This window comes from Juglans microcarpa x Juglans regia, chromosome 4D (assembly GCF_004785595.1).
Source record: "Juglans microcarpa x Juglans regia isolate MS1-56 chromosome 4D, Jm3101_v1.0, whole genome shotgun sequence".
NCBI lineage: Eukaryota > Viridiplantae > Streptophyta > Magnoliopsida > Fagales > Juglandaceae > Juglans > Juglans microcarpa x Juglans regia.
In genome coordinates, this window is record NC_054600.1 from 2,606,457 (window position 1) to 2,670,686 (window position 64,230).

Below are 64,230 nucleotides of genomic sequence, written 5' to 3' on the forward strand. Positions count from 1 at the left end.
ACCAATTTTCTTCACCATCAAGTTTTCCGACTCTTCGGGGGCCACCTGTCAACTCGATCTTATCTCTCAATACGTGCTCGTCGATCTACTTGCCACGTCATTCATTTCCACCAGATCCGAATCGACGGTTCCGATCGCATTCTTTTTCTCATACTTGCTCGACCTATAACGCCTACCTTCCTTAAATATCACCCTCCATCAATCTCCCATTTCCTCTATTCCGAGCATCGGAGTCTTTTACAAACGCCAGAGCGGCTGTTGGCTAGCGTGCGCTATGGGCCTACTCGACCAGCTGTGGGACGACACAATCGCCGGTCCGCGGCCGGATGAAGGCCTCGGGAAGCTCCGGAAGCACTCTGCGTTCTCCTTCCGATCTGGATCCGGCAAGGGTACGCGGTGTTTCGCTATTCTTGGCCGGCGGCGTAATTTAGTGGAGGCTATATCGTCATCTTCCTTCCGTCCTAATAACGAACTAAACCAAAGTCATCGAAATGAAAATAATTCTAATCAATTATCAGAAACTTATCTACTTTGAATTTGACTTCGCCAAAATTAGAACTGTTTTGATGAATCACTCTCATCCAACAATTCTTTGTACTGCTACTTTTAGAATTTTAGAAGCGTATCTATCTTTAGGGATCATGAGCCCGGTGCATTTTAAAGCATGCCGAAACGTACATAAATGAAAATGAGGTGTATCATAACCAAAAGTTGATGTTCTTTAATCCGACGGCGTTGAGTATCTGACGCATGGATATTTATGTTAATTGCGCTTTTCTTGGTTGGTGTTGCTCAGAATCAGATGGAGGAAATGCGAGGTCATACGGTGAGGACTCGTCGGATGAGGCGATAAGAGTTACGCGCAGCATCATGATAATAAACCCACCCGGGTACCAAAACGGGTCGCCTCCAGTCTCGCCAGCCGGATCTACCCCTCCGGTATCGCCTTTTTCCGGTAAGCGATAGCTTCAGACTTCCAGTACTTTTTGTTCTCCCATCCTCGTTAAATGACATATATGACCCTGTACAAGATCCCGATCTCTCCGAATAAAGCGGAGATAATCAGGGCGGAATGGTCTAGAAATATCCAACAGGGTAATTTTGTCATTTTGAGGGGGTGTGTCTACTTGCTAATGGATGAATAGATAGTGCAACCTTAGGTGGGTGTAGTAATGTTGGTATAATAATGGTGGTTTAGGGAAGTTTCTTCGCTGGTTGGTAAAATGACGTAAATGTCCACGTCAACGACCAATAATGCATTTTCCATGGTTGGGTTGTGTTATTTAACTAGGGTTGATGCAAGTCACTATTGCCAAGTTGGGGTTTATTTTATAATGCAATAATGGAATCCAAAACATTGTGTGGAGTTGCATTTGTCACGACAGCGGGTCTTGTGGGATTCTTTGATGTCTTAATAACTCCAATAAATAATGCATTGACATGAAATTATTTTTATTATCAAGTAATAGAAATTACGTTAATTTATAAATTTATTTTTATGAAATATTTTCTTGTAAAAGAATTACCTTATAAACTTTGGCAAGATGGGCGCCTCATCTTGCAAGATCTATATGTTGCTTTTGTAGACGTGGGGTAACGTTATGTATGTTATTATTTCATTTTGTAACATGTCACTGATTGGTGTTTATTTAGGAGGTAGAGACTCGTTTCGATTTCGAAGAAGGTCGACCTCGGATGTGTACGAGAAGGCGAGTAAAGCTCGAACCAGAAGCCCTCCTCCTTATGATGTGTGAGATATGAGTGTCTTTCCTAGACCAATGTCAGAAAAAAAATGTTGGGACTTTGATCTTTTATGTACTTTAGGTATGCTGCTTGTGTGTATGGTGTTAGCTAAAAGGGGGGAGGTATGCCGTATGCGGCTGATGCGTGGTTGTTTGTGTAGGTAGATCTTGTGTATTATCGACCGTTGAGAGCTGTGTTCTTGTATGAGGTTGTAGTTCATGTGTGGTACCTATTCTATCTGTATATAAAGTTTCTCTGATCTGTTCTGTTATGTTGAGTTTCTGTTTTCTGGAATAAGAAAGAGAAACCTCTCTCGCTCCCTCTGTATATGTGTGTGGAGCAGCAAGTGTTAATGGCTATGATTAGAGCATGCATTAGCCATGGCTTCTGTTCCGTCATCGCACTCATCTACCTTTACCACCCTAATCAATTTCCTCTCTCTCAAATTAACCAAAGATAACTATCATCTTTGGCAGACACTGGTCGACAACTGTTTATAACCCACGGTTGCTGTTCGTTGCTGTTAGTTGGCTGGAGCTCAACGAGGGGAAAGATCAGTAATGTTACATAAAAATGTTATGCAATTTTTTTAAAAAGTAGTAGAGTTTATTATTGAAAAGTTGATGTTTTTAATTTGGATTTTGATTTCGGACGCGTTTTACTATTGTAAATATTTTCTAATAAAGACCATCAATGTCTGTCTGTAATCCCCCAAAACTCTGTCAAGATATGTGGGCACGCTGTTCTCAGTTGCAAATGTAGAACATGGGTGGCCAAGATATGGCATGCCGTTTCAATTAAATATGCAATCTTTTAAATCAAGGAAAGGACAAGACAATTAGGTGGGTGTTGGTTATATTATTTGAATTTTTTTCTTTTTAGTCAGGGAGGGGTCGAATTCAAGACTTCTATTTTGGAGGTTTGAATGTTATGACTATATGCTATGACTTTGGTTATATTATTTGAACTTTTAAGTTTCGTTTGGATCATCAATCTATCTTAATTCATTATTATACTTTTTTAAAATTTTAATACAAAATATAATAAATAATTCAATATTTTTAAATCTCAAAATAATAATAATATTAAAAAATAATATTCTAATAATATTTTATCATCTCAACTCAACTCACTTTAACATCCAAACACAACCTTAGTTATTAGTCCAACATACAATTTAGGTTTGAAACTGATATTTCTAATTTTCTTTCGTGATTTCATCTGACGTCCTCTCTCTCTCTCTCTCTCTCTCTCTCTCTCTCTCTCTCTGGTTTCAAATGAGAAAACTACATTTCCAAACATAATTGAAACAGAGAAATTCATAGAGTTCGTGTGGCCCAAAAAATAATTATTTATTTATTTATTTATTTTGTTTGGCCATCAATCAGTCCAAGAAAAAGATCTCCTACAGGCTACAAGCACGCCAAAAAGGGGGAAAAAAAGAAAAAGAAAAGTAAAAGTGACTTATATATAAGGATAGTGTATGAATGGTAGCACTGTTCATACCCTTTTTTCTTTTCGTATATTTTTTCCCTTGACTTTATTATTATTGTGGCAAGAATATGGAAAGAAAATCATTACATGCTTGTCTTGTGAGGAAACATGTTCATGTAATGTTAATATACAGCCAATAAAAAACATAATATTCCCTGTAACTTTCCTATTTTTATTTTACTGATGAGTAATGAGCAAGTAAAACATTAAGTGTTGGTTTAGATTCAGAGATGAAATAAAATAATTTTAGATAAAAAATAAAAGTTAAATAAAATATTGTTAGTATATTATTTTTTAATATTATTATTTGAAATTTAAAAAAATTGAATTGTTTATTATATTTTTTTATAAAAATTTTAAAAAAATTATAATAATGAGATGAAATGAGATAAATATTTTTTGAATCCGGGCATGAGAGAGTTATAACAATAAAGTTTAAAATTATTATTGCTTGTCATGATACATCTGATTTATGGTATAATTAAAAAAGATTGAGTAAATTGTAAAATTAGTACATAAGTTTTCACCTTTTTATAACTAAACTCCACAGTTTTTAATTTTTGCAACATTGATATCTAAAAAGTAAAAAAAAATTGCAACCTCCATTAATATTTTGTTGAAAAATTAACAAGAGGATTGCCACGTGTCAGGTAATTGAAAACTGATGCGTAGAACTCCCGCTAGTTTTGTACCAGAAAAATGATAAGAGGTATCTAATTGAATAGCAATTCTATATATAATCATAAAGTGCGTAAATATCGCATAATTATTTTGAAAAAGAGTAGATTTTATTATTAAAAAATTAATTTTTTTCATTTGAGTTTCATGTTTTATTTACTTTTTTCAAAATGAGTATACGGCAGTTGTACAATTCACGTTGTAAATATTTTTTTTCCTAATTGAATGTTTTTTTTTTATTCTCATGGTAAAATTCAATTGCCAATGACCACAAATTTTTTAATCAAACCTACATTCTATATAAAGTTTGTATTTGGCACAAGAATGCAAAAAGCCTTTTAATACCCATTGTTTTTGTCACATATTCCGGGAAGAACTCATTCACAATATTATGTTTTGATGTATATTCATGTAAAAATCAATTTTAAATTTTGTGTAGTGTTATTTTTTGAGTAATAGTGCATTGATACTCAAGAGAATTATTTTTACATACGTATTGTTTATAATTGAATTCTTGAAGGTCAAACTTGATAAATATAACTATTAATTACGGCCTCGTTTGTTTTCAGGAAACATCTCATCTCATCTCACTTCATCATTACAACTTTTTCAAATCTCCACACAAAATAAAATAAACAATTCAACTTTTTCAAATCCTAAAATAAAAATAATATTAAAAAATATATTCTAACAATATTTTATTCAACTTTTTAACTTTAATCTCATCTCATCTCTGAAAACAAACGAGCCACTTTGAGACTAAGACAACATCAACCAATATTATATTACAAACCATAACAAGACATCCCACTTCACATTCTAAGAGTATTTTTTAAAAACACTTGTCCTACAGTTTCAACTAGATCAATAACCACAACAGACTATTTTATAAAGAACACCAAATTACAAACACATCATGAAAATATTGCAAAACTTCCTTAAATTCTTCTCTTATTGGGAACCCATTGCTGCACTCTTCTTGTTCTTATTTTGGTTGTTCTTATTTTCCATCTTCTATTGCAAACCGTGGCTATTGTTAAGTTACTCTCAATGCAATTTTTGTATCTGTTAACGACGTGTTTTGCATATCGGTTGTTGGGCTCGATATTCTTGCAACACGAGATATGAGGACTTGGGGGTGGTAATACACATCCGATGCCTAAGTCAGTCATTTGATCCTTAGAGAGAATTTTTGTATGTGAGAGGGAATTGCAATTTGGAATTTGGCTTTTATACCTCCTGTTGAGATGGTCCACCATATCCTGTGTTAGGGGTGCCTGTCCTCCATATGTGGTAGCTTGTCAACATTTTTAATGTGACGTGGCTCCCTTGGGTAATGTCCGATGTGACAGGTTGGTGAGTACGACCATCATCTGTGCATTCAGTCAGGGACAGGGGCTCTCGTCAGGATCCCAATCCATATTTCATATTTGACTCTTTAATGCGGCGTGGTTCTGTGCATCCATGTGTAAGGTCGTATCAGAGCAAATGTTGTTCCATCTTCCCATGTCATATCTCTTCCCACGCTGGCTCGGGACCTCCTTATTCTTATCCTGATTAGTGGGCTGATTATGCTTTAGCCATTGGGCCTCTCGGGGACAAGCTAGGCCTTGCCCAGTGGGCGTCTGAACATGCCTTCTAGTATCCTTTACAAGCCTGCTTCTTTTGTAGACCCTTGGCACTTATGGTTGTAATGTTAATGGATTTTCTTGAGAGTATCTTAGCTTGGTTGTTTTTTATTTTACAACCTAGTAGAATCTCAGCTTTTAGTTGGAATACAATTCTTCCATCCCATAGCTGCACAACTTCTTGTTCTAGTTGTAATTGTTGTTGCACGCGGTGCAAAAGAGGAGAAAAAGAAATAAGAGAGCGATGGACACGAGGGTCGGATTCTGTTATAATATAAGGAACATGAGAAATAAATTCTTTTACTATTGTTAATATTACGGTTAAAATTACATATATCACTGGCAGTTGAAGTTTAATAGGAGATGTCCTGGTAAAAAGGTAAAGGAGGAAAGCCAAGTCTTTTTGTTGAAATGTCACCTATTTTTTTTTAAAAAAAGAAAAATTTTACTCATTATCTTATACATAATAGGTATGGTTTATTATTTTTATTTTTTTATTTAAATACATACATATTAATATATATATGTATGTGTGTTTAAATAAAAAAATAAAAATGACAAATCATGTATTTATATATTATGTGAGAATAATAATTAATATTTTTTCATAAAATTTAAATATTTTAAAACCGTACAAATCATTTTTCTTTATACCATAAAAGTTGATAGAAGCCCATGGCCAATTGGCCCATAATAACTAATAAGAACATGAAGAAACAAGGATTATACCGGCTAATAGCCATGCCCATGTACATGGTCCAGGCGCTCCCAATTTTAATCGGGTATTTAACTTTCGGATAAAAAAGTATTGAGCGCTCGGAGGAGTCGAACTGCCAAAACCGAACCATACTGTGTATTTGGGCGATTACGTTTACTCCGTAGTCCGTAGTAAGCCAGCTCAGTATTGCTCTGTAGTCCCACGGTTCAGTCCAAGATGGACGGAACGAGGAAATTGGATTCTGGGTTTCTGATTTGGCTGCTCTTTGTCAATATTTTCCTGCCCTTTTCCTTTGGTAATCTTCTCTTTCTTTTGTTAGGGTTCTTTCTTTTTATATATTTTCAGCTTAGTGGCTCTTACTGAATCCCTTTTCTTGATATCCATTTGGGTATCAAAAAGTACAGTTCTGGGTATACCAATCTATCTTTCTCTTTGTTTTCTCTATGAGTATTTTTTCCCTTTTTTTTGTTTCACGTATCTTGAATCTCGGTAAGTTATAAGTAATTTATTCTTTATTGTGAAATTAGCAACGAGCTTGTTGTCTGTGGTATTAGTTTTATGAAGGCTGTCTTTATTAGCGATGGATTTTCATTCTTGAAGTTCGAAGCATTTGTTTGTTGATCTTTTTCATTGGACTAATAGCTCTGGTGAAACGGGTTCCTCGCTAAATTCTTTTACTGAATGGGGGTTGTAAATGATTTTGAGTCTGTGCTTCAAACGTCTTACTAACTTTTGCAATTCTGAAGTTTAAAGATTTATAATAGTATCCATGCAAAAGAGAATAAATAACAAGAAGAAGTAAAAGAAAAGAAGTAGAAGTTTTCTGATATTAAAAGTTCCTCTATGGAATTAAAGGATGAGATAAAGGATGAGAATTCATGGAATCTATTCCAATGTAGGTAAACCTGATGGAGTGTGTGTCTCCCAAGGTGCTCGCTTTCCACCTTTCTCATCCGAGGGAAAACCTCCAAGAAAGGTAAGCAAGGGTGCCAAAGATTTGACACTTTGTAGGGTTTTCCGCAGAAAGACTTGCTGTGATGTAGCCCAGACGTATCCTGCATTGCTATCTGTCAGGAGGTTGGCTACAACAGGAGAAGGCAGCCCAGAGTGCATGCACTTATGGGAACTGTTGGAGTGTTCCATATGTCATCCACGTGTTGGTGTTCAGGCAGGACCTCCTCTGATATGCAGCTCTTTTTGTGCGAGAGTCTATGAGGCTTGCTCCAATGCTTACTTCTCTATGGATGCAAAGACACAGGTGTGTGGATAACTCTTAAACTTCTCCACTGAAAAGCTCATCAAAAGATCAGGATAGGATTCAGTTGGTGAATATGCAGGCAGAAAAAAGTTTATGTTGGATAAGGGATTTCGCTTGACACATATAGATTCTTTATCTATATGTATAAATGCATTTTTTTAAAGAAAAAAGACAAGTCTTTCATCCATATGCAAAAGTCACGACTATATAAAAAAGCCACATATTTATGAACTCATCCCAGTTTCTCTTCTCTCAATATGGAAGTTTTCTAATTTTGAATTACTTTTTTCCTCTTGAATACAGATTTTTCTATGTTTTCCATATCAAGTTGTTCGGCTTGTTTCATGAAGTATTGCAGGTGTTACTTATCGAAAAAAGGATTGCAGGTGTTAGAACTTCGAATAGATCTATTACTAACAAACCCTAATTATAAGGCAAGAACTTTGGGGGAAACTCACTACAACTTTTTTCTCTCTCCTAGAAATTTTCTCTCCGTACATGCACACTTTTTTCTTCTCGTTGCCTCCTATAACGTTTTCTTCGTCATCAATGTTATGTTAATTGGTTCTGAAGTTTTGATGATTATGATGGGTCGTTCTATAGAAGTGGTGATTGAATCCAAATGCTTTATTTTGTCAAAACTTGGTGATGGTGGTTTGCGAGTCACTGAGAGAAGCTGGAAAACAGAGCATATGGTGATGTTGGGGCACTCTTCAACCCAGTGGCTTGGGAAGGTATTAGAGGAGAGCCTAAGTAGGGGGAAGAAGGAGGTGTATTTGGCAACGCGAGATGGTTTTGGTAGCATTATTGCTCAACGCTGTGCAAATAGGAGAGAGAGATATCTTGAAATTTCAGAGTATAACTAAGGGGAGGATGAATATTTTATGTATTCCTGAAGGAGAGAATGGATGGGGTTGGAGGAAGATGAGGGAGGTGTTGTTAGAGCAAGGGAAGGAGGTCATTAAAGTGGGTGGTTTGACTGGTGGAGGTTATCAAAGTCATGGGAAAGGGGCACTGAGGCACCATGCTCGGTCGTATAAGGAGGCCTTATCTACGTCGATGCCGAAAGTAAACTTGCGTGATGGTGGCGTGAGAGTCGCTGACAGAGGGCAAGGGCAGTGGCGTCAGGAAGGCATGTCAAATCCAAATGGTGCGTCGAGCCACTCCCATGGCAGGGTCTCTGCGGCGTGTCAGGAGATGTGGGAAGTCAGAAGGAGGTTGCTGGAAATGCAGGGCAGTTGCGTTCTCTGCAGAGGGACATGGCTACAATAGTGGCATTTGTTAGTTCAATTAAGGCAAAGGAAGACATGGGGGATTTAAAAGGGAAGATACAAGTCACGGGTCATGGGCCTAGCAGAGCCCAGAATGAGGCCCATTAAAAAATTATAAAGGGCAAGGGATGGGCTGTGTGGTGAAGGAGGGGTGGGCTATCTCGGCCCAATAAACAGAATTCAAATGGGGCTGGGCCGTCTCAGCCTAGGGCCCAAAGTTGCAAGAAAGGGCATGGGGAAGCCCAGCCCGTTACGCCCGTCGAGAGCCCTAGCCAGTGTTTCCCACCCGAGCGAATGGTCAGCTGACGGTAGCATAGACGACGCCGACAGAGGTAGAGGAGGCCGCTGATGAGGTGTTGCTGGCGTCCTGTGCGCAACAAGCTTTGGTGGGTTTCGATTCTCGATTTTCTCCGCCTAAGGTGGTGTAGAACTCGCCGACGAAGGGTGGTGGGGTGTTCTTGGCCCCGGCGGACTTGTCTGTGAAACATTTTAAGGAGTTTGAGTTGGCTGAGGAAGAGGAGGACTCGGATGACCTGATGCACTCAGTGGAGGATGAACTTTTCATCCCTGAGGCTTGCGGTTTGGAGGAGCTTTTGGTGGGGAGAGGGTTTCAGAACTTAAATAACAAGATAGAGAATCCTATCCCATTGAACTACTATTTTCCAGATCAAGCCTCAGATTGGGTAATACATAAAGCAAAAGAAATTCAACATGTGGTGGGGATTGAATGTGATGGGTGTGAGGAGCAGTTCATAGCTTTGTTAACTGCTATGAAAGTTGGACATCGCCAAAAAAAGAAAGGGGGACTCAAAGAAAAATCGGGAACTAAAAAGATTGATGTGGTCGATGAACTCAGAGGGTAGCTCTAGTAGGAATAGGGCAAAAGGGAAGGGGCTGACTGTTTCCCAATGAAACCCAAGATTGTATCTTGGAATGTCTGGGGTCTAAACGAGGTAGAGAAGCGTCTTCGGATTCGGCATTTAATTCGTGAGTGGAAAGTGGACATTGTTTGCTTGCAGGAGACGAAGTTGAAGATGATCAGTAGGAAGACTGTGTGGAGTTTATGGAGTAGTATTTATGTAGATTGGGTATACTTGGCCTCTTCAAGGGCATTGGGAGGAATTGTGGTGATATGGGATAGGCGGGTGGTGGAGAAAGTGGAGGAATACATAGGAAGATATATGATAGCATGTTCATTTAAATGTGTATCAGATGGTTTTTTGCGGGCATTTGCAGGTTTATGGGGCTAATCAATGTGGTTTGTTTCCAATGTGAGTGTTTTGGAAGTAGAAGATTGAGGCCAGCAGGTTTGGAGTTCTCTGAGTGTATTTTTTACTTGAATTTGATCGACCTTCCACTTGCGGGGGTGTAGCCACATGGTCGAATAATCAAACCTGGTCCCACTTGGATTGTTTCTTAATTTTACCAGAGTTGGAAAGCCATTTTCCGAACGTCTGGCAAACGCGTTTGGTATGCCTAGCCTCGGATCATTGGCCTATTTTGCTTGATTGTGGAGGTATTCGTAGCGGTAGAAGGTATTTTAAGTTCGAGAACATGTGGTTGAAGTTTGAAGGTTTTGTGGAAAGGGTCAAACAATGGTGGATATCGTATCATTTCGAGGGCACCCCCCAGTTTCATTTATGCAAATAAACTGAAAGCCTTAAAAAGAGACTTAAAAAAGTGGAATCAGCAGTCTTTTGGCAATGTAGAGGAAAATAAAAATACTAAGTGGAGGGAAATACAGGATTTAGAAAGACTACAAGAAGGGAGACCACTTACTGAGAAGCAAGCACAGAAAACTTTGTTGGTTGCAGATCTTGAGAGGATAATCTTACAAGAAGAAATGTCATGGCGCTAGAAATCAAGTGCTCTTTGGTTAAAGGAAGGGGATCGGAGCAAGAAGTTTTTCCATAAAATTGCAAACTCTCATAAAAGAAATAATACCATTGAGGTGCTGAAAATTGAGGGGGTCGAGTGCAGTGAAGAAGAGGTAATACAAGATCACGTGGTTGATTTCTTTGGAAAGCTCCTCACTGAGCAGGTGGGGTGGAGGCCTACTCTAAATGGATTGGTTTTTGACACTATTGAGTAGGGGGATGTTGCTAGGATGGAGAGGGCTTTCGAAGAGGAAGAGGTTTATGATGTAGTAAGGAAAATGACAAAAGATAAGGCCCTCGGCCCTGATGGGTTCTCTAGGGGTTTTTTCCAAGAATGTTGTGAGGTGATTAAAGAAGATATTCTGAAAGTGTTTCAGTAGTTTTTCTCGATAGGAAAATTTTAGAAAAGCCTCAACACCACTTTTCTTGCTTTAATCCCTAAAAAGGTAGGGGCCATTGAGATTACAGATTTTCGACTATTAGCCTAGTGAATGGTACATACAAGATTATTGCAAAAGTGCTTGCTAATCGTTTAAGTGGGGTCTTGGGGAAGATTGTTACTAAGCCTCAAAATGCCTTTGTGAAGGGTAGACAGATCCTTGATGCGGCTCTAATTGCTAATGAATGTCTGGACATTAAATTGAAGGCTGACAGCTCAGGGCTTATGTGTAAGTTAGATATGGAAAATGCGTATGATCATGTTAATTGGGATTTTCTTCTATATCTATTGGGTAGGTGTGTGGGTTTGGAGAAAGGTGGAGGTCTTGGATCAGCTGGTGTATATCCACGGTAAGATTCTCCGTGTTAATTAACGGCAGCCCAGAGGGTTTCTTCTCGAGCTCTCGTGGTTTGAGACAAGGGGATCCGTTATCTTTTTTGCTTTTTGTTATTGTTATGGAGGCATTAAGCAGGATGATCTCGGCTTTAGTGACTAATGGTTTTATTAGTGGTTTTCAGATTAGATCGCCGAGTAGGGGTATTACTACTATTTCGCATTTGTTGTTTGTAGACGATATGCTTATTATGTGCGAAGCTGATCAAGATCAGTTGAGGGCTGCGAAGGCGCTGCTGCTTTGTTTTGAAGCAGTGTTTGGTTTAAAAGTGAATTATGATAAATCCGAGTTGGTGCCAATTGGAGAAGTTTAGAATATAAGGGAGTTGGCTGGCACACTGGGTTGTAAGATAGCGTCTCTCCCTATGAGTTACTTGGGATTACCGCTGGGTATAGCCTCAAGGGCGCGCTCTATTTGGGATACAATGATTGAAAAAGTAGAGAGGAGACTGGCAGGTTGGAAGAGAATGTATTTGTCAAAAGGGGGTCGGATTACGCCAATTAAAAGTACACTTTCTAATCTATCCACTTACTTCTTATCCTTATTCCCTATATCGGCAAGTGTGGCGGGTTGACTTGAGAAGTTACAGAGAGATTTTTTGTGGTGGGGCTTAGGAGACAAGTTTAAATTTCATCTAATTAAGTGGGAGATGGTGTGCCGTCCTATCTCTAATGGCGGTTTGGGTATCAGAAATTTGAGGTTGTTCAATCGAGCGTTACTTGGCAAATGGTTGTAGAGATATGTCAAGGAACCAGAAGCCTTATGGAAGACTGTGATTGAGAACAAATATGTTGATTTAGGGGAGGGTTAGTGTACTAGAGAAGTTAGAGGGGCCTCTGGAATGGGGCTATGGAAATACATTAGAAGAGGGTGGGAGGTCTTCCATCAACACACTAGACTGCAATTGGGTATAGGTTCCAAGATCAGATTTTGGAAGGATGTATGGTGTACCAACAATGCTCTACAAGACTTGTTTCCTACACTTTTCTTGTTTGCAAATGCTAAAGATGCCATGGTGGCGAAGGTTATGAAAGTCGCAAGAAGGAACATTCACTGGAATATCAACTTCAACTGGGCGGCACAGGATTGGGAGATGGGGAGTTTTGTAGATTTTTATAGTCTCTTGTATTCTTGTCGTCCAAATATCCAGCATGAAGATGATCTGTGGTGGAGTCCAGCAAGGAAAGGGGTGTTCACTGTTCGTTCCTTCTACAAGGTACTCACACAAGTTCTTGAGATACAGTTTCCCTGGAGAAAGCTTTGGTGCAATAAGGCTCCTCCCAAAGCTTATTTCTTTGTGTGGATAGTGTCTTTAGGAAAGATTCTCACTACGGATAATTTAAGAAAAAGGAGGATAATTATTGTAGACTGGTGTTGCATGTGTAAAAGAGGGGGTGAGTAGGTGAATCATTTGCTTTTACATTGCGAGGTAGCTAGGACTATATGGGTTATGCCGAAAATCGTGTTGGATGTTTTGGCTTGCTGGACCTCAATTTGAGGTGTGTGACAGATCAAAGCGGTTTGAAAGATGATTCCTATCTGTATTATGTGGTGTTTGTGGCAGAAACGCAATGAGAGGATTTTTGAAGATAGAGAGATCTATGGCGGAGCTAAAAATGTTATTTTTTAGGACTCTTTGTACTTGGGCCATTGTTGTGGACTTTAATGGCATGGATTTTGATGACTTCTTAATTTTTAATGCTCCTACATAAATAGGACATATTCTGACTTTGTAATTGACAGTTGATTGGATTAATAGATACTTATTTTAGTTATAAAAAAAAATTATAAAGCAAGAGAAGAGAATGTTAGTAGGATAGAAGGGAGTTGTATAGTGTTTTTTTTGTAGTATTGGTTTCATTAACACCCTAGATTGTGTATGGGAAGGGAATGAGATCCCACATTACTTATGGGGGAAAAGTTCAAGCCTTTTATAATGATTTCAAGGCTCCAATTATAACCTTGACTAGTCATTTTGGAGTATGGGCTCAAATGTGGCTTGAGCCTTCCTTGCGTAGTTACAAGCGTATTGTAATACCCCATATTGTGTGGTTGTGCATAGAAAGGCGGTGAATGAGATCCCTCATTGCTTGGGAGGGATAAGTTAAAGGCCTTGGTCTTGGTGGTATGATTCCTCCAAGATCCAAGATTTGAATCCCACTGGGTGCAAATAATTTTTAGGGGCCATTGGACTAGGGAATTTTTCCTTTGAATTACCCGATGTGCATTTGCGGGAAACTCCTTGCCGAGGGCCTGTGCACTCCTGGGATTAGTCGGGAGGTGGTTCCCGAACACCCAGTGCCAATCAAAAAAAGTTAAAGCCCTTTATAATGATTGCTAGAGGTTCCAATTGTAACTTTGACTATTCCTATTGGAGTCTGAGCTCAGATGTGATTTGGGCCTTTATTGGGCCGTTACAGTTTTGCACAGATGTACACACTTGGGCCTTTATATGAGAGAACTTTGGGGAGCCCATATTGTTTTTTTGATAGCACAAAGTCCAATTAAGAAGCCTAATCGCTTACAACTCAAAAGTTAATTTTGTTTTTTTTTTTATCCGATTCAATGGGTCAAAACTCAAAACTCAAAAGCAATTATCTTGGAGATGCAAAAACTAATATCAGGGGCACTTGTACATAATACTGATATAGGAATTTGAAAAAACTTAGGTGGGCATGGCCCCAAAGGTCCTTTGTGGGTCTGCCTCTGCACTATCTAGCGATCTGAGAACTTATGGCGCACCCTTTTTTGTAGGTTATTTGCTTGAAATGATACTGTTTGATGGTGTGAAGAATGCTTACTGTAATAATGCTCAAAATAGGGGTTGAGAGCTGTTGGCTTGTATTTATGATTTATTGTGCCAAAGCCATCCCATATATTGTTTGTGAGGAGTGGCTGATATGTTAGGGGAGCATTTGTAACAACAAAAAGTGCCATTTAAAATTTCTTTTGGTGTTAATTTTTGCCATTTGAAATCTTCTTCTCATGAATGCACAAAAAAATATCAGTTCTGATTAAAATTTACCTGCCAGGTTCTAGCACCATGTGGGCTAAAAGACTTCATCTGTGGCAGGGCTTCTGAGTGGGTATCAAATGGCACTGAGCTTTGCCTTGCTGCAGGTTTTTCTGTTAACCCATCTGATGAAATGTACATGAGCATGGAGGACACATCTTGCTATGGAGGAAAAGCAAGTCTAGATTCCATTGCTGATTCATGGAGTGCTTCGCATTCTAAGGTGCCCAAGGGAACTGCTAATTCTGGGGTGTTCGAAGATTTCCAGCAATGGGTGAGGGAGATGCCATTTAGGGAAAGGGTTTCTTGGGCAGTAGGAGGGATGGCTCTGACAGCAGGATTGCTATTTATAAGGTCAGACACTCTTTCCGCTGTATATCTGAGATCAATTTTCCATTATAATTTCTTTACAGCGTGCTGAGCTTTTTGAGGTTACTGGTTGCTTCCCCCTTTTTTTGTTCGTCAGATTTAACTCCTGTTCTTGTCCTATTTATTTTTGTTTTTATTATGCTCTTCTTGATTATAAAAGAAGCACGAAGATGAGATTAACAGTTCTTTTACTTCAGTTTATGAGATGACACTGAATTGTAGCATATGTGCCATTTTAAATGGTTATTTCTTTTGTATAGAAAACAGTAATCCTTCCCAATTATGAAATTCTGGAGAGGACTTATCATTAGTCTTTCTTTTTTCTTATGATTGTTTTGATCATGCAGCAAAAGGAAGAGTCATAACCATCGCCAAAAGCTTGCGGTTATTCGACGCAACGCAAGGAAACTGGAAGCCAAGAGGGATGTCAGCAATCAAGGAAGCAGAAGGGGAATTGGAAGATGACTCTCCTTGTAGGTGAACATAATAGTTGCTTGCAAATCATGTCTCAACTTTTGTTATAATACCATAAATGAATGCCTCTTGATATTTTTGTTCTGTTATTCAGAAAAGTAAATTTTGGTTCATGAAGATTGTTTAACCTAGATCTGAAAAATCCAGACCTCTCAATGGCATTGATTGCTCAACGAGGCCAATGATAAGGATGCTCTACATTTCAAATGAATAGATGGTTCTATTTGGTATAAAACGTAAGGTATTTCGATAATTTCATTTGTCAATATAATGTTCTATTTTGTCAAGGCAATTTCTAATATGTTGTGATGTAATCTGTTTGTTATTATACAAACTGTTCATCTAACTGCTTTCCGTTGTTGCCGATATGTTCAATGACAGAATCCAAAAGAAAAGTTCGATTAGAATTCATTCATGTAATCGGCCATTTTAAGAGGTGGTGATAAAAACAAATTACATCTACTACATATACAAAGATGCTCAACCAAAATCCAGGCATGCCATTTGCATACTTGAGTGCAAATACTCTTAGTTATAACGTACAACGAGTGTTCAAAGCAAAAATCTCTGCATCTGCACGGAAGAGAGTTATCAATTTACAGTTCTTAAAATAAGTTCCATCATATCATGAAGGTTAAGGCTTCTCTTTTGCAAAGCCTGACATGAACTGAGCTTGATGTATCTTTAGTTGTATGTCCTATTTGAACAGAAGGAATCTCTGAACAATCAAATGATTCCAGCCTACTGGGGCTGTCAAACAAAGATCATGAGAAAAAGAAGCCAAAACTTCAGGTAGATAACAAAAAATAAATAAAAATAATAAAACACTAACATCAAATTTACGAGTCTCAAGGCAGCAACAAACAAGATAAAAGAATTCATACCTTTTTAAGTTTCATCCGGGATGTATTAGACCTGCTTGCTGATGCTAATTTACTATCAAGTGGTTTTAATATTTCAAAAGAACACACTAAAGATTCATCAACACTTAATAGAGCACCGACATTGTCAAACTCTCCACCATAGTTTGGAGCTGAAAATATTGTGACTAATCTTCTTTTAGCGAAAAATTCATATCCATCCTCCACAACCTGCAATGAGTTCAAAAAAGTCTTAACATAGACAGGTTGAAAGAAGATCTAACTCCTAGCTAGCAGTTATTTCGCTGAAGAGAAAAGGCATGAAAATAAGGAAGGCTTTTATTGCCTGTACATCAGGGCTTGCTCAAGATAAAATTGCTTTACCTGATGACCTCGGCAAATGAGATCAAGGTCATTCTCATCCAAAAATGCAGCAACCCTATCTGGTCCAAAAGTACATGAGACACCTCGATCACTCTCCGCCCAGCCCTCAACATTAGGATCGGGATCAGACCAAAGCAGATCGCAGAGGAGACCACTATCCGGTACATCAGTAGGCCTGGGAAGTTCCTTTATTTGATCCAAATTTTGCAACTCCTGAGAGAGTCCTCCGTGCATACAAAGTATCTTTCCATCAATGAGTGCAGCCACAGGCAAACAATTAAAGCAGTCGGTAAATATTTTCCATAATCTAACATTGAACCTCCTTTTACACTCGTCATAAAATCCATAAATCCGATTGATCTTTGCATCTTCATGGTTTCCTCTCAACAGGAAGAAATTTTCAGGATATCTAATTTTGTAGGCTAGAAGCAGACATATCGTCTCCAAACTTTGCTTGCCTCGATCTACATAATCACCGAGAAAGAGGTAGTTTGCAGTAGGAGGGTAGCCACCGTATTCAAAAACCCGCAGTAGATCTCGGAATTGTCCATGTATGTCACCTGTAAGAGGCCTGCAATATTAGAACCAAGGATAACAAGGAAGATACCCCCCATGCTTAATGCGTAGAATGGGTTCTCCTTTGGGTTCAAGATCATAATCTACAGCTAGTGGCAATTTGTATACAATTCAAATAGCATAAAAACCAATGTCAATCATGATTAAATTGGACACAAATAGCGTACCGATATGCTAATCATCATAGTAGAAACAGACGCAATCCAATTTCTCTACCCTCAGAAAGCTTAACATTCATTTTAAGCTACCGACCTTTCAACTCATTCCATCCACAATGCCTTAAGATGGTGAATTTATATAGCCACACATCCTTTAGTTCAACAGAAAGACCGAAAATTGCCGCACCTTGACATTAACAAAGTGTATGAAATAAAAGCCCATATAATTAGATTCTTCAAGACAATTTATATAACCAACTTAATTACCAGAAACCTATAATTTATAACCGAAACTTTCATCGATAATCTCCTTTAAAGTATGTCCAAGTTAATTTGTATTCATAACTTCTTGAAATTACATAATTCAAAATCATCATCACGATCATCTGGGAGAGAGAGAGAGAGAGAGAGAGAGAGAGAGAGCTGACCACATATGCGAACGGGAGCACGAATCTCAAGGAGATTGGGCTGAGAGAGGAAGATTTGTCTGGCGTTGACGCAGAGTTGACGGAGCTCCCCTTCAGATAGCTGCACCTGCTTCCCTTCTTTCCCTTCCAGAAGCCTCCTTATTATATCATCCAGTCCCCCCTTACCCATCATCCCCTCCATTGTCGTCATCATCATCCTCTCCTCCAAATCACACCCAAAAAGAGGCTAGAGAGAAAAAGGTACGTAGCTATCAAATTGGAGATAATATATCAAAAGCTTAACTTTTATGGAGACAGCTAGGAGAAGAATGTAAACTCGATAATTGCCACGTACGAGGGATAGAAAGCAGAAGGAGGGCAGAGATGAAACGGGTATATGACAAACTGAAAGAAATCAAACAAAATATCAACTTTCTAGATAGAGGAAGAAGAAAGAGAACGAAAAACTTACAAGTTGGAATGAGAGGAAGTTATCAAATGGAAAACTTGGCGAGAGAGAGAGAGAGAGAGAGAGAGAGGGAATAAATGAGAAGGGTATGTGCTAGATTTAACCGAAATGAATCCAAAAGCTATATTTTCAGCTAACAATTTAGACAGGCCGAAGGCTAATTTTGACGGAAAGGAATAAGAAAGAGAGAGGGCTCAACGCTCTCAAATGCAAGACAGGAAAGGCTAATCGCTATATCTTTGGATAAGGATAAATGATAAACTAGGCTACATGGTACGTACTAATTAAAGAACAAAAGCCAACTCAAGGAAGATACGTGTGTTTATTAAAAAAAAAAGGAAGATACGTGTGGGTTTAACGTATCAAGAGGATTGAAATTTGAAAAATATGAGAAATTATATACACAATATATTATACAACACATTGTATAACACTCTAAAAAAATAAGATATTTTTATAAAATTTTCTTACTTTTATAATTTAAAATATAGTTGCATAAAATATTATAAAAAATATTATGTATAAATTATTTTTCGAAAAATATATCCTCGTCAATCTTATGGATAATATATCCTCTACAATAAACTTAATTACATTCTTTTATTTTTATCTATTCAGCATTTTTATGGTTGAAATGATAAATATTGATTTGCTTATAATATCAAATGTAACACTCACAAGATGCTGCTAAAGTGACGTGGAATCGCTTGTACCATTTGTTTTATCAAAAATGCTGGGGACAACCGCCTCGCATCCTCGCCGTGGCCTCGCATCCAACGTGGCGAAGCTCGACTTAGACGAAAATGGAAACACAAAGACCAGACGAGGAGTGGCGAAGCTCGGGAGTAGCTCAGACCAAAATGTAAATCCACAGATCAGACGAGGAGAAGAAGAGAAGCTCGAGAGTGGCAAAGAGTGGTGAAGCTAAAAAATGAAGTGAGTAGACCAGACTGAAGAGAAGCTCAAGAGTGAAAATGGAAATGGAAAACAGCAAAAGCAGGGGCGAAGACGTTTCTAAAATGAAAACATTTCATTTCTCGCTTTTTGCCTTTTTTTTTTTTAAATAACAAGCCCGAGGACGCGGCGGGGGCGCAACCTCGGTTGCCCCTAGAAGTACTGATATATATATATATATATATATAAATTTGTCCGGTCCTCAATTCGAGTCTCCTTAAAAATTTAAAATAGGCTTATCTAGTCGTTATCTTTAGGGTCTCATAAGATTAACCGAAGTGTGCGCAAGCTGGCCCAGATATCCACAGTTATAAAAAAAAAAAAAAAATGTAAAATTGACTTGGTAGTTCAAAATTAATGGCATTACACAAAATTAAATTATTTCATCTCATCTTATATTATCATTACAAATCTTTTCAAATTCTCACACAAAATATAATAAATATTTCAACTTTTTTAAATCTTAAATTTCTATGTATTTTTATTGAGTAATGCTACATACAGTCATGTAGTGTGTAATTATCGTGCAGTCACTTTGAAAAAGAATGATATTCACTATTAAAAAATTAATTATTTTTTCATATAGATCCTGTATTTATTTATTTATTTTCAAAATGCTTGTACGTCGCTTACATATTTACGACTATAATTATCATTTCTCATTTTTATTAGATGATTTTTTTATCAGTCATGCATATTATGTATCTATATGAGATGTGACCGTTAGATCACTGTTTCAACTGACCATAAAATAAGTTTGTTTCCACAATTATCGATTTCAAGCGTTGCCTCTACTTTTTATTTGCCAGTAATTCCAAAGTTGTCGCTGTGTTATGTTGCCTTGGTTACATAGTAAGATTGTCGGTATTTTTTGGGAACCCAGACATATGAGATAAAGCAAGTGCAAACAAAGGGAAATCGAGAGAGAGAGAAAATGTGCCTTATGTGACTATCGATTTACATAATTTTCGGTTCTCACAGTGTTACGTTGCATTTATCTAATGCTAGATAGTTGTGCAAGCACGGCGTATTTATTAATTACATTCAAAATGAGTGCATAATATTTATGTACTCTATAATTATAAATATCATTTTTTATCTTTAAATTGTTTGTTAACTCTACAAGAAACATATGCCCATCATTTTCGGTTCTAACGACACATAAAAGCATCTTTAACTCGGTTATTATATATAGTAATGAATCGTGTTATATTTACTGATAATCTTACTTACAAATACTTATTTTATCAGTTTTCATTTAAAATTCAAATTCTGAAATTCAAAGTTTATAATTTATATGCCTTCTCAGTAACTTATGTAGGCATATAAATTCAAATATGGTAATTTATGTAGGTATATAATATATGGTTATTTTGAATAAAAATAAACTACTTACATATTAATTATTTATAATTTTCTAATTCAATAAAGAGTCTATTTGTTAATTGTAAAAATTTCATTAAATTTAGATTTTTTATTTTTTATTTATATAATTTCTTAATTATTAAATTTTATTTAAAAATTAACAAATAAACAATTTCGGCTTAGCTTGGCTCAACTCGACTCGAATTCATTTTGTAATCGAGATCGAGCTTGAATTGAAAACTTAGCTTACCAAGCTGAGCTTGAATAAATATTAAAAAAAAAAATCTTGAGTTTGAATTTTTTGAATCCAGCCGACCGCATCAATCTAAAGACCGGCTCAATTACAACCCTAACTAGTCTCGTGTATATATATATAGTTGAAGAAATTAGCCTTCCAGGGAATTTAAACCTCGAAATCATACGTGTTGGGCTGATTTTTTTCCTCTTATTTTAGTTATCATTTTGTCTTTCAATCCTTTCATTCTTTCTATTTTGTTTTTTTGCCTTTTATTTTTCTCCCAGCCCTACAGTATATTGCATTTCGCGTTTCATTGGTAAATCTACTTTGATTCTCTATCAACCGATAATGTGTAACAATTAACATTCAAAATGAATGGTTAGAAAAAGGATTTTTTTTTCTTTTTTAAATATAGAACACTCGTGATAAAATGATTTGATATTTTGATCTTTTTTCAATTTATTTATTTAAAAAAATGATGGTTTTCTACGTTTGGATGATGAGATAATCTCAATTGATCTGTGACTAGTAGGATTTTGTGGATTCTATTAAAATGTATTTGAATGTAAATAGGTTGAAGTATTTGTGTAAATGTATAAAATAGATTGAGATAAATTTAACTCTTTCATAGAAAGTTAAAAAAGTAGAGAGTCCCATCAATAAATAGTTTAAGATAGTTGAGATCACTCAACCAACCAAACATAAAAGATCAAGTTTGAGTGTGTCAAATAGCATTTCAATTTTCCCAATATATTTTTTTTTTGAACGTGCTCTCGCTTCTTGTGTAGAGAATCCAAGAGACATGCTTGCTCCTTGCTGATTGCTGTTTGTTCCCCTTCATTCTTTTCTGGCTAACGTACGACTATTCATTGTGTTTGTCTATTTGATTAGTTTGGACAAACCATGCAAGTTAATTAATTTGATTCCTTGATTTATTTATTATTTGTATGGAACGGGATCTTGCGCGCATTATATCGCTTGAATTCGATTTTTAGAACTGCCTTAATAACGGTTAACTTATGGTTAAACTCATATCACACTAACATTTATTGAATTTTATAATTAATCAGCTTTGGCAGCTGTAATAACTTTTTTTTTTTTTTTCCTCTCTCTTCCATGTTTGATAGATTGTATCAAAAAGCACAACAATACCCGTAAGAAAGGGACACTCATAGTGGGTACCATTTTCCCTTCTCGTGAGAGTATAAAGTGCTTCTTAAGCCACTTCATGAGCCTTGATGACTAGCCCTTAATGGCCAGCTGGGGGTTACACTTAGAGGGGCTATTTGCACCTCCCCCTTTTGGATGACACTAGTATCACAAACGACCTCTCTCTCAAATGGTTCTCTCTAGTCTCGGCATCTAGGCTGTGAAATTTGTGAGTGTTGTTCTGGTATTACCACGTAGCACACTCCATCATCGATGTAAAGATTGTAAACGAACAATGACGCTAGAGAATCTGTGGAACAACCGCACTAGATCTACGATTTACGAACGAAGTAATATCGCTTTGATCTGCTATGTATTTTGATCTAGTACTTCTAATTGAGCTTTATTCACAGTTGGAGAAATTGGAAATAATGATCGTATCTACGCATTCTTCGAAGGCAAAACTGTTGAGGAGGTTAGAGACATGTCCAAGCAATAAAAATTATTTCTTAATTTTGCTAGTAAAATTGCTTGCTATGGTTATTAATTCTAATTTTATGATATTGGAAGCAGAAAGTCATTGGTTATGGTGTTGTTAGAGTGGTTTTCCCAAGAAATTTTCCCAATAAGCTGTTTCCCAATCTATATTGCAACATTCAAAACCAGAAACCCAGCTGCTTATGATGAATTTCACAGCTTGAAGTGATTGAATAGTTTTTTAACATATCACAATAATCAACTGAAACAAGCCATTGAAGATTTAAGGACAGAAAATCCTAATGTAATTAGAGTGCCTTTAAATGGGTTTACCAACATGTCCCACTTCTTGGTGAGTTTCTTTTCAATGGACAGGATTTGAGTTCCATCTGTGCAAAAATCTTGTGGTGTTGGGAGGTTATTTGGACTTCAACATGGCAAAAATGTGTGGAGCTCCAAATGTACCAGTTTGCCTTAATCCAAATGAACTCAATTATCGCACAAACAATTTCAACATGGCAGAAATTATCGCACAAACACAATAAGAACCTATAATTTACTGCACTAGCTGAGATTCGTCAGTTAGGCAAGGTAAGGAGTTGGCAGTTTATTCTTAAACCGTTGAGAATAACACTCAGAAGAGCAATTGATGACAGGTTTTGTAGCACCTGGACAACGATACAAGGATGTTTTCCTGTTTATGCTCAGAATCCACTTTGTAAAGAAGTAAGCTAGTTTTCTGTGCATTTCGCATAACAGACTCAGTTCTTCAAATGTAGTACACCAGTGAACCTTTTATCTGCAAATTAAATTCTACCAACCAGAATCCTAACAGAGCTCCTAGATGATAGAAACCGAAGTAAATTGGGATTAATGGAAGCGATCATATTCAAGAATTTGACCGAACCGGCAAACTTTGTACCTATCACCATCCTCTTTTATTCCCAATTTTCGCATACAAATTCAGGGAAAAAGAGGTGAAAGGAAAGAAAGATTTCCGTCAGAAGCTTTTATTTAGTCTATGCAATTTGTTTGTGATCAGAAGCAAATGATTTTCAATGGCTATATAGTACGCAACACAAATGACAAAACTACTAAAGCCAACCAACAGGTCATCAACAATAATCAGAAAATTGAACCGGTAAAATTTAGAATAAGCACAAATAATATTGAGCTGACAATATCACAGATTCCAAATTCAATCACACACTTCTTTCATTCAGCTCTCCAGTTCAAACAACTGAAATGAATGCATTTGTTCTACTTATAAAAGAAATAATTGCATTTGTTCTGAAGTTCTTTACTTGCCCATTTTCACAATTCAATCTCACCTCCTTATCAAAGTCGAATGGTTGGATTGAGGAAAACTGAGCGTAGGTTTTTGTTTTGATGCGTCCTAATTATCAAAGAAACATCAATCCAATCATTTTATGTATTTGCTCAACCATTAGAAGCAAGCCCAGTAGATTTTCATTCACATCTCTAAAAGCATAGAAAGAAAAAAACGGCACGACTATGCAGTTGCAGATCCAATCGAGCTGCATTTTAAATGTCATGGCTCTTTTTCTCTCTCGGCTGACCGCAAGCAATTATTTCATTTGGCATAAGAAGAAACAACCGGGCTTGATCTGACCTCCTCTAGTTGCCCATCATTGCAATTCAATCCGCAACCACACTGAGGGCACTCCTCAAAGTTATCAATAGGAAAATCCGCACCAGCTATCCCGACCGAGAATCCGAGACTATCCCCTTTCCTCTGTACCTCAACAATGTCAACCCAGAAGAAGAAGAGCTTCACACTAACGCCCTCCAAGCTCGAGAGCTTGCCTTGCGAAATATGACCTCTGATAGTGGATTTGTACTTCAACTGGTACGAGCCTTCGAGCGAGAAGCTGCAGCTACCGCCCAAGTAGGCAGAAAATTTTCCCGTGGAGGGATCAAGATTATAGCCTCGCACACCTTTGGGGAGGATGCCAATAGGGAAGTTGTAGTCCTCAAGAACTTCATAGGCTGAGCTCTTGGGGGTTGTAGGGTTGGTTTCTGACGCTAAAGATGGTGAAATGAACAGAAGGAGGCATAGGATCGTTGGTGAAAGTATGAAACTTTCGGCGAAGAAGAAGAAGAAGCCCATCTTCTCTCTCTTTCCTTCTTTCTTGCTCTTTCGTGCTGTCTCTTCTCGATCTGTCTGTACTTCTATCGAAGAGGAAATGGAATTGAATGGTAGCTGGGCCATACATGGATACGGCCTCCATCAATAGCTATTTCTGTCCCCAAGGACGGCACCGCCAACTAGCAAACTGTCCCTCCATTTCCTCACTTCAATTCAAACCAACCATTTCAGCTGAAAATATTTCAATTTAATCATCCTTTCAGAACATTATTATTTTTTCCCTAATCCACACACACACGTAACAAGCAAGTGGTGCGGAAGCTCAACAAACAAACACCCAACATATTTAATGCAGCATATAAAGAAAAATAAATAAAAAATGGGAAATGAGAAGATTGAAACGATTCCTGCATATTCTCACCAAGGGGAGGCCGTCATTTGCGATTTTTGAGCAACCCAACTTGTGGATTGTGTTAACATGGCCAAAAGTCATGACGGAAGGGAGTGTGCTACATATTGTTCTTTTGAATTTTGGTTAATTGAGAAATTCACTTCCTTAGATTGATAACTTTTTGTTAGGGGAAGTGAAAACAATAATGGATAGGATGCTATGAACGGTCCGATTGAACAAAAACACTTGTGAGAGACTATGCCATTGCCTGGTCCCCACTTGTTGGGAGGATGAGCGTATAGGAATCAAATCTAGAAAATCCAACGTTGTTGAGTCATCAGAGAGTGTCAGACTTCTATTACATATAATCACTTTTATATATTTTTTTTACGTATTTTATTGATATAATTGGCCAAAACAGTTATTTTGTATTATAAAAAAAATGACGCAACCAATCATATTAGTAAAATTCATTAAAAATATGTAAAAATAACTGTACATGAAATTTTTGAAAAAAGACACATCTCAGCACAGGTGTGCCTGAACCACATGCACCGATTGTTTGGCTGTGCTTCTCTAAATTTATGAAAGATCGACGGCTAGTGAGTGCAATGAGGCGGCACGTGTAGAGTTCTAAACACCGAAAGGTAGTGATTCAGCCATTCGAGCATTTGAAGAAAAACCAAGAGGACTGAAAAAAAAAAAAAAATACTAGTAGAAGTATGGACATGGGGATTTTTTTATATGTATAAATCAAATATATAAAAAATCCAATCACTTTTTATGTGTATTTTAACTATTTTCGGCCCATCAATAAAAGCTCACAATATTTGTACTTTTGAATATCAAATTATTTATCTTTATTTAAACATTTTGCACTTGAAAATTACCTAAAAGATTTTAAAAAAATTATCAAAATTATCTATATCCATGAGAATTAGTAATCATTATAATAAAGTTAAAAAATAGAGAAAATGAAATAAAAAAAATAGAATATTACCCAAACTCTAAATACATATGGTCAATGATAATAGGTTAAATAAAAAATACATAATTTATATAACTACTATATAAAATAATATATATTAAAGATATTTTAAAAAATTATATATATACTTCCATCGGTCCGGTCAGATCCAAAAACAGTACACGCATGGATCGGACTGAAAGCCAAAATTCTAAGTTATATATAACCCGGACCGGTCGAATTTTCCAATGTAAGCCAAAAACACTGTAGTTTCAGAGCAATTAGGCAGGCGAACCTCATTATTTGCAAAACCCAAAAGCTATAATCCACAGTGTCACAGCCCAAATATTTGGGTTAGATAGGTCTAATCTTCAGATCCAGCAATTGTACGAAATTTATTTATGTAAAGACTGAAGGCCTTTGTGAATTAAGTACATACCTTGTTATGGTTTATGAGAATTTAAGCACAAAAATTGAAACCTAAATGTTTCTTTTTCTTTCAAATGGTAATATTTTCCTGCACAGAAGTACTGCTAGAGGGAAGAAGGTGTTCGTGCTGGGACTCATGATCCTCCAAATCCTCAGGCATTTTCTTGGATGATGACTTAGGGTTCCTGTATATTGCATATAAAACCAGTTGGGCTGTTCCCAGAATAAATCCAGCCCCATTTGGTACCTGCAACAACTCCCTCCATGATCAACTTGTTTCAAGCATACTTTTTTCATCATAGTTTTACATTTTTTTTATCACAAAATGAATAACAAAAATATACTGCATGCGAACATGTTCTTGTCTCTTCAGATACGTAGTTCACAAATCTAAGGATGTCATGCATATATAAAGTAGTTATCCTGAATGGAACAGCAATCAAATGCAATTTTGTTGAACCAAAACTATAAAGAAACACACTCAAATACAAGATAGAGATAATATGTAAGTGGTTTGACAATTTGCTTACGTCCACTGTAGCGGAAACAATAAATTTCAAAGTGTTTATACAAAATATACAAACTCTAATAAGATTATATCTATCTCTATAAATGGCTTCTTCTATGTATTTTCCACAGACACTGTTTCGTTTACAAGATGATCTCCTTTTATAGGATAAGCCTCAGGAGACAAACAAACAATTAAAGGGGTTGTAGGCCATGCTACAAGAAAAAATGGCTTTTGTGACCAATTTATTGCGACTAAAAAACTATTCGCAACCAATTTTAGTTGCAAATAGTCATTTCGTTGAGATTAACTGGTCGCAAATAAGCAGTTTTCTTGTAGGGAGACAAACTTGATATTTTGGAGACAAGCTTGATATTTAGAGACAAGCTTGATATTTGAAGCAACTATTCAAGACTTTTGAGGGGCTACTGTTCACACTTAGGTTGATTTTTAACCTTCAGCCGAACCTCATTATTTGCAAAACCCAAAAGCTATAATCCACAGTGTCACAGCCCAAATATTTGGGTTAGAAAGGTCTAATCTTCTGATCCAGCAATTGTACGAAATTTATTTATGCAAAGACTGAAGGCCTTTGTGAATTAAGTACATACCTTGTTATGGTTTATGAGAATTTAAGCACAAAAATTGAAACCTAAATGTTTCTTTTTCTTTCAAATGGTAATATTTTCCTGCACAGAAGTACTGCTAGAGGGAAGAAGGTATTCGTGCTGGGACTCATGATCCTCGAAATCCTCAGGCATTTTCTTGGATGATGACTTAGGGTTCCTGTATATTGCATATAAAACCAGTTGGGCTGTTCCCAGAATAAATCCAGCCCCATTTGGTACCTGCAACAACTCCCTCCATGATCAACTTGTTTCAAGCACACTTTTTTCATCATAGTTTTACATTTTTTTTATCACAAAATGAATAACAAAAATATACTGCATGCGAACATGTTCCTGTCTCTTTAGATACATAGTTCACAAATCTAAGGATGTCATGCATATCTAAAGTAGTTATCCTGAATGGAACAGCAATCAAATGCAATTTTGTTGAACCAAAACCATCCAGAAACACACACAAACACCAGATAGAGACAATATGTAAGTGGTTCGGCAATTTGCCTACGTCCACTGTAGCGGAAACAATAGATTTCAAAGTGTTTATACAAAATATACAAACTCTAATAAGATTATCTCTATCTCTACAAATGGTCTCTTCTATGTATTTTTCACAGACACTGTTTCGTTTACAAGATGATCTCCTTTTATAGGAGAAGTCTCAGGAGACAGACAAACAATTAAAGGGGCTGTAGGAGACAAACTTGATATTTTGGAGACAAACTTGATATTTAGAGACAAGCTTGATATTTATAGCAACTATTAAAGACTTTTGAGGGACTACTATTCACACTTGGGTTGATATTTAACAAATTTGATTTAAGCCATAGTCACCTCTACATTGTGTTGGGCTTCTTTGTGTAGAAAAAATTTTAGACCTGTCTTTAGCTCTTGATCAGTCGATCCGACTCGATCACTAATTAGGATTTATTATACATATATATTGTATAATTTTTGTACGGCTACCGTATTGTCGCACTGTATATTAAACTATCACATAGAATAAAATATTTTGTAACTCCGTGAATTATGCACGTTGCCGAACCATGTAAATCATGTGTATCGTGTGTGATTAATTTCATTTTTATTTTACTTTTTTGCCTATCATTCTTAACACATTGTGTCGAATTTTCAAAGTCAAAATGCATACTCTTTTAAAGCATCTATTGAATATATAATGGCTTAAGATATTGTAACTTAGTTAAATAGATCTGTAATATTATATTTAATAAATTAATTTCGCTATAGATGCTTGCGTAGCATGCGGGTTTACTAGTGATCTATTAGAAGAATCCGCTCTAGTGATGGAGCTAGCTAGCAATATATAATTAGGAGATGCATGGCGGTGGCATGGATTCAGCCTTAAGACTCTGAGATTCATTATCAAATTCATGCTTGGTTTGAAAGAATTTTCTAATTAATTATTACCTATAGATTTATAATAAATCTTGATCAAAAGTTTTTACAATCCAATATATCACTACAAGAAAATTATTTATTTGTGACTAATTATTTACTGCAAAAATCACTATTTCTTGTTAAAATGAGTTTATTTTTTTTTGTAAATAGTCGTTCTTGCAGCAAATAATTAGTTACAAATGTTCGTTTTTCTTGTAATGTATATTTATATAACATAATTTAATTTGAAAGATAATTCGTATTTAAATCATGACGAACATCATTGTGAATAATTGAGCATGAGCTAGCGAGGAGAACTTACTCCGAGAAAGACATCCCTCACAAGGACGGCATAGAAGGTCCAAATCCCTCCATTCAAGAAAACGAAAAAGGAGAGAAGGAAAGGCATGTACTCCACGCTTTTCGTTGACACCACCCTTTTCTACACATTTCAATGCATGTAAAAAAAAGAAAAATAATTATTACGGGAAATTAAAGCATTTATTTTGGTTATGGAGGGCTAATCCTTCCATCATTTTAGGGTTGCCCACATGATATATAATTAAATGAAAATAAATCCAACTCCACGAAATCCCTTTGACAAATTAAGCAGAAAAAGACAATTAAATTAGAAGAAGATCAAGAAGACTAGAAGCTGCTAGATCACCATTAATGGCTTCTACGCAGTACTTTATAGATATTGCTCGCTCGAGCTAAGCTCTTACCATGGCTGCCAGAGGTGAAGCGTACATAACTATATTAAAACCTGCAGCCAAGAATCCTATGACATCGATCTTTGTATCTCCGTGCAACAAAAAACCAGTAATCAACATCACTCCTGCGAGGAATCCCACATTCAAAACCGCAACTAATGCTGCAGTCTTCGCCTGATTAAAAGAACATTAATTATAGCTAAGGAGGTTGATGATGATGATATTTCTGATCATGATGATAACAGACGTTAGGACGATGATGATTATGGGGGCCGGGGGCAACGACTTACCCTAATCCTTGGAGGTGCAAATACAAGGAACAAGGAAATGAAAACAATCTCCACAACAACACCAAAACTGTTGACAGTCGCCACAAGCAGGCTTCCAGGCTTTGTAACTCCATAGTAAGTCCATAATGATGAATTCAGTAATGTGCAAATGTAAGGAAAGCTCTCAAACTCTTCTGTTGTTCGATGCTTAACAATTCGACAAAATGTTCCTCTGCAAAAAATGACAATATTATTAAGTAATAATTGATCTCCAATCATCATTTGATGTGGAAATTAAAAAAGATGGATGTAATTTGGATGAGCTTATATATAATAACTTACAAGGGAGAAAGAAAGAGTAGCACTGAGATGATGTTGCCTGTGAAAACCAAGTGATCAAAGAGATTATTGTTAGCTAGTTGCCTGCATGTTTGCAACCTGAATCGAGAATTACCTTGAATTTATATACATGCCCAGTACCGCTAAAAACACATGCATGCATGTATATGGAGAATGAAAGTGTTTATTACCTATAACTCCAACAAAGAAACTTAGAGTAGCCATGTTTACAGAAAAAGAAACGAAAAGAAAAGAAGAATTCTGAAAGAAAAAATGGGAAGAAATGGGAAGTACTGGCTGGCTAGCTAGAGGGACGGTTGCGTTTGGTTTGAACAAAGAAGCTGCTTTTCTAAATTTGGGATTTCAATTTGAAGTACCTTCCTGATCATGGTTTGAGTCATTCAACATCAAGCTGGTTATCGTTGTTTTTGTACCTACTAATTTAAGACACCTCTTACTTAATAATTATTACGCTCGCTAGCTCTTGTTAACTAATCATATATAAATATATATATTTGTTTATATTGTGAGGGAAGTCGTTCCTAGTGTCATAGGTTGAACCACACAGGCCTAGCCCACGAGGCATCGATGGATTTTCGAGATAGCCCAATAGTAGAGAATCGCTATGAAAGGATAGGACGGGCCGGACCTGGCCCGAGGGGCGAGGTCAACCCAGAAAGGAGCAATGATGTATCACACACGAAATGTGAACCGTTCAGTCAGAAGGCTCGACATCTCTACTAGCCAATAAGCCGTATACGAAGGGACAAGAATGGCCACTGCCCCAGGTTACCGACGGCTGGGCTGGCATGGGGAGTGGGCGCACCAGATCAAGACCACCCGCATTTAATAAAGGACAGGGTGAACACGCCACGACTTGGGGACAAATTCGTCGGAGTGCCATGATCAAGCATTGTAGGCCTATTGCGTGGCAGGAAGCTAGTAGCCGGCACGACTTGGGTACAGTGTGGCAGAGCCATGATCGACCTCGCAAGAGACCACCACCACTAGGTATATATATCTCTCAGGGGTTTGGGGCTCTCAGATTTTTCTCCTTCTAAATTCTCTAAAAAGGGATATTGACTTAGGCATTAGAGGTGTTTCTCATCACTTCGAGCTCTCACTTCTTGCGTTCTTGTAGGTTCCGAATGGAAGGAAACTATGGAATTGCTCGAGTTATGAAACACGACATCACCATATATGATGATAATTATGATCAGCATATATATTATCATATTTAATTTATGAATTGCAAGTTGCGAAGATGGGGCAAGAGGGTGATGCTAGCTTGCTTGCCGGGGTTCATCTTATCAATCTGAAATAAAAATGCCCATAGCTACCCAAACATGATTACCTTATAATATATATTATATAAGACATTAAAACTCAGTAAGAAAGATTTGGAGACATTCCAAACACACACACACACACATTATATATATATATAAATATATATATATATATATTTTTTTTAAAAAACAAACTATTATGGTTCAACTACAAATTATTTTGGGCTTTGGATTGCCAATGTTTGGGTCGGTACTCCAAACTTTGACACCTATTATAAGAAATATTATTATTATTTTTTTTAAGTTTTGCCATTCACAATTTCATGAATTGCTAATTCTGAATATTTCAAGCATAAAAAAGTTATTAATTTAAGTGATATCTATATATATATATATATATGACTGTTTGGTTAAATTTAACATATATGTCAGTAATTAAGGAGTGATCGAAAATGAAAAAACTGATGATAAAAAGTAATATTAATATTGCTCCGATATATCCAATATATAATTAAAGTCAATTCACTGTCCTAGTTGTTCTTATACTGGCATGTGATTTATCTGGTTTAAAATAACAAAATGTTACACTTTGTGCCCTGGCACGTAAATTCAAATTTTAATTAAAATTCGTGGATCGTCTGCTGGGAATTAATTTATAATTAATTAAGCAATTCTAGGCGCTATATTTGTGACTTCTGCTAGCTTGAAAGCAATCTTTTTTGTTGAATGGCCCACTGATCATAAATTAGAATCATCATCACAGCACATGATTCCATGTCTACAGCACATGCACCATCACAGACATCACAGGAGAGTAAATCGAGCAAGACCCCATAACAAACTCTGCACAGCCAGCTGCTGCCCCTGCTAGGGATCCTGCCTGCATGAGCCACACTGCTACGCTGCTACTGCTATGTGCTGCCTCTGCTGCACTACATTCTGCAGCTTGTAACAAAATACCGTTAGAATATTCTTGTAATAATTATTCTTAGCATGCTACTATATAAAGGCCTTTGCCTCTGTAAATCAATTCAAAGAAAACATTTCACAACGTTTCTAGTTTTAACACTCGATCGATCATAGCTAGATCACACTTTTAATTAGCTAATGAATTAATGATCTAGCTTATAACCAGTTTTTTTATTTTAAATTTTCTTTCTAATTAGTACGTAGTAGTAGTTAATATATATCACTTCAAATTTGAATTCTCCACTTAATTTAGGATAATAATATATTCAATATTGCAATGATATATTAATTCATATTTGTAACTTTATTTGTTTATATAACATGCCCAACGCATGTTAACATTTTTTATAAACATAACTAGTATTATGGTAAGCAGTGATCAATATTACACGTCAGACTTATGAATATAGTATAACTAATTTATTTTATATATATATATATATATATGACAAGAACCATACTATTAAAGTATTAATTAAACATGTGAATGAAATACACATCAAGAGCGTATAATAATTGTTCAGTATTTGAAAAAAAAATATTAATGAATAATGATCACGTACGTCGTATATACGTGCTTCACTTGCTTATTTTGCTAATGATCTTATTAATTCCTATATTCTACATTAATATAAAACAAACCAAAATCTATTTAGCTTGATATAAAAAAAACTTGGATTTTAATTGAAGATTATCCGGCAAACTAACCCTCATTTTTAAGAGTCCTGTGCTCAGACTGCAATGGCACATAATTATTAAAAATAAAAGGGAGAGAAGAGTAAACATGGAGAATATAACGATTGTAGCATTATCACTCGAGGTACTGCCCGACATGTGGTAGCCCAGAACATTTATGCCTGGATGGGTCAGCAGGCCTATAATCATTTAACAAGCCTGCACAACCCAAAGATTTCAGGGGCCCATTTTGATACAGAGGTAACATCTCATCTCATTTTATTTTAAATTAATAATTTTATAATAAAAAATACTCTAATTATAAAATGATTATATAAAAATAATCTTATAAATTGACGTAATTTGATGTGATCTGTTAGATTGTATAGTTACTTTTATTATATTACAGATCTGACGGTTTACATGAAATCACATTAATTTGTGAGATTAGTTTTGTATAATCTCTTTATGGGTATAGTACTCCACTTTCACTATTATTTATAAATCATATCAACTCATATCACTATTCAAACGGATCCCTAGTCCTTTTGTGTTTTCTCTTCCACGCCAAATGTTGAACTTATTATTATTATTATTATTATGGAAAAATGAATACAACAAACATGCCAAAGAATTGTAGCTGAAGATGTGCAGCGAAGTTAGGTGAAATGGGACTGCTCTTCCAAAAATATTGTTGCAGGTGACCATATGCTATCTATATATAATTTATGTATACCCACAAGACTTGAGACTGTTTTAATTTGTTTTTCCAGCATTTTCCAATTTCCCAAAGGTGGAGTTTTTTTGCTTCACGTGCTCCTATAAAATCATTTTTTTGTTGTTGTCATTATTACTTTAATTATTGCTATCATCATCGAGCTTATCTTCAAGTCGCTTTTTTATGATGTACTTATTTTGTCTCTCGCTCATCTTTATTAAAGTAAAATATTATTAAGGTTTATATTTTTCTTAAAGTTGTTTTTCGAAATTTAAAAGCTAAAGTAAGAGCGACTGAGGACTAATCTAAACTTATAATATTTATTGAGTATTTAATATTATTAAAAAAATTTATTAAGTTAATTATAAATATTTTAATTATCATTTTATGTGTATACATATCTCACTTTATACCATAAATTTTAGATAAAAGTTTTAGATAATCTTATTTCGTGTCTTCTCAAAGAGGATAATTGGTTCTTATATTCATTTAATTAGCTATGTGTTTTTCCTTCTTTTTCTTTTTTTTTTTTTTTTTTTTTTTTTTTTTTTTTTTTTTTTTTTTTAAGAAGAGCCGAAAGTCACATGTCCAATTGTGACTCCGTCCCAAATTTTATTAATCAACTCTCACTTGTGGCGGAGGAAAACCGTGGTTACAACCCGAGGCCTGGGGGCTACAAATATTATAATAAAACCAAAACCCAAGCCTAAAAAACCAACTAAACTCAACCACAATACAAAAGCCTCAAAAAAACCTTCAAAATAACAACCTGCAAAACAAAATCTGCACGAACATAGAGTGAGAAATGAAATGATCAAATGCAAAAAAAAGACATACCTCTCAAAAGACCAGCTCACATAGCTTTCTATCAACTGCTTCGGATTCTACGTAAGTAAGGAAGGCCCCCTCTATCCAGCCTAATGTTACCTCTAATAGAAGGAGGCAACTCAGGAAGAGACAACCATGATCCCGTAATACCATTAGCACCCATTTTAGCTAAACCATCCGCAACCGAATTACATTCTCTATAACATTGAACAAATGAAACATTAATCCCAGCTAGACGACTCTGACTTTCATCCCAATAGTCTTCCATATACCATAAGCCACATCTTTGATTCTTCAACCAATTTAGTACTAACAAGGAATCTAGTTCAATCTTCACAAATAAAAAACCCATCAATCCAATATATCGAAGCCCATGAAGTAAACCCATCAGCTCAGAATAATTGTTCGAATGATGCCCCATTGCTATTGCAAACCCACAAACCAGATTACCTTTCTCATCTCGAATAATTCCTCCCGCACCTGAAGGGCCCGGATTACCTAGAGAACAACCATCAACATTCAGCTTTACCCAACCTTGCTTAGGTTGTTTCCACCTGACCGGAATGACAATCTCTTTCCTCATGACATTTAACGGCATATTAAAATATTTTAAAATACCTTCATCACACCGATTGAGCAAATTAACATTATTAAGTTTAACTGCAATCCAAGAAACCCAATATTTGATGGAACACCAAACTTGTTGTACCGATTCCATTACTCCTTCCATTCGGGCTTTACAACGACGGCCCCATAACTGCCAAGTGATGATTGCCGGAAGAAGTCCCAACAGTTGACCAGGACGATTAGAATTCTTAGCCCTCCTATACCAACACTCCACCCTCTGTCTCCATGAGCAACCTTCCACCCAAGGAATTCCAAGAACCACCGAACATATACGCCAAATTTTTTTAGCAAAATCGCCTCCCGCAAGAATATGATTAAGATCTTCATAAGTATAACTGGAACAACAATCACAACGGGAAACAATAGGAATACCAATTCTGCAAATTCTATCATCCACAGGAAGACAATCATGTATGGCCTTCCACATCGTGATTGAAATTTTTTTTGGAAGAGCAGAATGCCAAACCCATTTTGCCCAAGGGAATTCTGGTCCCCTCAAACGAATACAATTCCAAGCACTCTTCGAAGAAAAATTACCGTCATCATTAGGAAGCCATATCAATATATCTTTCCCATGTTTAACCCTACCCAATTGCATAATAATATCTTCAGCTTTTTGATGTCCAACCAACCCAGCAAAAATCTCTATATTCCAACCCAACCCAGTTTTACAATCTTCCAACTTAAGATTTGGCATACCCGAAATCTGAATATTATGACTAAGAGGGGCATCATCAACCCACTTATCATGCCAAAAAAGAAGTGTACCCTCTCGAACTCTCCATTTAGAATTTGCTTGCACTAAAGGAATACTTTTCAAAATCATCTTCCAAAAATTAGACCATTTCTTTGGATCCATCATAGAAATATGCCTATCACCAACATACTTAGCATGAAAAAAATTAGACCAAAGAGATGTACCTTGCAAAAGATTCCAAGCTAACCTCATATGTAGAGATGTTTGCACATCTTGAAGACTCCGAATACCCATCCCACCTTCCGAGACAGGCTTACAAATATCCACTCAAGAACGCCATTTTTTCTTAGTTTTCCCATCTTTTACACCCCAGAAAAAGGTGCTGATGATTTTTTGAAGTTTCTCAATAACAGCTTTAGGCGTCCTTAAGATAGAAAAACTGTGAACGAGAATACTTTGAAGCACATGTTTAATGAGAATCAGACGCGTCCCACTGGATAACATTCTGGCTTGCCATCCTCCAATCTACATTGAACTTTAGCAATCAAGTCACCAAAATAAGCTATTTTCAATCTTCCTGAAATAATAGGAACTCCTAGATATTTAAAGGGAAAAGTCCCTTCCGTAAAACCCGTGAAACGAAGAAGTGCCCGACGTCTAGAAATAGGAATTTGCGAAGAGAAAAATATAGAGGACTTGTTTTTACTAACTACTTGCCCCGACCATTGTTCGTACGTCTTCAACACATCAGAAATAGTTCTTAAGGAATTTTTGCCCCCATTACAAAAAAGCACCATATCATCCGCATAGAGTAAATGAGAAATAATGGGGGTACCTCTTGGATGGTAAAAAGGAGTAATCTTACCCATTTCCACCTTTTTTTTATCATCCTTGTAAAAATTTCCTCAACAATAATAAATAAATAAGGAGATATAGGATCTCCTTGTCTCAACCCACGACCTCCTTTGAAAAAACTTTTGGGAACCCCATTCATGATCACAGAGAACCAAGGATTAGTGATGCATTTTTGAATTAACATGCAAAAAAATTCTGAAAACCCAAATGCTTTAAGAACATGCAAAAGAAAAGACCAGTCCACACTATCATATGCTTTAGCTATGTCAATCTTCAAAACAACATTTCCACCATGAGCCGGCTTATTAATAGAATGAATCAATTCTTGTGTAATACTAATATTCTCAAATATGCTTCGACCCGGAAGAAAAGCTCCTTGTTCAGGAGAGATAATTTTTGCCAATATGGGGGAAAGACGATTAACCATAATTTTAGTGCATATTTTGTAAAACACGTTACACAGGCTAATTGGCCTAAACTTATCAAAACTTGTCGGATTATCCACTTTAGGAATTAAAACCAAGAAAGTAGCATTAAAAAACCTCGGAAGATTCTTACCTCGAAAAAACTCTGACACCGCATCAACAACCTCATTACCCACTATATGCCAACATGATCGATAGAATCCCGATCCAAACCCATCAGGACCTGGACTACTATTTTCCGGAATGGAGCAAAGAGCTTCATAAACTTCCTGGGATGAAGGAATGTGAGTAAGAAATTCATTTTCACCCCGAGAAATAATAGGTATGACCAAACCCCCAGATTCGGCTCTTCACAGCAGGAACCAACCTCCAGGAATTGTGAGAAATAAGAAATAGCCCCGTCATGGATTTGTTCTGGTGAGGAAAGAGTAGTACCATCTGCAAGTTTCATCTCTTTCACCACTTTATGGTTACGCCGACTGACCGCACGGAAGAACGAAGATGTCGCTTCTCCCTTCTGAATCCAACCTTGTTTAGCTTGTTGAGCCAAACGTTTTTCTTCCCTAACCAACCAAACTGAAAGCTCCAATTGTGAAACCACGAGATCATCCTCTACATCTTTGATATATTCAGATTGCAGACTGACCTCCAAACCCTTTATCCGAGCCTCAAGCTCTGCTATATGAATTTCCGTCCTCCCAAAAATGTGCTTATTCCACTCTCGCAATGCAATTCTAAGTCTTTTAAGTTTATTCATAAGCACATTTAAGCTTGAGCCTCCAACCACCTCCATCTTCCAAGAATTCAAAACACAGTCAAAAATTGGGCATGAGATATCCACATTTGCTGAAATTTAAAAGAAGGATAACCATAAGTAACAAACGGATTCTCCAAAAAAATCGACATCGGTGCATGATCAGAAGAGGTAGGTGATAAATATTCCAATTTAGCATCTGGAAAAATATCTAGAGCTGCTGTGTTAAGAAAGCAACGATCAAGCCTCGCCCATTGCCTAGATCTCCCCGAATGACCATTACACCAGGAAAAAGAATTCCCACAAAAAGGCATATCAAGAAGACCACAAGCACCCACCCAATCATTAAACTCATCCATAGCCAAAGCTAATCTTGGCCGTCCCCCTCTGCGTTCCGAATCATTCCTAATAATGTTAAAATCTCCCATCACCATCCAAGGTAATTGGTGAATATTAGCTGCCATCAAAACATCCCACAGTCTTCTACGCTCCAAATAGGAGCATTTCGCATATACAAAAGTAATTCGGACAATATTAGGATTATCAATACGAACTGTCAAAAATTGATCACCCATATACTCAACAACAAGATTTAATTCCTGAACCCAAAACATCCATAACTTACCTCCGTCATCAACATTAGAGCAACAACAATCAAACCGCAAACAATCACGCCACAAATCTAAACGGGAATTACTTACCATAGGCTCAGCAATAACAAGAATTTTAGAAAGAAATTTTGATACCAATTTTTTAAGGCGCTTTCTTGACGTACCTATCCCCCGAGCATTCCAATACAATAAAGATGACTTCATAAATTAAGCCGGGCGGGCTTATTTACGACCCTGGAAGAACCTCTTATCTTAATACCTTTCCCTTTCCTTTTCTTATTCAATTTAGAATCTGAATCCGAAGCCACAATATTGTCTTTAGCTAAGTGATCCAATGACCCTTCTGAGTCCGAATCTGAGCAAGTGTGACCATCTGAGCAATAATTCGTATGCGCAACCTCCGCATAAACTGAATCATCTGCTTCCTGAACAGAGACCTCCTCCAGCGTCCGTCCTTCATGAGTTTCCGTTTGCAAAAATTTCATAATGGGTGCAAGCATGCCCCCAGTTTGCAAACCTGCCATATCAGTCTTAGAACCCGACGCCACACGTTCTTGGTCTATTCCCGAACACAAACCTGCATTTTCGTCTAGAGGCTTAGGTTCCACCAACATCCCCTCCTCAAGATCAACCACCTCCAGTTCTACGTCCATTGATCTACCATGCCCCACCTGGTCAATAACTGGATTAATGGGCACCTAAATTGTGGAACCCGGTTCTCCATCAGCCTCTTCCTGCGCTAATATTGGAACTGCTTCCATTCCTCTGTCTTCAACACCATTCATACGGTCAACATCCGATTTCTCCCATACTTGATCATTTGGAATAAAGTCCTCCACATTCAACTGCCTCTCTTCCACCTTGCTAGACTCACCCTTCTGAACAAGATTCCCACCTTTGGTTTCCGTGATAACCCAGACCTGTTCCATCGTTGCCTTCTCTTTTGGTTCCGTCATCTGCACATTACGTTTCTTGCCTTCACCTTTACAAGTCTTGGAGTTATGACCTTGAACATGACACTTTGGACAGTATGCCGGCAATGTCTCGAACTCAATACTTTGATAAAGACTTTGGGGGTTTCGGGGGGTACCAATCCACAACGCTTGAATAGGCTCTTTAGAAATATCCATCTCTAAACAGATTCTTGCACCATTTGTACGAGTAGCGCATCGGGTGGGATTGTCTCGCTTTAGAAATCTTCCAATTGGAGCCGTAATGCTACGAAGGAAAGACTCATGATAGTAGTTTGGTGGAAGACCTGGCAGCGTGATCCACACCGGCACACGGACTGGTTCTTGATCTTCTTGGAATTCAGTAGTCCAATGGAAAACTCTATACGGTACTCCATTGATTTCACAATTCTCACGAGCAAAAGCCTTAACAAAATCTTCCTCCAACGCCAGTCTCACTAAGACATTCCGCGGCTTACTCATAGATGAAACAATCGGTTGGTTTGATAGACCCCATTTGGCTTTGATGAATGCTCTTGTGGAATCAAGAGAGGGTCTTTGTCGGAGAAATTTCAATACTAGAGAGTATTGAAAAGGTATAGCCGAGCGGTCCACTTCATCTTTAGAGAAGATAATATAGACCTCTCCATCAACAATTTTGTGAGATCGGAATGGTACCATGACTTCAGGGATAGGCTGAGGAGTCTCCAGGACCAAGTCTGCATAGGATCTGAGGCGAGGAGCAACCACCGAAATGGCCTGGTGGCCTTCGGTGACAGCCATGCATAGCCCCAATCACACGAACGATTCTTGGAGAGTTTCTTGGAGATTCCTATCCTAATTAGCTATGTGTTTAATAGTATTTATATGGAGTTAAAAGGTAAAGGAAGGAAAAACACTTACTACAAGAAAATTGTTTATTTGTGACCAGTTAATTCTAGTGAAATGACTATTTACAGTTAAAATGAGTCTGTTTTAGTCATAAATAGTCTTTTCGTCGCAATTAAATAACTATAAAAACTCATTTTTCTTGTAGTGACTGGAAATAATGATCTGTATAAATTTTAAATATATAAAATTTTTGTTCTTTGTAAAAATTTAGGCCGTAAAAATATTTTAAAAAATAACTTTTTTCTTGCATAGCCTTTTTTTTTTTTTTTTTAATTAAAAGACCTACATAACACTTATACATGTAAAATTTATACCTAACATTATTTAGATAATTATCTATGCTAAAATTCAATCACATGATTCCACTCCCGACAATACGATATCAGCTGGAGTGGAATCATGACCACATAAAACACATTAACCATGCAGACATGGCTATCAGTTACCTTTACGTACGTCCATTGAATATGAGACATTCAAGAAACTCATACCTACCATGCATATATACTGTATATTATACAGTAACAAGTGACATGTCTGCATGGTTATGCATATAAAGCCATACCTACCACGTGATGACATGTCATCCCCCCCCCGGGCGGCGGAACAACAATTTTTTTTTTTTTTTTGGGCAAAATTACTTTGCCTTTCAATTGTACTGTTTCCGTTTAATAATTTTTTATTTATTTAATAATTAAGGTAGTGATTTTAATTATATTAAAATATTTTTTTAATATTTAAATATATTAAAAAATATGAAAAGAAAAATAAAAAAAAAGGCGGTCAACTTGAACGTGAATGGCCCGATTTTTTTTTTATTTTTTATTACCAATTATATGATATTATATTTATTAAAATAAAGCAAGAGTTGCAAGAAGTATTGATCGAGATCAGATCTCTGATTCAATAAACAATAAAAATATACGAGAAATTAACTAAATTTTACTAGCAAGGGTCACCTAAGGATGCAGGGACAGTACGTGTCAACTCTATCATGATCCCAAATAAATAATAAAGTAATTATAAAAAATGTAAATATATCATAAATTATCATTAATTTCTTATCTATCCTTCCACGACATAGATGATCGATCTTCCATATATATATATATATATATATATATATATATATCAGCTCCTTCCAATATAATTCCTTAATTTTCTGCTGACTTTCCAAAACGGAGATTTTCTGCAGGCAGCATGAGTTTTTGTTTTTGTTTTTTAACTAAACAAAACATTATATATATATATATATATAGAGAGAGAGAGAGAGAGAGAAATATAATTGATGTGGATATTCGTATTGAGTGGCACACAACTTGAAGGTTGTCTCTATGATCTGTCTACCAGTCGTAGCCTGCTCGTAGGTCAACAACAACCACTGAAAGTATATCATTTCCCATGTCTTCTAAAACTAAAATAAATATAATTAATGAAAAAAATCTAATAGTAAGTGATTCTACGTCTTAATACGTACATTTATTCAATATGATTGATTAAAAAGTAAATTTTATTAAAAATAAAGTTAATTTAAATTTAAAATATGAAAGCAACAATATTAATACACATATTAGTACGTAAACTTATTTGTACATAACAAAACTCTTAATTAATTGACAGCAAAGAGTATGTACGTAGCCTCTCTATATATATATAGAGAAATATTAGAATGACGTCTGAATTTATTTTCTTATTTTGATTGTTTATGTTTTTATTTTATTTTTGTTTAATAATTAAAAAAGTAACTTTTAATGTATTGATATATTTTTTTATTTTTTAAAAATATTGAAATATGTTAAAAAAATAAAAAATAAAAAAGTAAATTTATACTAGTGGCATAGCCAACTATCATTATTGGGAGGCAGCCTAGTACTACTCTTAAGGCAATTACGATGAATAGGGTTTGATGCCAGCTCCTTTCCTCTAGCTAGGAAAACCAACATTTTCTTACCTATTTTTCACCGGAACAGGCTATATATATATATATATAATATATATATATCATGATCACCCGCTCCTATTCAAAACATTCTGACTCCTAATGCTCATGTGGAAATAAATATTATATATACATCCACGACTTCAAGCCTACAAGAACTTTTTAATTTATTGAATTTTAACTAAAGGACGTACAAATCTCACAAAATTACATGATTATGAGGAGGAGTACTCCTAATTAGCAACCTCTACATGATAAACTCAAATCTCTCCTGAAATTGCTAGCTCTTCCGGCTGGCCTTCGATCCAAGTTTTCTTCAGCTAGTCCTGATCATGCACCCGTGGGATATATCAACTTGGGTAACTTAATTCTATCAGGTCACATTTCGGCCACTGCATTAACGGATTGGGAGCCGGCCGCCGGGATGATGAGCGGCTCACGTTGCCTAGTATCATTATCCTCTAAATCCTCGTTGTTCAAGACTTGCTGCTTGGATGGCTTAGGTTTCCAATAAATTGCATAGAGAATCAGCTGAGCTGTTCCAAGAAGAAATCCAGTCCCATTTGGCGTCTACAAGAGTAAACCATCCCTTTCAATTATGAGAACTGATCTAGCAATTACTTGCATGGCATAATTATTTATTAGCTAGCTGATCATTTTGTTTTTCCTCCAAGGTCTACTTACTCCTACAAACCAGTCTTTCGTGAGAAAGGCATAGAAAGTCCAAACTCCTCCGTTCAAGAAAAGGATGAATGAGAGAAGAAAAGGCATGTACTCCACACTCTTCGTGGTCACCACTGTTTTCTACAAAAAGTTTTAACAGCTTAATTTGACATAAGATTACATGCAGATAAGTATGAATTATAATCGGCTTTTGTTTTTCATTGACAGATCTATATAATGAACCTGATCATCATGATCTTACCATAGCCGAGAGAGGTGAAGCATATGCAATCATGCTGAAGCCTACACACAGTAAACCTGCAACATCAATCCGCACTTCACCATGTAGCAAGAATTGTGTCAACAAAACTGCTGCTGCTGGAAACCCCACATCCAGAATTGCAACAAGTATGGCGGTTCTAGCCTGAAATACATATACAGCAACACTCATGATGTGCTGATATATCTAATTCAATGGAAGCTTAAACTCATTTTGCAGAAAGCTGAGATCGAGAAACAAAAATCATATATATATATATATATATATATATATATACCTTCATTCCAGGAGGGGCGTAAAGCAGAAATATGAAAAGAAAAATGATCTCTACAACAGCACCAAACATATTGACCGTGGCAACGAGCAAGCTATCAGGCTTAATAAGTCCATAGTAAACCCAAAAATATGCATTCAACAACTTGCAAATGTATGGAAGGCTCTCAAATTCCTCGGTTGATCTACGCTTCACAATTCTCCAAAATGTTGGTCTGCGTACAATTAATTTGCAAGTACCATTAGAAAGAAAAAAAAAAAAAAAAAGCAAAGTATTGACAAGAAAATAAATAAAAACTAGATCTAGATGAGCATACTTACGTGGGTGAGAGGTAGACTAGCCCCGACATAATGTTGCCTGAAACATATACAAGCAAGAAAATCAATCGAAACAAACTGAAAAATAACCAAAGTAATTTAATTATAAAGGCTGTATAAATTAAGAAAAGAGATGGGACGTTGTTACCTAGCACTCCAGTAAAGTAAACTAAGCTTATCATGCTGAGAAAGATTAGTTTCATGTAGAGTGGATCGAAACTTACGGACTAGTACTTCAATTATATATGTTTGAATCTTTAACAGAAGTACTGCCACAACACTTAAGTCTAAGCCGTCAAAAACCAAGGTTTTCGCTAGTTTGTCCTTTCTTATATGTACCAAACTTCTCCCGATGTTTTACTTTAGAGTAATGCTATTTAAATTCGTGTAATCGCTTAGAGTAATGCTATTTAAATTCGTGTAATGCGTAAGCGATGTGTAATTATTTTAAAAAAAAAATAAGATTTATTATTAAAAAATTAATTTTTTTCATATAAATATTATATTTATTTACTTTTTTTAAAATAATTACGTGTCACTTATACACTCACGATTATAACTATCATTTCTCTTTACTTTTTTAATCGTTGTTCTTTGTTCTTTTTCTTTTAAACCAAGCAAATGATTTTACTAAAAAACAGTCACTTTCTCTCTGACATAAGGTAACATGAAAGCCTTGAAAACTGAGACTTTATCCCGAGATCAATTACTAAAGCTTAAATATATTCTACAGAACAAATAAAGTTATAAATTGATATAGTTTCATGTAATACATTAAATCTATTATATAATAAAAATAATTTTACAATTTAATATATTACCAGCTACATCAATTTATAAATTTTTTTTAACATACAGCAGTGACTAAAACATTTCTCATTCAAAAAATCTTATGCGAGCTGAAAGTTCCTCGCATTGACATGGCACATTGAAATTCAAGATGAATGATAAGATGAGTAGGGCTATTATGCCGCTCCACTTTTAAAAATCTTCCTTAATTATTAAATAAAAAAAGATTTTTTCTGATCAGCAGTCAACTTGAGCGATCAATTGAGAGAGGTAAAGTAGCTTTTCTCATGATAAGATTGCAGGTAAAGAGTAATTGAGTACATGCAAACCCAACCATATATATCAGCAAAGAGCGGTGCTACTCCCACCCTTGGGGCTCCCGCTAGTGGTTTTGGGATGAATTTTTTATTTTATTTTTTTACATGTATTTTTTAACACATTTAAATATATTTTAAAAAATAAAAAATTCATAATATTATTAAAAAATACTTACTTAATCATTAAGTAAAAAATAATAAAAATAAAAAATAAAAAACTTACAGCAGTAGAAATTAGAGGTAGAAACTAACGGTAAGACTAGTATTTTTCTATCAGCAAAATATTAAATATATGAAAATTAAGTTGGCAAAACCAGAGATGCAGCAGCATCCTTGCATCAACATCTATTGCACCTGACAGCTTCAATAAAACAAGTGGGACAGAACAGCGGGGAACCATTCAATCATGCATGAAATGAACAAGCCCCCACCTCTCCTCCAGAAATTAAAAAATTAAAACGAAAAGGAAAGATAATGGTATAGCATCGACAAAACCATGTGGATCACATTCGACGTCGACGACGTTAGTTAATTTTGGACGTCCTTGACTTTGCATCTTTGAGTTTGTGTTTTCATGATTAGAAGCATTCTCATACTTCTATATTCTAAATTGATATTAATATACCGATCGAACTATATATCATTTGGAATTTTCATGATTTGGATGATTATATCATGTGTTAAAAAACGTGATCTAATTCTATAAATTAAGCAGAATTGTGTGTATTAATTCCAGAATTAATCATGCATAATGATGGTAATACTGACTTAGTTAATTCGATGGTGGCCGTGACATTTACAATGATGGGTGATAGTACTGATATTATTATATATTGATTATGATGGTGATCGATGTTAACGACGAGTACTGGCCAATGGTCGTAGATAATGCATGTGTTGCAGTACTAGCGATTGATTAATGGACAAGAACAATATTAATGGTTCTTGTAAAAAAAAAAAACAAAAAACAAAAAACAAAAAGCTGTAATATTTATTCAAAAGACACATTTATGACTTGTAGGCATGAAATTTAAAATTTAGATCCTTATAAAGAAATAATTCGAATATATATGGTCACTAATTACTACAATAAAAATTATTTGTAGTTAATTATTTGTTGTAAAAATAACTTTTAAAAAAAAAAAAAAAGAGTTTATTCTTATAGAAAATACATCATAAATATTTTTTTTCCTTGTAGTGAGAATAATTTCATGCATACCTATTTGTAATCATAAAGAATAGGGCAAAGAGATTCCAAGCGCACCATGACCGTAGATCACATATAAGGCCAAAAATAAAAGGATAGCCACCGGACTTATCTTTATTAGATATCGACATGAGCCAATAGCTTGCTAGATTGATACGTTTCAGTCATTTAAAATCATCGCCTAGCATATAACATTATTTAACATGATATACATGCACGACAGGCCAGATTCGAGTTGATCATCCATCGGGCCATGTCTTACTCAGCGTTTTCAGCAATGAATCCTTTGATAATTTGTATGACTCTCTCAACCACTTGTGATGATGGATGTTCCGAGAAGAAACCATGTTGCTTTCCTTCAAACTCTACGTACAAAATCTTCTTTCCTAGCTCTTTCAACCTTTTTGCATAGTTCTCCACCCTGTCCTTCAAAATTTTCGTCGCCGCCTACAACCACAAAAATGGGATCGAGAGCCCCTTCTGCTAGGTTGGGACTAGAGGGTCCAAAGGGGTTCGCCAAGGGTGGTCTATAGTTTCTCCGAGTGGAAGAGACAATCTCCAAAACCTGTTTTCAATAGGAGGATCCCGAAAATAATATATGAAAATAATTATTCTATTATCAAGCCGGTATATACAGCACATTATTTACAATATTACTTAAATGATAAGATTTTATTTATAAGATTCAAATTCAAAAATGTATCTTTCAAATCAGATTATGGCATATAAGCACTATATAAGTTAGGTGTATTCTACATACCGACTTGATAATATAATTTTTTATATAAAAAAGATTAACATGACGTTGACCAAAACAAACAGGTCTCGCTTGCATACACATTTAATTTTGTCCTCATTATTGTGAGATAAGTTCAACTACAACTTGCAAAAGATAAAGGCCAAAATAATTGATATTTGAGTACTAATGGTAGATGATAGCATAGAAGGTAATATGAACTGTTTTCACTAATAACCAAGGCCAATTCTCACTAAAACATGGCAGGTGATCTAATCAGGATGTTCAGTAGTACATGATCATGTCTCTATACTCCTTTATATCATGCTTTTATATATATATATATATATATATATATAAATGTATGTATGTATGTATGTATAATATGAAAAATGATTTGGGCAAATTTCATGCAAGTTTTTTGAAAAACAAAATTCGATATATTATGAAAAAACAATTTAAAATTTTTTTTTTAATAATGGGTATGTTTTTTTTTTTTCAAAAGATTTGTTATACGCTCTGAGCTTGCAATAATTACTAGCATTACTTCATACCAGTACTTGCTAGCATGCATGTCATGCGCCATACCTGTCATACATATCCAAACTCCAGAATGCTTCACGTGGCCTCTCTTCCTCGGACCCAGTCCTCACACTTCCGCCAAAAAATGGAGACAATAGCACATAACCCCGCACCCGAATTGGCTGCAACTCGACCGAACCCTTGCCCCGAAGCCTAATTGCTATATGATGCGCTATGTTCCCACCAAACGAGTCACCCAACACAAATACCCTATCAAAGTCTACCAATATCCCATCACCTAAACACTTTTGATTATCCTTATCATTCCCATGGCTACGCATGGCTAGATTTTGTAGCTATCTTAGAGAGTATATTGCATCATCAATGGCGGCAGGAAGTCTATGCTCTGGCGCTAGTCTAAAGTCTGGTGCAACGACAAGGACCCTGAGCGTAGATGCAAGGCTGTGACATGTTGTGGAAGATGGCATCAACACGCGAACCGATGCAGAAGCCGCCGCCATGAATGTAGTATAGGACAGGAAGCGCGGCGAATGAAGGTAGTGCAATTGTAGGCTTGTACATGCGTAGATGAAGGTTGTGGTGTTTGTTGAAAAGATAGTCTTTCTAGTGAACCGAGCCATCATTGATGATGGCCGTGATGTTGGCGTCTATGTTGGTTGAGCGTGAAACAGAGCCATCGCTATAGAGCTTCACGAGACCGAAGCAATCTTCAACCACATGAGAAAGAGAACCCATTGTTGTACCTTTGTTTCTACTAAGGTGTCTGATATATTAATGCTTGCATGTTTGGTTGGGGAAACGAGCTCTATGTGGGGAAGAAAGGTATATTAATATAATATATATACATAGTACTCATAAACTACACTAAAGTTATTGAGCATGTTTCCACTTGTTTTTCTTATGATTATTTATCTTGAGGTGAACAGTACTTGCATGCACGCACGTTTGTTGCTATATATGAACGTATATTATTTTAGGCAAGAGGAAATTGTCATAGTCCAATATCAAAAATAACTATTTTCAAACTATTAAATGCCAAAATTGCAATCGTCATTCATCATTTGTTTAAAGTTTGATTTGTAATTAGGTATCGTTTCATATATGCATTACTTCCAAATAGAATTATTCGAATATCAATAATTCCATTTTTTTTTTTAGGAAACAACTCTTTGTGCAAATTAAATATGTAGCATTAAAAGAATTTTATTCCAAACCTGTCAAACTACCTAAACCCACACAAACGATCGAGTAGAAGCTTTGCAAACTGGAGGGTCAGACCAAAACTGGGAGTGAATCATGAACATTTTCTTTTCCTACATTTTTTGTCCCCATCCCATCAACTCCCCTTGATCCATAGCTTTTTTCATCAGGCGACTGCCTATAACTTTTTTTTATATACATACTATGTATATACAAAAATAAAGCTTGATCCTAATAATTGATTTTAGTTCAATAATAGTTGCATGGAAGATTATGAAAAACAATACTGATCTATAGTTGCAATAATATCCTAGCTACCAATTTAGTTGTGAGTGATATTGAGATTAGTTTACTTAATTTAGTTCCGCAAGAACAAGAAGTGTATGATGACTTTAAGTCTATTGATGTTAATAGCAGTCCTGGACCTGATAGTTTTGGATCTCTTTTTTATTCTTATTGCGGGAATATTATCAAGAAGGATGTAATGGGTGTTGTCCAAGATTTTTTTCAAGGTACGGAGCTTTCTAGATTTTATTCCTCGTCTTTTATTGTCCTGATTCCTACAAGTTAAGGACCCCTCGTCATTTGATAAATTTCGACCTATTAGCTTGTGCAATGTTGTTTACAAAAATTTTTTGGAGTTGCTTGTGAATAGACGCTCTCGAGTAATTGAGAAAATTATCTCCCCGGAGTAAGGTGCCTTTGTTAAAGGGAGGAGTATTTTTCAGAATATTTCTTTTACACAGGAAATGATTAAAAACCTTCACAAGAAAGCGAGGGGAGGGAATGCAATGGTAAAAATTGATATGAGTAAGGTGTATGATAGAGTAAATTGGGATTTTTTATGGTTGTTTTAAAAGCTTTTGACATTCCACATATTTTTTGCAAGCTAGTTTTCAATTGTATTGTCTCTTCGTGGTTCTCAGTGATGATGAATGAGACTTTTAAGGGATTATTTAAATCAAAAAGAGGTCTTTGCTAGGGTGACCCTTTGTCGCCGTATTTGTTTATTATTATGGAGGAAGTCTTCTCTAGATTAATCAGCTCTAAGATTGAGAAAGGAAGAATTGGGTTGTATGCTCATCCGATTAATGCACCGGTGGTGTCGCACTTATTATATGTGGATGATGTTGTAGTGTTTGCCAACACTTCTAAAGGTTCCATCCGTGAATTGTTGAAGGTTATTAAAGTATATGAGGCTTGATCTGGGCAATGTGTCAATTTTGAAAAATCAGCCATTTATTTTTCAAAACACATGTCTCAATGCAGAGTTAGAGAAATCTTGGAGGAAATTGGTTTTTTTGTGGGTAATTTTTCGTTTACCTACTTGGGAGTGCCTATGGTAGATGGTAGATTAAGGATATCTTATTTTGATCCCCTAGTGGAAAAAAATTTCTAAGAAATTGGCAAGCTGGAAGCTGCGAGTTCTATCCCAAGGTGGACGTCGCATATTATTGAGGCATGTTTTGTCCAGCATGCCTATTCATTTGCTTTCTGTTTGTCATATGCCGAAAGCTGTTATTTCCAAGTTAAACAGGTTGTTCTCCTCCTTCTTTTGAGGAGAGGCACATGGTACGGCGAAGTAGAAATGGAAGTCATGGAGGTGTGTATGTGTGCCTGTTGATGAAGGGGGTGTAGGCATTCGTGATTTGGCTAAGGTTCAAGGTTCATTATTTTTTAAGTTTGCTTGGCAACTTATCACCTAGAATTCTTTGTGGGCTAAGTATTTCAGGGCTAAATATGCTAAATATGGTATTGCGGCTGTGGAAAGAAGAACTCTTTTGGGTTCAATTTTCTGGAAGAAAGTGGCAGAAAAATTTTCGGTATTGGTCCATAACTCAAAGTGAAAAGTTAGACAAGGCAACATCTCTCTTTGGTATGATAAATTGATGGAAAATGGTCCTCTCTGTGATGTGGTGGAAATAATTGATGAGCCAAATTTGTGTGTTAAGGATCTGATGATTAATAACACTTGGGATGTCTAAAAGATGAACCAATTAATTGGTGGGAACTTGACTAGAGAGGTTATTGCTAAGGTAGGCAATTTAAATCAGGCTCAGGATATATTGATTTGGCTGCCTAACAAAAATAGGTTGTTTTCATCCAAGTCACCTTGGGACATCCTTCTTGTCAAATTTCAAAAATTTGTTTGGTCTTATTGGATTTGGAACAAGTGGATCCCAAAAAAATTTGCCATTTGCATTTCTAAAGCAATGTTTAATTGCTTTCTAGTGGATGATCAAGTTCGAAGATGTGGCACTCTGTTGGTATTCTATTGTAATTGTTATAATGTGGGGGCATGAGGAAGACCTTGACCACGTGATTAATAAGGGTGAGGTTGCTATATAGGTGTGGAAGAGAGTTTATGGTGAATTCGGTATTCATTTCACTGCTCAACAAGGGTGGAAGGAAAGAGTTCAAGGGTTGTTTAATAGAGCTTCTCGACACAACTAATTGGGGATAGCGTTTTTGTTAATCCCTTCTGTGGTTATTTGGCGATTGTGGTGGCGTCGTTGTATGGCTAGAACAGAAGGTATTTTTGAATCCATCAACTCGGTTTTTAGCTCTATAATGTATTGGATTAAGTATATTGGCAGCAATGTGAATAGAGTGAAGCGCTTGTCAAGTGTGAATAGAGTTTTGCTTACCAGGTTGGTGTGAAAATACTGGAACAAAAAACTAGTAATGTTCAACTTGTGAAATGGGCTCAACCTCTAAGGGGTAGGTTCAAGCTCAACATTTATGGTAGTAGTTTTGGAAACCCAGAACCCGGTGTTGGGGGGGGGCATTCTCCGTGATTGCAATGGTAAGCTTATTTTCGCTTTTTCCAAGTCTTTTGGATTTTGTTCTAATAATGAAGCTGAGATCTGGGTGGTCTTGGAAGGTATCATTTGGTGTAAGGAGTTGGGTTTATTTTGCATTGATATTGAATGTGATTCTTTGGTGGTGGTTTCTTGGATATTGGCTAAAGCTTGTCCTATTTGGTATCTTTGGGATTTCTGGGACAAACTGTTGATATTACTGGATGAATTTGATTACACTATTAGTCATTGTTTTAAAGAGAGCAATAAAGTTGCAGACTTCCTTGCTCGTGAGGGGGCCTTCGAGATGAATAATATGGTTAGAGAGGTGTCTCAATTAGGATGTGAGCTCCGTGATTTGTATAGGCTGGACTGGGTGGGATTGGCAGACTTATGTATTTCTTGATTTTGTTGGTCTTGGTTTCTTTGCTTGTTAGATTATTGCACTGCTTTCATAGGCCTGTTAGAGTTCTGTCTATAGGCTTATTTAGATTTGTTTATTGCTGTGGTTTTTTGTTGGTTTTTTTTGGGTGGTTTTTATTTTCTTTTATGGGATTGACTAATATTGTTGAAAAGTACTACGTCACCAGCGTACTGTATCGAATTACGTCAGTTTATAAATTTATTTTTATGAAGACTTTTTGTTGACAAATTGTATTTTCCATAATAATTAAAGTAATTGACATATAAAATTATTCATAATGTGTCACATCAATTAATACGATTGGAGATGATAAACCTAATATGAAGAATAATATTGTTGTTCAAACGAAATAGATAGCATCTATTAAATATAAAATATGAAATATTTTAATTATTTTACTTATCAACATACTATAAAATGGCTAATATCATATAATTCCACCTAGGAGTACGGGATAGAATAAATAATTATAGGAACCTTAAATCAATAACATATATTTTTGTAAAATTTTACATATTATACTATCATATTACTTTTATTTCATTATATATAAGATGTAATATATTTATCATTATTAGATAATTTTTTATTAGATATTTTTTTATTAATATTTAATAGTAATAAATATATCATATCTTATATAGTGAAATAAAAATAAAATAAGAATTATTATATTTTTTACAGAGTACTTTTGCGGATTAGAGAGTACTTGAATAGTCATTCAAACCCAATAGGACAATTCTATTAACTTTAATTAACAGATCCTGTTGACTAGGTCTACCAAGGAAAGAAAGACCGTCGAGGGGTTGCAATCAACCACAAATAAGTTTTTTCTCTTACATGTAGGTCCAAAAGAGACTCAATCAGTCATGTCAAGTTCTTCCAATGTCATCCGACCATTTTAAGGCTTTTCAACTAAGTAGCATTGTGTTTTGAAATATTCAGTCAAAATAATATTATTAAAGCTGTACTCTTATTCTGCCCATGTCATTGATTTTTTTTTAGATTTATTTTATTTTAATAAGGGTGGTAATTCGTTTTTTAGGTCGTGATCGCATCGTATTAAATTATAAATATTTAACGGTATGGGTTAATTTGAACTTAACTTATTAAAATAAATGTATCAAAATTTTAAATTCTAACCAATCCATTTAGATAATGATCGTGTCATGTCACCTGTTTTAATTCGTTTAATAATTAACTAAAGAAAAATGCTATTTGCACCCGAGAGGGGTACCTTCCGCGTACCCGTGGTTCCACGTGGAATTAGTGAAACAGTGCGGATTACACTATCATCGTTTTGTAACTTTTGATTGTCGGTTCCTTACTATCTATACGAAATTTATTTGCAAGGTTGATAAAGTAAAATGCTTGCGCTTTCACTAATCTCTACCATCTTTCTCTTCATCATGATCTCCCTCTCTCCATGAACTTCCAGTCTCACTCCAAACAACTTGGGTCTCTCATCAGCTTCCACCAAATCAAGAAGCTCCTTGCACTTCTTTTTCATGCTTATGAGCTCGGAATTCAAGTCCACGTTTGCTTTCTTGAGACGTTTGTTTTCATCGACTAGAGTACGGAAACCAGACGACGATGAACTTGACGACGATGGTTGGTGGAGGTAAAGCTTGACGGAATTCTTCGAATAAAGGTTTTGCGATGAGGAAGGACAGAAAGAGGCACCGTACTTGAGCTTCAGGGATTTGAGCTTGGTGTCGACCTCGACTAGGGATTTGGAATTAGCTTGGGTTGCTGGCGAGATTTGGGGCTTTAAATAATTTGTCTGAAATAGAGTCTTTTTTTTTAATTTAATAATATGGGCTGACGTGGTATTGACCTACCACGCCAGCCGATTCCGCAAATGGTACCCATGGCGGGTACCTCTAGTAGGACTGTTAACTAAAAATAAATCAACACAATACGACTAATTAAATGAGTTAAACTAAAACACATAATTCATTTGACATAATTAACATAATTTTACTTAAAAATTAAAATTTATATTTATTAGTAATCACAATATCTTAAAACAAAGACTACCTACTAAAAAAAAACATTTTTAAAATTTTAACATATAATAAAATTAATATTACAAACCCTCCAATAACAAGTATGGGCATATATTCAAAATTACAATTCCAACAATAAAAACATAAACATACTGAAAAATACCAATATTACATTAACTCAACAATAATAAAATTATGATTTTGAAATAAAATCTAAACATGTCACAATAGATTGAATTTGATTTAAACGAGTTGACCCGTTATAAATGTGTCACAATAGGTTGATTTCGGATTAACTTCTTCTTCCTCTACCAGATGCGTGATGTCCCTTCTCTCCCTTCGATTTCCCTTCTCCATTTTCTACTCTCCTTCTCTTGGTTTGCAATACGAAACTCGTTACTTCTCCTTTCTTTTTCTCCTTCCCTAAGAGCACTTCCATTAGTTTTCTTATAAATTTCCTTATAATTTGGCTAAAAAACACACTTTCTAAAATTTTCTCCTAAATTTTACTATTTTTTAAAACCTCCTACATCCCACTCTCTATTCTTTTTCTATTATATTAAAATAAGCTTTTTCTATTTTTTCTTTCTTATATTTTCTACTCCTTTATTTGTATATCTTTAACTACTCATTTTTTAGTCTTTCTAGGAATGATCGTAAGAAAACATTTTAAAACTTATTTTTTCACATTTTGGTAATTATTTCATTATTTGTTGTACCCATATTTTTTATTTTTCATTTGTAACAATTTTTTTTTAAACTACTCATCTCTCTACATGATAATATTTTTAAAATTAGTGCTTTTGTAATAATAACATTTAAAAATAATAATATTTTCACAAGTGGTCAATTTTTTTTTTTTTAAAAAGAATTGGATCATCTCAATTAGGGCTGTGCAGAAAAGCCGTCAACCTGCACCGTCCATACCAACCGACCCGACCCGACCGATAAAAGAGGGTTGAACTAACTTGTGGGTCAAACCCGCTAACTGTCGGTTTCGATCCGACTAAAACTCCCCAAATCTCAAACCGTCTGCCATCCCTCCCCAAATCTCAAACCCTAGCTGCCATCCCTCCCAATTTCTCTCTGTCATCACAGTCAACTCCGTTCGTCATCATTGTCGACTCCATTTGTCTTCCCCATCGACTCCAACAAGCAACAAACACAATTTAAAACAGAGAGCAAATAAGGAAAATAGAGGAGTAACTCATCCACCAACCACCAAGCAACCATAAATTCATCACAAGCCCTCGTCCACCAAGCAACCAAAGATTTATCAACAAAGCTCACCTTCAAACATTTTGGTAGCCCGAAGAAAAACATCACGCGACCCAACTCATCCCCATCGAGGAGAATGTCGTCGATACGAAAATGAAAAAAGTGGAAGAATTGATCCGCAGCGAGTTTGGAAGGAGAGGAAGCGAAGCGATTTTGGAGAATGGAGAGGAAGATGCGAAGCCATAAATTCACTCGACCATTCTCGTGTATGTAATCTTCAAGAAATGGAGGATGAGATGCGATGGACAATTTCGACTTTTAAGTTCTAAATTGGCAGACGGGTTGACCCGACTAAAGTCGGGTCGGTTCTTTGCTTGTTGGGCTGGACACGGGTCGGGTCAGGTCGGGCCCAAAACCAGTGCGGATTGAACGGTGTGCAAGCCTAATCTCAATGGTGACATTTTTTTTCAAATTTCAACTATAATAAATATTAGTATGAGAAAAAGTGTAGATGATTGGAAGTAGAATTTATTTTATTTGTTAGAATAAAATATATTTAAAAAGTGATTTAGGGAAGAACAATAGCTCTCCAAATATAAGGAGTCACTGTCCTAAAACTTTTTCTTAAAATAGAGAACCGGATGGAGAGGTACTTTTGTTAAAAAGTTAAATTTATTCTTTAAAATTTAGAAATTTTGAAGGTTTAGAGAATCGGATATGAATGCTCTAATTTCTCTGCCGAGACCTTCCAGGCTTCGAGCTCCCGCCACAAGCAGCTACCCGGTGTCTCGGTCCCCTCCGTCGCAGCACCTCTTGCTCTGCCACAGGTCATCGTCCATCAGCCATCAGCCACGATTCTCCTCAAGTTCTCTCTCTCTCTCTCTCTCTCTCTCTCTCTCTCTCTCTCTCTCTCTCTCTCTCTCTCTCTATGATGGCTTCATTGAATCATGATTCGGTAATTCATTTTGTTGTTTGAACTTTGGAATCAAAACTGCAAAGTCTCAGAAAACATCGTTGTGAAAACCAAAGAATACGAAAATGTTGAAGATGGAAAATATTGATGGAGTCTGGACGCGTCGCCAGCCATTGCTGAGTGGCAATTCAAGCTTGCTAGCTCCAAGTCTTTATTTTGGCATTAGATGACTTTGAAAAACCATAGCAAAATGATATCACAATTCTAACTTGTATTAATTAACAACTTGAGACATGAATCTGTGGAATTGTTGTCAAGCCTTTTAAGTCCAAACTTTTAACCATTGAATTCTTTTTTGATAAATAATATGTAATTTTATTGCTACGAGAACAAACTCAAGTACACATAAACATACAAGAGAATACCTTCTAACCATTGATTTATCTTGCTGAATTGATGTCCATCTACCTTGATTATAAAAGTTTAGTTTAAAAGCAGTGGAGAACTAAATAAATATCTAAGTAAACTGTTTATAAATTTGTACAGGAGTTTTTGTTTGGACAGTTATTGATAAGCTTCTATTTTGAGAATTTTATATATAAAAAAAAAATGTTTACAAAGAAAATGTTTGAGGTAGTGATTTTGAAGACATTCCAACGAAAAAAACCTTATGAGATGAACCTCTTTCATATTTCTTGGAACATTGTGACAAGAATAGTTATGAAAAAGTAATGAAAAATAATGAAAAAATATTGAATAATAGTAAAAAGTATATAAAAAATAATAATAAAATAATAAATAATAATAAGGTATTTTGAGAATACCTGAATTTTCAATACCCAAACTAAGCCTATATCTATACGAACCTAATGAATTAACATCACGTGCTTAAAATGTACGTTCCACCTCTTTAAACTCACCTTGGCACCTTTAACTACATTTGAATTTGGTCTTTAATGCATCGATATTTTATCTTTTTTATCTGACGATTTAAAATGTATAAAATTAGATCAAAGTCGAATTTGAATTCGTGATCAGTGTGTTAAAGACTCAAAACATAGAATTAGTTCGAAAAATGATTTATATGCTAGGGGTTTGTGGAGTCTTAGGCCCGTATAAGCGAATCATAGCCCACTTTGCAAAGCCCAACAAAAGGTGTTCCATTTCAAACCGCCAAACCTATATTACCCAAATGAATCGGTGCAGGCTACACCGATCGAGTAGCTTAATTACCACGCGGGCTTAGAGCAACATCAAAACCCTAGCTTCTTTTACCTGTACCAGTTCCTCGTATCAGTCGCGAAGCAAGCTCTAATGGTTGCTCTAATGGTTCTCTCTCCCTCTCTCTCTCTCTCTCTCTCTCCGCATAGATACATATATAGAGACACAAGGATATATATTTTGCTCGACTTCATATATAATACTTTTGTGACTCTTTTCGTTTAATTTTTTATTTTTTTAGGGCTTGAATTTTTAAATTTTCCCCCAAACACTCCGGGCTTTTGAATCTAACGTTAGCTTCATTATCCTTAACATGATCACATCCACCAATTCAATTTTGCAAATTTAATTTTAATGGCAGTCTTTGGATTTAGTCCATTTCTAGAAGATTATAGAATAATGGACACATTTGTAATTAATTTCTATGGCGGGCCTGCAGCAATCTCAAATCACTTCTTAAGATCCTTGAGATATTTCACTCTTTCACCGACGTCAAAATGTTCAAAAAGTAAGCCCTCTCTCCGTTTATACTATTATTCGTGTGCTTTTTTTTTTTTAGTTTAGCGAGTTGTAATGGGTTTGGTCCAATTTGTAATGGAGGTCACAAATGAATGTCACACTAATGTAGTGCTTTCGTTTTTTTGCACCATGAAGTTGGCCATGGGTGGGAGTGAATGAGAGAAATTGGGGAAGTGAGTTTTACGGACAGTGTTTTGTTTGGCACGTGAGTGATCAGATGGAGATTGTTTATCTTTGGGTTTGGAGGTGCAAACTTTTTATGTTTGTGGAAAAGCATTTGAAGCTCGATTGGCCAGGCCTAACTAATTAAGAACGGTAATAGTAGGGGAAACAAATATGGTCTTGCTACGGGTGATTACGGATTTGTGGACTTTGGGGATCACCTTGTTGTAGGCTCTTCTGGGATTTCATGATGTGTCTGCACATGGAATAATGGTGGTAGGAAATCTACATATTAAAAAAGAATAATCCTATTTGAAGGTCTTTACACCACACACCATCCACATGGTATAATTTGATCTAGAAAATAAATTTTAAAATTTTGAAAAATAGTGGTGGTTGGAAATTTCTAGAATTGGTTGTGTTGTGCAGTTGTCGTATATATTTAATTTTCTTTCAAAAGAATTGGGGAATATAATTATTGAAGTGAATGGATCTTTGGCTTGCTAGTGTACTATTAAGGTTTATTGTATTGGCTTTTGGGGTGGGCTATGCGTTAATATTCTTGCACCACCACAACTCTATGGTTTTTAGCCTTCGGCACCCAATACCTGTTACGCCGTGCATATAATTTTAGGCAGGTATTATTGCATTTATTAATAATTGCAAAATTTTCTCCATGATCCATGCATGTTTTGTTTTCTACTAGGTTTTCCTCTGAAGAAGTCTCTGCACAAAATCAAGTCAAGGCATCTGTGCAACGCAAAATTCGACAAAGTATTGCAGAGGAGGTGCAGCTACCAGTGGATTTTTTTATATTCTTTGCTTTTAAACAAATGTTTGAAGAATTGTTTAGAAATTTAGATAAGATCTCCTATCTTTTGCAGTATCCAGGGCTTGAACCGGTGCTGGATGACTTGCTTCCGAAGAAGTCCCCTCTCATTGTTGCTAAATGGTTTGTGGTTCGCTTGAGATATTTTCCATGCACATATTGTTTTCATGGAAACTGTATTACCCAGTATATCCAACTCCTATTTCTGAAAAATTGTTTTCCTTATCTTCTCCTTATAGTCAAAACCACTTAAATCTGGTTTTGGTGAACAATGTGCCTCTATTCTTCAACATTCGTGATGGACCATACATGCCTACCTTACGACTCCTCCATCAGTGTAATGTATTTCCTTCCTTTTTTTTCCCATTTAAAGTTGTTTTGCATCTAATTATTTTATCTACTTTAACAGTGAAAATGTTTTACATGAAAATGTTCTGTTGCAATGCCTGTGCTTTTCCTGGATTTTCTTAATTTGATTTGCTTGTCTTGAAGTTGTATCTTCTATTTGATTTATATGTATTTGAAAATTTTTGTTTACCGATCAACAAAAAAAATGTATTTGAAAATAGACAGACAATTTCTTAGAAAATTGGGTGCATAGCTCTTGGATAACAAAAAAAGTTCATAAATTTCCTCTCATGAGCTCTAACTCAAATAGCATCTTAGAATAGGATGGGAGGTGTGATTGTTGTGGTTCAAGACCCACTTGTATGTGTTATCAATCAGAGGAAAATAAAAGATTCAGTTGGTTTCGCATCCATACACCTTATAAGCAATTATAAAAAACCATTTGGTGAATGCAATGACAAGGGTTCATGGGTAGTTACCAACTGACTTAGATTCTTCACTTTCTAGGAATCTTGTCTTAAAGGGGCATATGAACGAGGCTTTAATGTGGGGTTGAATTGCATTCTAGTTGGGAGCCAAGAGAGACACTATTTTCATAGAAACATTCCTCTTTTAGCAATTTAGAGGCTCATTTATAGCGGACTTTACCTTGCCCTTTATCATTAGATTACTGTCTCTTTGATTTTTGTATCCACCAATTTAGAGGCTGAAATCAACATAGCACTGGTTTTGTTTTTTTTCCCTTTTAATATTAGATTTCTGAGACTCTTTTGATCATCAAAAAGATTTCTTCCTCATTTATTTAAAATTTTCTTTGAATTTTTTTAATCTTCTTCTATATCTAATTGGATGGGAAGTACGCATTGTCTATCACTTATGTAATCATCACTTTATGTTTTTGTTGTCAAGGGAAATATTATCCCTAAAATTCAAGGCCCATATGGTTTTCTTTTATTGGTTTTACAGATCCAAATATAATGAAAAAATTACAAGTTGACAGAGGTGCAATAAAATTTGTCCTTGCTGGTGCCAACATAATGTGTCCTGGTCTTACATCTCCTGGTGGCGCTTTGGATGAAGGTGTGGAGGCAGAAACTCCAGTGGTATGAATTCTACACTTTTTTGAATGGCTGCGATCATACGAGTTGTACTCAGCATATATGTTTTTTGGTGCGTACTGATCATATCATGTGAAAGTGTCGAAGTTTTGTTTTTGCTATATATATATATATTTCTGATTTGTAGAACTGAATGCTCTCAGGCCATTATGGCTGAAGGAAAGGAGCATGCCCTTGCAATTGGATTTACAAAAATGTCAGCAAAGGACATGTAAGTTAGTATGGCATATTGCAATTTCTATTAATCGGAGTGCTAATCTGGAAGTAGAGGGTAGCTAAGTACATAGATTTTCTCTCTCCCTCATCTTCTTCCCAGAAGGGTAGTGGAGCAATATGCGACTATGACAAATGTTAGAAGCACAGGCCTAAAAGATTTGGTTTACATTGCACTGAGCCAAAATTAGGGCTTCAGTATTGCTGATTCTTACCTAACAAAAGCAAAAGAGAAAAAATCAGCATATCCCTATTAGTATATTAAGTTCACTCGTTCAATTATTTATATATCACATGCACGATGTCACTAGTCAGAATAGAGGTTATTCCTTTGCTCGTTGGCATATTTAATAAGTTGATGTATTTGCTTGTCTTACAGAAAAGCAATCAACAAGGGCATTGGAGTGGACAATATGCATTATCTTAATGATGGTCTTTGGAAGGTATGCCATGGTTAAATCCTTACATCTTTGTTTGTACGCACTTTATTGTTATAGCTCCAATTGCCATTCTCGTGTTAAAAACCATGTGACTGTTTCTATAATATGGCTGTCACAGACATTAAAAAAAAAAAAAAGACTGTATATGATATATTAAGTTCCAACAATGCGATCATCTTGATTTTCCTACTTTGCAGATGGAGCGGCTTGATTGAGGTGGTGTTCAAGAGCCACAACATTAACATCCTTGGGATAAAGAAATAACTTTGAGTTATCTCTTTGTCTATGAAAAATGATAGTGACCCGTTGAAGGGATGATGATGTGTACCATTTCCCATGTAGTTTCTTCATTTGTCACTGTATACAGTGAAGAAACTAGTTTTAATATATATGATCAATCATTTTATTAATGGGTTTTGTTTTGGTGGTCGCTAGAATTATTACATTTTGAATTCCTTGCTGCTTCCTTTTGTGCCCCCTGATCTTTGCTGCTTTTTTGTAATTAAATTTTGAACTTGTTGAGTTTGAATAACATCTTGTTTGAAGGATTCACTTTGACTTCCGTTTTGTGTGTTAAATATCCGTAAACACAAAATGGGTTAATCGAAAAACAAGGTAGAGCTATATATCTTTATCTGCTGCTAGAATTACCCTTGCAGAGAACCAGTCATATATGTTTAACCAAATTAAGTCATGAGACCTTTGGACTTAATGGCAAGGAATTGAGTGGACAGTGTGGTGTTGCTTTTAAGATGATATGATACTTTTGAGGGTGCAATGTAATTACAGTTTTGAAATTTTAGTATCTACATTTGTAAAACACGTGTAAGAAAGTGGAAAATGTATTTCTCCTCTTCCTAGTAAAATCTTCTTGCTATAAATACTTTCCAAAAAAATAATAGAAAATAATTTGTTCATGTTATTAGGATCCTAAAAGTTTAATAATGCTTACTTGTAGCATCATGGAATGACAATAAAATTATTTATTCAATATTCTCTCTCTCTCTCTCTCTCTCTCTCTCTCTCTCTCTCCCCTAGAACCCTAAAGAGCTTATGTTTTAGGAGAGCATTAGTTGGTTTCAATCTTGTTCTGGAAATTTTCGTTTATTATTAAAAGCTTTTCTCTATTGATATAAAGAAGCAAAAAACATAAGAAAAAAAAAATAAAAAATCTTCTAAATTGGAATAAACATAATCGTTCTGTTCATGCTTAGTATGGCAAAGCCAGTCATGGCTAAACGTTGAAACACGTATTGCTTATACATTCAACTTAAAGAGGGTAAAAAAAAAAAAACATAATCTTCTCAACTATTAATTTCCTCTATTTTTTCAGCTTTTCAAAGCTCCTAGGTTTTAAGATTTACTTAAAATAATAAGAGAAATTATCTCTATAGTCGTGGAGTGCATAAACGCTGCACAATCTATTTAAAAAAAGTGAGTAAATACGAAATCTACATAAAAAAAATTAACTTTTTAATAATGAATTTTACTTTTTTTAAAGTAATTGCACGACATTTACACACTCTACGACTATATGTAGCATTGCTTAAAGCCCTAAAAAAAATTTACTTCTTTTTTTGGGGAGTAAAATGAGAACTCACAAGTAAAACTGGGCCAGTCTGTTAAACTAATTCCTAGGGTTGGACTCCTTGTAAAGCCCCAGACTACGTCTTTTACTAATTTTCTCCACAGACACGTGTCGTTCAACGATCTAATGCTCTGAGGACCAATACTGCTCCTCAGTCCGACAACACACGATAAAAGGCCTCTCAAAACCCTAGCTTTCATTTTTTGAGTTCCTCTCATCAGTAGCGGCGTCGCCCAAGAGAGACAGCACACCATCGTCTGCCGAAGCAAGCTCTAATGGTAATCTCTCTCTCTCTCTCTCTCTCTCTCTCTAATTCTTATAATACTAATCTGACTGCGTTGGTGTTTCATTTCCGGGTAGGGTATCGATCTAGTCGCAGGAGGTAAGAGCAAGAAATCCAAGCGTACTGCTCCGAAATCCGATGATATATACCTTAAACTCCTCGTCAAGGTCTCTCCGAACCCTACGTATACGCTCGCACACACATGCTCACGTGTTGATTTCAGTATGAGTGTGCATATGCTCTTCTGTATCATATATGTGTGTGTTTTAGTTTCTTACGAACGGATGATGTCCCATGATGTAATTTTGGTGTGTTCTGGAAACATTAAGCAGACCCAATGTTGTTTGCGTTCGGAGAGCAAACTCTGGCATTTACATCATAATTTGAGTTCTTTTTTAGTTTTGTGCACTTTTAACAACGCCTAAGGCCGAGCGCTTCCCTCTTGAGGAAGGGGTGGCGTGGTATTCCACGGGAGAGGTTTCTGTTACAAATCGTGGCGCACAATAGTGCGATAGGCGCACATTTGCAATTATGGGGGCTGCTATGGCCGCTTTGCTGCTCTAGTTTTGTGCAGCTTAAGCGATAGGATTGCCCTACATTTACTTGTAAAAAAAAGTCATAATTATTCTCTTTCAAACTTCTCTTACCCAATATGGGACTATTAAGATTGAGGCATCGCAGTGGGCGCGTTCGTCTTTTCAACTTATAATTTTCCGAGCTAAGAGTTGGAATATTGTCAAATCCGTGGATTCACGGATTTGACTCAGCCGTATTTTTTTTACTTCTCAGAAAAAATTATGTTTCCTTCTTATAAAGTTGTTCTCTTGAAATGTTCATAAAGTGACCTCCAAGCCAAATGCTTGCGCCTGTAATGTTCCTGTATGAATGTGTGTATCTTATTGCATAAGTTTATAGTCTGTCTGACTTGATGCTACATGATTAGCTTTACCGGTTCCTTGTTCGGAGAACCGGCAGCAAGTTCAATGCAGTGATTCTCAAGCGGTTGTTCATGAGCAAAGTCAACAAGCCACCACTTTCTCTGTCTAGGTTGATCCGCTTCATGAAGGGAAAGGTTTGTACCTTTTTTATCCACTTTAGATAGAATTCATGAATCATGGGTTTTAATCTTGTTGCATCTGTGGTTTGCCTTATAGGAGGGTAAGATTGCTGTGGTCGTGGGGACTGTGACAGATGATATTCGGGTTTATGAAGTTCCTTGCTTGAAGGTTACTGCACTGAGATTTACTGAGACGGCTAGGGCAAGAATTGAGAAGGCTGGTGGTGAGTGCTTGACGTTTGACCAATTGGCTCTGAGGGCTCCACTGGGCCAGAACACGGTATTGACTTTGATGCCATTATTAGTTGCTACACTTTTGAATTAGTATAGGCTGTTGCTGCTCCTTTGTGATTGGATATAGCTTAGAATCTTGTTATTAAAGCTCAAGGATTA

At 35.9% G+C, this 64,230-nt stretch overlaps 9 protein-coding genes and 1 pseudogene across 15 annotated transcripts in view; 4 read left to right on the top strand and 6 right to left on the bottom strand.

Annotated features, from left to right (window-relative positions):
• Nucleotides 1–201: 201 nt before the first annotated feature.
• On the top strand, nt 202–2,009 carry LOC121259587 (dormancy-associated protein homolog 3-like). Its single transcript, XM_041161220.1, has 3 exons — nt 202–389; nt 797–955; nt 1,654–2,009. Exons 1-3 carry the CDS (start codon nt 275–277, stop codon nt 1,752–1,754), a joined length of 375 nt encoding a protein of 124 aa, XP_041017154.1. The 5' UTR covers nt 202–274; the 3' UTR covers nt 1,755–2,009.
• A 4,224-nt stretch (nt 2,010–6,233) lies between these two features.
• LOC121259801 lies at nt 6,234–15,445 on the top strand. Its single transcript, XM_041161560.1, has 4 exons — nt 6,234–6,556; nt 7,161–7,519; nt 14,533–14,867; nt 15,230–15,445. The coding sequence occupies exons 1-4, from the start codon at nt 6,478–6,480 to the stop codon at nt 15,345–15,347; spliced, it is 891 nt and encodes a 296-aa protein (XP_041017494.1). The 5' UTR covers nt 6,234–6,477; the 3' UTR covers nt 15,348–15,445.
• Nucleotides 15,446–15,836: 391 nt separating this feature from the next.
• On the bottom strand, nt 15,837–18,451 carry LOC121259800 (serine/threonine-protein phosphatase PP1-like). 6 transcript variants are annotated; one of them, XM_041161554.1, is made up of 5 exons: nt 18,097–18,451; nt 17,694–17,988; nt 16,601–17,160; nt 16,241–16,447; nt 15,837–16,136 (listed from the first exon to the last, which is right to left on the bottom strand). In XM_041161554.1, the coding sequence occupies exons 2-5, from the start codon at nt 17,956–17,958 to the stop codon at nt 16,110–16,112; spliced, it is 1,059 nt and encodes a 352-aa protein (XP_041017488.1). In that variant the 5' UTR covers nt 17,959–17,988; nt 18,097–18,451; the 3' UTR covers nt 15,837–16,109. The 6 variants fall into 6 exon arrangements, with proteins under 6 accessions (XP_041017488.1, XP_041017487.1, XP_041017491.1 ...); XM_041161553.1 differs by having other exon boundaries at nt 18,214–18,450; XM_041161557.1 differs by having other exon boundaries at nt 17,763–17,988; nt 18,214–18,445.
• Nucleotides 18,452–23,819: 5,368 nt separating this feature from the next.
• LOC121259035 lies at nt 23,820–24,717 on the bottom strand. The gene has a single exon (XM_041160514.1). It carries the CDS (start codon nt 24,624–24,626, stop codon nt 23,988–23,990), a length of 639 nt encoding a protein of 212 aa, XP_041016448.1. The 5' UTR covers nt 24,627–24,717; the 3' UTR covers nt 23,820–23,987.
• Nucleotides 24,718–26,235: 1,518 nt separating this feature from the next.
• Nucleotides 26,236–30,540, bottom strand: LOC121260646 (bidirectional sugar transporter SWEET17-like). The gene is made up of 6 exons (XM_041162591.1): nt 30,332–30,540; nt 30,144–30,180; nt 29,823–30,033; nt 29,545–29,706; nt 29,142–29,261; nt 26,236–26,537 (listed from the first exon to the last, which is right to left on the bottom strand). The coding sequence occupies exons 1-6, from the start codon at nt 30,363–30,365 to the stop codon at nt 26,361–26,363; spliced, it is 741 nt and encodes a 246-aa protein (XP_041018525.1). The 5' UTR covers nt 30,366–30,540; the 3' UTR covers nt 26,236–26,360.
• Nucleotides 30,541–39,286: 8,746 nt separating this feature from the next.
• On the bottom strand, nt 39,287–40,321 carry LOC121259579. The gene has a single exon (XM_041161213.1). It carries the CDS (start codon nt 40,319–40,321, stop codon nt 39,287–39,289), a length of 1,035 nt encoding a protein of 344 aa, XP_041017147.1.
• Nucleotides 40,322–42,529: 2,208 nt separating this feature from the next.
• Nucleotides 42,530–44,118, bottom strand: LOC121261648 (bidirectional sugar transporter SWEET17-like). Of its 2 annotated transcripts, XM_041164116.1 has the most exons (6): nt 44,051–44,118; nt 43,906–43,942; nt 43,589–43,799; nt 43,294–43,455; nt 43,053–43,172; nt 42,530–42,938 (listed from the first exon to the last, which is right to left on the bottom strand). In XM_041164116.1, exons 1-6 carry the CDS (start codon nt 44,103–44,105, stop codon nt 42,747–42,749), a joined length of 777 nt encoding a protein of 258 aa, XP_041020050.1. In that variant the 5' UTR covers nt 44,106–44,118; the 3' UTR covers nt 42,530–42,746. The 2 variants fall into 2 exon arrangements, with proteins under 2 accessions (XP_041020050.1, XP_041020049.1); XM_041164115.1 differs by having other exon boundaries at nt 43,906–44,113.
• Nucleotides 44,119–46,473: 2,355 nt separating this feature from the next.
• On the bottom strand, nt 46,474–48,229 carry LOC121259580 (annotated as a pseudogene).
• Nucleotides 48,230–57,251: 9,022 nt separating this feature from the next.
• LOC121259742 (malignant T-cell-amplified sequence 1 homolog) lies at nt 57,252–61,459 on the top strand. The gene is made up of 9 exons (XM_041161466.1): nt 57,252–57,388; nt 57,720–57,788; nt 58,668–58,749; nt 58,846–58,913; nt 59,030–59,127; nt 60,105–60,241; nt 60,400–60,467; nt 60,849–60,912; nt 61,107–61,459. Exons 2-9 carry the CDS (start codon nt 57,778–57,780, stop codon nt 61,122–61,124), a joined length of 546 nt encoding a protein of 181 aa, XP_041017400.1. The 5' UTR covers nt 57,252–57,388; nt 57,720–57,777; the 3' UTR covers nt 61,125–61,459.
• Nucleotides 61,460–62,616: 1,157 nt separating this feature from the next.
• LOC121259741 (60S ribosomal protein L18-2) overlaps nt 62,617–64,230 on the top strand; it is a 2,462-nt gene continuing 848 nt past the window's right edge. The window contains exons 1-4 of the mRNA XM_041161465.1: nt 62,617–62,775; nt 62,858–62,947; nt 63,724–63,852; nt 63,935–64,117. Of these exons, the coding sequence (XP_041017399.1) occupies nt 62,773–62,775; nt 62,858–62,947; nt 63,724–63,852; nt 63,935–64,117 (405 nt within the window). The 5' untranslated portion in view covers nt 62,617–62,772. The remainder of the gene's footprint in view (nt 62,776–62,857; nt 62,948–63,723; nt 63,853–63,934; nt 64,118–64,230) is intronic.

What these genes read in the sequence shown, in the direction of transcription:
- LOC121259587 (XM_041161220.1), top strand. Translation starts at nt 275, where the DNA reads ATGGGCCTACTCGACCAGCTGTGGGACGACACAATCGCCGGTCCGCGG. An exon ending in CCGATCTGGATCCGGCAAGG is followed by an intron (nt 390 to 796) that starts GTACGCGGTGTT and finishes GGTGTTGCTCAG; the next exon opens with AATCAGATGGAGGAAATGCG. An exon ending in TCCGGTATCGCCTTTTTCCG is followed by an intron (nt 956 to 1,653) that starts GTAAGCGATAGC and finishes GTGTTTATTTAG; the next exon opens with GAGGTAGAGACTCGTTTCGA.
- LOC121259801 (XM_041161560.1), top strand. Translation starts at nt 6,478, where the DNA reads ATGGACGGAACGAGGAAATTGGATTCTGGGTTTCTGATTTGGCTGCTC. An exon ending in CTATGGATGCAAAGACACAG is followed by an intron (nt 7,520 to 14,532) that starts GTGTGTGGATAA and finishes TTTACCTGCCAG; the next exon opens with GTTCTAGCACCATGTGGGCT. An exon ending in GCAGGATTGCTATTTATAAG is followed by an intron (nt 14,868 to 15,229) that starts GTCAGACACTCT and finishes TTGATCATGCAG; the next exon opens with CAAAAGGAAGAGTCATAACC.
- LOC121259800 (XM_041161554.1), bottom strand. Translation starts at nt 17,958, where the DNA reads ATGATGATGACGACAATGGAGGGGATGATGGGTAAGGGGGGACTGGAT. An exon ending in TGATGATGATTTTGAATTAT is followed by an intron (nt 17,161 to 17,693) that starts GTAATTTCAAGA and finishes GGCCTCTTACAG; the next exon opens with GTGACATACATGGACAATTC. An exon ending in CCCGGATGAAACTTAAAAAG is followed by an intron (nt 16,137 to 16,240) that starts GTATGAATTCTT and finishes CTGAAGTTTTGG; the next exon opens with CTTCTTTTTCTCATGATCTT.
- LOC121259035 (XM_041160514.1), bottom strand. Translation starts at nt 24,626, where the DNA reads ATGGCCCAGCTACCATTCAATTCCATTTCCTCTTCGATAGAAGTACAG.
- LOC121260646 (XM_041162591.1), bottom strand. Translation starts at nt 30,365, where the DNA reads ATGGCTACTCTAAGTTTCTTTGTTGGAGTTATAG. An exon ending in CTACTCTTTCTTTCTCCCTT is followed by an intron (nt 30,034 to 30,143) that starts GTAAGTTATTAT and finishes CATTTTTTGCAG; the next exon opens with AGGAACATTTTGTCGAATTG. An exon ending in TTGCACCTCCAAGGATTAGG is followed by an intron (nt 29,707 to 29,822) that starts GTAAGTCGTTGC and finishes TCTTTTAATCAG; the next exon opens with GCGAAGACTGCAGCATTAGT.
- LOC121259579 (XM_041161213.1), bottom strand. Translation starts at nt 40,321, where the DNA reads ATGGCTGTCACCGAAGGCCACCAGGCCATTTCGGTGGTTGCTCCTCGC.
- LOC121261648 (XM_041164115.1), bottom strand. Translation starts at nt 44,105, where the DNA reads ATGAAACTAATCTTTCTCAGCATGATAAGCTTAGTTTACTTTACTGGA. An exon ending in ACGCCCCTCCTGGAATGAAG is followed by an intron (nt 43,456 to 43,588) that starts GTATATATATAT and finishes TATGTATTTCAG; the next exon opens with GCTAGAACCGCCATACTTGT. An exon ending in CGAAAGACTGGTTTGTAGGA is followed by an intron (nt 42,939 to 43,052) that starts GTAAGTAGACCT and finishes TTACTCTTGTAG; the next exon opens with ACGCCAAATGGGACTGGATT.
- LOC121259742 (XM_041161466.1), top strand. An exon ending in GACAAAGTATTGCAGAGGAG is followed by an intron (nt 58,750 to 58,845) that starts GTGCAGCTACCA and finishes TATCTTTTGCAG; the next exon opens with TATCCAGGGCTTGAACCGGT. An exon ending in CCTCTCATTGTTGCTAAATG is followed by an intron (nt 58,914 to 59,029) that starts GTTTGTGGTTCG and finishes TTCTCCTTATAG; the next exon opens with TCAAAACCACTTAAATCTGG.